Source organism: Thamnophis sirtalis, unplaced genomic scaffold, assembly GCF_051295495.1.
Source record: "Thamnophis sirtalis isolate CommonGarterSnake01/CBP01778 unplaced genomic scaffold, rThaSir2_p1.2 scaffold_3, whole genome shotgun sequence".
NCBI lineage: Eukaryota > Metazoa > Chordata > Lepidosauria > Squamata > Natricidae > Thamnophis > Thamnophis sirtalis.
The window spans coordinates 15,956,614-16,028,702 of record NW_028261383.1 but is presented as its reverse complement, the minus strand read 5'-3'; the positions used below and the strand labels follow the sequence as shown (position 1 = coordinate 16,028,702).

The window sequence follows — 72,089 nt, the reverse complement described above, 5'->3', positions numbered from 1 at the left end:
CGACAAACTAACTTCAAAGTGAGAGTAGATCCAAGATTGGAGGACTAGAAATCTCTTAAAATGTTTTCTATTCAATAGGCCTGAGGATCTCCCGGGAACAAGTAACTTGCGTGCTGATTACCATATTTTTCGGAGTATAAGATGCACCTTTTCCCCTCAAAAAAGAGGCTGAAAATCTGGGTGCATGTTTTACACTGAATACAGATTTTTTGCCTCCTATGACCCCGCCCCTTCACCAAAATGGCTGTGCAGAGCTGTAGGAGGCTTTTAGAGAGGTCCTGGGGGCTGGGGAAGGCAGAAATGAGTGAAAAATGGGCCAGGCTTTTCTCAATCTTTGCCCCCCTAGCCCCCAGGAGTACTCTATAAGACTCCTGAAGGCTAGGCATGCAATTGGTTGCCAAAAATGAGCCATTTTGTTTGTTTTGGGGAGGCCAACCCCAAGGAGCACTTTATATGACTCCTAAAGGCTATTTATGCCTCTTTTTTTTAAAAAAAAAATGGGCCATTTTTGGGAGGTTTGCAGAGAGTTAAAACTTTTATTTTATTTTGCCACTTCAAAACCTTGGTGCGTCTTATACTTCAGTGTGTTTTATATTCTAAAAAATATGGTATGTTTTGGTGTATATCCTTCTAACAATCTTTTTATTTTATTTTATTTTTTTATTTTTTAAAAAAGATTTTATTGGTAAAAAGAAAATACAACATCCATAACTTGTAAAAAAACAATACAACTACATTTCGAGATATTCCCATACTATCAAATCATTATAAACATCAAAGGTTAGGTATCTTATTCCTTCCCTCCCTCTTCTCTTCCCTCATTTCTTCTTTTCCATACCCTTTTCTTCCCTCCCCCCTTACTTCCTTCTCCCCTGCCTTCCCTCCTTTCTTTTCTCCTTTCCTCCTTTCCTTCCCCCTCCTTTCCCTCCCTCGGTCCCCCCCTCCTTCTCACATACCTTCCCTCCTTCCCTTCCTCTTTCCCTCCTCCTTCCTTTTCTCTTAATCTCCCTCCTTTCCTCCCTCCTTCCTTCCTTCCTTTCAACTCTCCTTCTCTCTTTCTTTCCCTCCCTCTTTCCCTCTTTACTACCCTCTCCTCTTCCCTCCCTCCTTCCTCCCCCAGTTTCTTCTCTTTCTTCTCTCCTTCTTTCTTCCCACCTTCTTTCCCTTCTCTTCTTTCTCTTCCTCCTCTTTATCCTTCCCCCCTTCTTCTGCCTTTCCTGTTCCTCTCCTTTCTCCTCTCCATCCTGACTTCCCTACTGTCCTCCTTCCCTCCCCTCTAACCTTTGTTACATTTACATATTTTCCTCTGCTGAGGACAACCTGGTTCTCTTTTCCTTTCCTTGCTTAAAGAGGCAAGGATTATAAATCCTCTCACCTCATCTAAAATGAAGTTTAATTGCTAATTCCAAGCAGGTAATTATAGCGAATTTCCTATCAGCTTTTAAAAGTTTTCTCAACATTGTAGTCTAACAAAATTGCTCGACAGTGGGTTCTCACCCCTAATACATTTCTCCTTTCGCTTATCTCTCAGTTGTTGTATATTGTTCATTTGAGTTATTGGTTTAATCGTATTAGGTTAGTCAGCTATCTCTTTTTGTGTCTAAGTCTTCACTGACTCATCAAGCCATTTGTACAGCTTCTCCCAGACTGTATAAAAGTCTGTATCTTCTTTGTCGTTAATTCGCATCGTCAATCTGTTCATTTCTGCTAGTTCTAAAATTTTATTCATCACCATAGTGTTGGTGGGGGCATTTTCACTCTTCCAGCACTGTGCGTAAACAATCCTTGACGCTGTCAGAATATGGACTAGGAGGTATTGGTTAGATTTGCATATTTTTTGATCTATTATCCCTAATAAGAAAGTTTCCGGCTTAAGACATAGTTTAATTGACAGGATTCCATTCAGCCATCCTAGTATTTGCTTCCAATACGCTTTGGCAACCGGACACGTCCACCACATATGGTAGTACGTGCCCAGCACTGTTTTACATTTCCAGCATATGGCCGAAACTTTTGAAGAAATTTTCGCCAGTCTTGTCGGTGGAAGATGCCAGCGGTAGAACATTTTATATATATTTTCTTTATAGGCCGTCGATTTTGTCAATTTTAGGTTCCATTCCCAGACTCTTTCCCAGTCGTCTAGGTCTATTGTTTGGCCGATGTTTTGGGCCCAGGTTACCATGACTTCTTTTACTCTTTCTGCTTCCGTTTTTCGAATCAGTAAGCAGTTGTATATTTTTGAAATTAATTTCTCATCTGGTCCAATTAAAATTTTATCTAATTCCTGGTTCTTGTTCTGGAAGCCGGGTTGTGATAGATCGAATTTGTGTTTGTTTTGAATTTGAAGATATGGCCACCAATCGATGTTTATTCCCTTATCAGCCAAATTTTCCCTGGGGTTTAGTTTGTTTTGGTCGTCTAGCAACTGTTGGTAGGTAACAATTTTATCCAGATTTATCAAATTCGGGTATATCAGGGCTTCCGTCGGAGATATCCATTTAGGTAGTTGCGTGTAGTATTTCCTTCTAATTTCCAGCCAGTCCTTAATTAATACCCCCCTTAAATGGTGTCTACTAAAATAATTGTGGATTTTATTTCCCTCGCACCATAAGTAGTTGTGCCACCCGTATTGCAGGTCGTGGCCCTCTATTGTTAAGATTCTTTTATTAGCTAACATTACCCATTCTTTTATCCACATAGTTGTTGCTGCTTGATGATATGTTTTCCATTCCGGTAAGCCCATTCCCCCTTGGGTAGTTTTATCCTGCAGATGCATATATTTTGCCCTGGGCTTTTTACCATTCCATATAAAGTTTCGAATCATTTTGTCCAAATCATTATAAAATTTTTCCCCTAATTTGACCGGTGCCGTTTGAAATAGGTAGAGGATTTTTGGCAAAACATTCATTTTAATTACTGCGACTCTTCCCATCAGTGATAGTTGTAGTTTTGACCAGGTTTTTAAGTCCTTTTGAGTATTCTGTAACAACTTATCATAGTTGTCTTCTTTTATGGAAGAGCATTTCGCAGACAGCCAGATCCCTAAATACTTAATTTTTTTAGTTACCTTTAATTCCATTGTTTTCTCTAGTTCTCCAATCTGGTTTTTGGGAAAAAAATTTATAATCATTTTTGTTTTTTCCTTGTTTATTTTTAAACCGGCCACACACCCAAAGTTCTCAATGTCCTTCATCAAATTCGGTCCTGAAAGTAAGGGGTCTTCCACGATAAAGACCATGTCATCCGCGAAGGCCTGTACTTTATATTGTTCTTTTTTTATGGTCAAGCCCCTAATTTCCTGATTTGATCTTATCTAATTTAAAAGAACCTCTAGTGACATAATAAATAGTAGTGGGGAGAGCGGGCACCCTTGTCTAACACCCTTTCCAATTTGTATCCTCTCCGTTAGTTCCCCGTTGACTATGATATTTGCAGATTGCCGTGAATATATAGATTCTATAATCTTAATGAATTTGTCGCCAAATTTCATCATTTTTAGTTGAGTGATTAGAAAGTTCCAATCTAGGTTATCAAAGGCTTTCTGGGCATCGACAAAAATTAATGCGAGTTGTTTCTCGGATCTTGTTTGATAGAATTCCAGGGTATCAATTATTATTCTTGTATTGTTTCTAATATGTCTTTTTGGGAGAAAGCCGTTTTGATCCGAATGGATACTTTGATTTAATATTATTTTTAGTCTTTCCACCAATATTGATACAAAAATTTTGTAATCTGCGTTTAACAGGGATATGGGTCTATAATTTTGGACCTTGCTACTGTCCGCCTCTTCCTTTGGTATTAGGGTGATGTAAGCTTCCCCCCATGATTTTGGGACCCTACCATTTTGTAGTGCCTCATTACATAGTTCTAATAATTTGTCTTCCATGGTATTTTGAAGTTTTTATATATATTTCCAACGGAAGCCCATCCGGCCCAGGTGTTTTATTGTTTTTTTGTTTTTGAATGGCCTTTTTCAGTTCTTCTTGTGTAATTTCTTTATCGAGCATCTCTCTCATCTCCTCCGACAAGACTGGAAGTTTCTGCTTTATAAGGTATTTTCTAATGTGTTGTTCACTAATTTCGTCTTGTTTATATAGTTTCCTATAATAGTTCTGTATGATCTTTTTCTTTTCTCCTATTTCTTGTTTCAAATTCCCCTCCTCGTCACACAATTGTTTAATAATTCTTTTGACCTTCTCCTTTCTTATTTTGTGGGCCAACCATCTCCCAGTTTTATTTGCATGTTCAAAATAATTCTGCTTCATTCTCTTAATGTTTTGTGCTATTTCCTCTTGAGAGATCAAATTTATTTGGTGTTTAATTAACTCTCCTTTTTCCCTGTGTCTACTGTTTTCTGGCTCTTTCTGGGTCAGCAGTTCTGTCTCTCTTAATTCTTTGTTCAGTGTATTAAGTTTTCCCCTGTACACTTTGTTTCTTCTTATTATATAGGCTATAGATGTTCCCCTCACAACTGCCTTCATCATGTCCCAAACATTTTGTATTGAGGTCTGCTCTTTACAGTTTTCTTTAAAGAAGTAGCCCAATTCCTTTTCTATTTGTTGTACAAATTGTTTCTCTTGTAATATGTTCTGGTTTAATGTCCACCTAGCTTTTATCCTTGCCTTCCCTTTCCATTGCCATAAGACTGGGTGATGGTTGGCCCACTTGTTCGTTGTTATTTCAATATTTACAGTATCCATGAGTAGTTCCGAGTTTGACCAAACCATGTCGATACGGGACCATGAATTATGTGGATGGGAGTAAAACGTGTACTGTTGCATCTTGTCATTCATTGTTCGCCAGACATCATAAAGATCTAATTCCTTCACCATATTTACATAGGCAGACGGTAGTTTCCTTCTTGTACTTTTCTTGTGTGTACCCTTATAGTCCATCTTACCGTCTGCTATAGCATTGAAATCCCCTAGAATACATATATTTTGCCATTCTATTTCATTTATCCTCTTATATAGATTAACATAAAATCTCTCTTGTTTTTGGTTTGGGGCATAAATTCCAACTAGTAAAATTTTTTCCCACCATTCATTATCTCCACCATCTAACAATCTTGTTCATTTTAAAAAAATGTCATGGTTTTAATCTCATTTTTAATATGTTTTCTTCTTGATTTTATTGTATGTCGCCCTGAATTACTTTGTGTGATAAATAAAAATTTAAAAATATTTAAATGAAAAGGTTAATTCCTGATGTAACACAGGACTTAAACATTTAAATGAAATAGAATAGAATAGAATAGAATAGAATAGAATAGAATAGAATAATGTCAGGAAATTTCTCCTTAGTTCTAAGTTGGTTCTCTCCTTGATTAGTTTCCACCCTTCTTACTTCTTGTCCTACCCTTGGGTGCTTTAGAGAATAGCTTGACTCCCTCTTCTTTGTGGCAACCCCTGAGATGTTGGATCACTGCTATAATGTCACTCCTAGTCCTGAAATAGAATCTTTCCTTTTCCTTTTCCTTTTCCTTTTTCTTTTCCTTTTTCTTTTTTTCTTTCCTCTTTCTTTTTTTCTTTTCTTTTGGTGTTGTAATTCTTTCTATTTCACTATTTAATAACCAAAACAATTGGAAAGATGAGAAGAAGTGGGAAGACCAAGTAGCAATCCTACCAAGGAATCCATTTCGGTGGTTATAGTGAACCTGGGATTATTGAAATGAGCTACAAATAATATTTCTGTTTAACTCTTAAACTATAACATAGCCATTTAGAGCACTGGAGAAAGAAGATAAAGATTTATTCCTAATATTGGAGAGGGAGGGAGGGAGAAAGAGAGATGCCCTTAAGGAAAATTTGATATGGGTGAGGGAGCTCTATTGACCTGAAACCATACCTCATATTTTAAAAAAGTTCAATTGTCTCCAAGAAAGGACAACATGGAAGGACACTTCCAAACTGACAAGAAGAGAGATTCATTTGGGCAGATGCACCATGTCTTTCTATCCCATCCTACCTTATCCTTCCAAATCTTTTTCTTACTCAGCCCAGAAATCGGGCAACTTGAAATAAACAAGAATAAAATAACCAAGTTTAGCTGTGCTTCCAAATGATCTGGATGAATCTAATGTTCTTTCCGGGGGTGTCACCCACCTTCTTGAGTGGAGATGGTCCCCTCTGGACAAGGAACACAGTCATAGCAGCAAACTGGCTCTCCTTCCCGAGTCTGTTTGAAAAATCCAGGATGACAGTTTTCTACACATTTGGACTGAGGCAGAGGCTAAGCAGAAAAACAATGAATCCAAAGCATTCAGGAAACATTGTGCTCAAAAGTAATGTTAGTGAAGTAGCCCACAGGATTCCCTTTTGATAAATATGAAATATCTAACAAGTTCCTAAACTTGTTAACAGCCGTTTCCCCCAAGGAAGAGTTCTGGGACCCAGATTCCTTCTGCTTTACATCAACAACCTATGTGATCATAATAAAAGCAGCTGCATCCTCTTCACTGATGATGAAAAATTATTTAACACCATCGACAATGCTGCTATTCTTCAAAGAGACCTTGATTATGTGTCAGAATGGTGGCAACTAACAAATGCTCTGTTCTACACATTGGCAACAAAAATCAGAACACCAAATACAAGTTGGGAGGAAACGAGCTCATAGACGACCCTCACTCTGTCAAGGACCTAGGAGTAGTCATCTCAAACGATCTAAGCCCCCGAGCTCACCGTAACAGCAGTGCCAAAAAAACATGAAGAATTGTTAACCTGAATTTGCAAAGCTTCTTCTCCGGTAACCTTGTATTACTAACTGGGGCATACAAAACCTTTGCCAGACCAATTCTCAAATACAGCTCAGACATTAATAGAATTGAGTGGGTCCAAAGGTATTTCCCAAGAAGAGTCCTCCACTCCTCTACTCACAATAGAATCCCTTATGCCACCTTCTGCCACCATGCTTGAAATTTTAAGCTTGGACAATCTGGAACTGTGTTGCCTACCTGTCAATGACTACTTCAGCTTCAACCTCAATAATACACAGACAAACAATCGATACACACTCAAGGTAAACCACTCCAAACTCAATTGCAGAAAATATGACTTCCACAACAGAGTGGTCAATGCCTTGAATGTTCTACATGACTCAATTGTTACATCCTCAAACCCTCACCGCTTCAACCTTAAACTGACTACCATGGACCTCACCCCATTCCTAAGAGGTCCATAAAGGGGTGTGTGGAAAATAACACCAGTGTGCCTACCATCCCTGTCCTACTGTCCCCATTTATTTGCATTCATTTCCTTTGTTCATGTCCAACTTCATATTTATACCTGCTATCTTGTACATGTTTGAAAAATTAATAAATAAAAACAAATAAATAAAATTGCAGGAGATACAACTGCCAACAGATTTTTCATATATTTCCTCCCTTTTGCTTCTGGAATATCTCATTGCAATACAAGAGTTTATACTTAATACATTGTAGAAGGATAGGATAAGATGGGATGGGATGGGATGGGATTGGGTGGAATGGAATGGAATTCTTTATTGTCCAAGTGTGATTGGACACACAAGGAATTTGTCTTTGGTGCATATGCTCTCAGAGAAAAACATTTAAGCATTAAGTGACAACCAGTGGATTCTGCCTCATGGCTATATTAACATGAATTCCTCCATTCTTCATATATCCATGATTTTAAACTTTGATGATGATTGCTCTATTCTAATAAAGATATTGAATTCTTGACATCATTATATTCAAGAATAATCACCCCAAAATTTCATTTTAGTCACAGCTGAATCAGCTTAAAGCATTGTTCCACATTATAACATCTGAAAGACACCTTGGACTAAAATCCTCCCAAGCGTCCCAAGCAATCTAAGAAAACGATAAGTGTTCTCCTCCCCACATTCAAATTATTCTTCTTGGTGATTAGGGTTTGCCCACTTGAAATGAATCCTAAGGCTTTGGAAAACATAGAAAAGACCCCAATATTTTGCTCACCTTATTCAACGATTTTAGCTGTGAAAGAAAACCTTGGTTGATAAAAAGTTTCTGTCTTTCAAAACTCCCTGGGTACTTTATGATGTAATTATTCTTTGGCAGAACCACCAAGCTCCAGATGTTCACATCTGCTACCAGATCTCCATTTTGGTCCAAGTACATTTTCATGTCAGAAAGATTGCAAAATGTATTCTTCTGCAAAAAGGGATGAAACTAGAATGGAAAAATCCAGGAATTTCAAATGGTATTTTAATTTATTATCCTATATGGTCTTTTCACATTTGAATCTATGTAATACAGTTGTCTAACTTAGAAATATTCTTGTTGAGGGAACTAATGTTGCCACTATTTTAAAGAGGGAAAGATTCAAAAAATTGTCCATCTTATATTGACTAAATAAACAGTATATTGATAAATATAACCTGTCAGTTATATTAAACATTCTAGAGCTGGTCACAAATAAATTGAATAAATAAACTCTTCTTAAGAAACTTCTAAAACTCCTTGAAAGTAACAGCGTGATAACCAGAAAGCAAAGCAACAAAGATTTGACAATTTTGTTCAATCATATATTGACAATATAAATAATTTACACAATTTGTCAGTTATAGGGAGCATTCAAGAACAGGTCAAAGATACCCAAACTAACAAAAAAAGATTATTCATTCTTTCAAAATTTGTCAACAAGTTGCTAGGCTAATATTCTGCCATGCAGACCACATGGGGAATATTACCAGGTGAGCTACAGTAGTGGCCAAAATTGTGGAAACTTTTTGGGAAAAGTGTATTTTTGAGGTTTGATGGGTAATAAGACAACCTTTTTTAGAGTAGTACCAATTATATAGCAATGGAAAAATAATTTAATCAAGAATGTAATGCAACAAAGTTTGTTTAATTATCTGTATTTTATGAAAGGTTATAGCCAAATATAGCAAGCAAAAAACCAATTAATAGAAGCAATAATTACATTTTGGTTTCATATTATAACAGCTGAAGAAGTAAAAGACTTGGTTCACTCCATGGGAAGACATTGTAAGGCCATAATTCACGCTAAAGATTACCCAACTAAGAATTAACTGACATGGTGATAATTTTTGTATGTCTCGGTTTTTCTACATGCTTCATTGTTCTTCTTTATAACTCCTATTCTAATAACAAATCCTTCATAAATAAATTATTGCATTGCATTCTTAATTAAATTATCTTTCCATTGATATATAATTTTATGGTATTACTCCAAAGAAAAGTGATGTTATTAGCTATAAAACATGTACGCTTTTCCCAAAAGGTTTCCACACTTTTGGCCGCTACTGTAATTATACTTCATTGTAATGCTACATTAAAAGAACCTTGCAACTGTGAAAGTACAAATCTCCCACCAATGCTTTGTAAAGCCTGAAAAGTTCAAATCCTTTTTGATTTTCTTTCTCTACTGTTATGCAGCTGTGCCCTCCTCTTATCAAACCATTTGCTAGGAACAATCTATGTTTGTCCACAGGAAAATCAGAAAGCATCTGGGAGCACTTTTCAAACTAACACAAACTCACAGTTGGAAAATGGAGGAGACAACACTCTTGCAATATCTCTCATAGCTCCCTGTCTTGAGAACATTATGACTCAAGAGAAGAGATTGGTCAAACCTGTTGGACTTTGTAGTAGAAAGAGATTGATATGGTTCCCTTTCTTTTTGTTTGGATTACGTTTGATGGATTCTTGTTGGAACCCCGTACCTGCCATGGCTGAAGCCTTGAAGCTCCCATAGTTTCTTGACCGTCCTTGCTTCTCCTCCTGGATATGGAGGAATATGCTGCATTCAAAGCATAAGCCAGAGTCCTAACAACACTGTAAACACGAGGATCAACTCCAAATTTGTAACTGTTCCTTTTGTCTTTAGTCTCCATTGGTGCTTTCTGGGTGCATCTTTTTCGGCCTTTGACAGAAAAGACGTGCTTTGAAAAAGAACAGTGAAAACACTTATGTAGGGGTGCCACCACAATAGGTGATTGGTAAGTCTTCTCATAACCTCTTTCCTGGATCTGAAAGTTCCAAATACTATGGACATATTGGTAAACTCTATGACTTTTCACTGGTAATTCTCCAAAGAGCGTGATGATCCAGACTTTCCCTTCAATGGTTCCTGGCAAATCTCCAAGTGTGAAATGGACAGCAGAAATTCCATCAATCATGGTATTATAGTCTGTAAAGAAAACAAAGACATTGACTTGCCTCCACTTAGAGAGGGCATCCTTCAAGGGTGCTATATATATAGTCACTGAGAAGCGTTGTGATACAACAACACAAATTCCATTCTTAACAAGCACAGGACTAAAAGTCCTCATGAAATTCTCTCCCCTCTCTGTGTCTGAAGCAAAGAGACCAATCAAAGTCCATCTGAAATGGAGAAGCAGTTGGACAATTGCTGGGTACTGGACTTCACTTTTGGGGGCCATCCGGTAGAAAAAGGGGAAATGACTTTTATCACTCAGAGCCTCTGAAACAAATCTACAAGTGATCTGAAAGAGCAATGAAGAATGCTGTCTTATATTTGGGGTCAGATGAAATCCAGAATATTACCTTTTAATAAATTAGTAACAATGGCAATAGCACTTAGACCTATATACTTGTTCACAGTGCTTTACAGCCCTCCCTAAGCAGTTTATAGAGTCAGCCTCTTTCCACAACAATCTGGGTCCTCATTTTACTGACCTCAGAAGGATGGAAGGATGAGTCAAGATTGAGCCTGGTGAGATTTGAGCTGCCAAACTGGCAAACTCTTGGCAGCCAGCAGTCAGCAGAAGTAGCCTGCAGTACTGCACTCTAATCACTGTGCCATCTCGGCTCAATAGGAAATTCGAACTATGGACTCTCTCTTCGAATCTTTTATGATCATGAACAGATTAGGGTAAAACTACTTAATGTGTTAACTAATGTGTTATAAGTGTAACATTTTTAATACAATTAATAGTAATAATGAATACAGAAGACATACTGTATATGTTTTATAAAGAATAGGTAAGGTAATACATTGAAATTATTATTTTTGTGAATCTGGAATTTGTTCATCATTGCAAATATCATTGTTTTAGCTTAAATCACATAGAAAATATTAGCTTCCATCACTGCTAGATCTTCGTTTGTATAGAAAAACTTTGATTGGACACAGAGACTCTCCTCTCCATCAGAAGTGAAACGCATAAGCCTCTAAAGCAATGTTACAGGGCAGCATACAGTAGCAATACAATAACCAAATATAGATAAACAGCCATGATGATGGCCCTGGTAAGAAATAGTTCTTGAATTCAATAGAGCAGGCATGGTTAGATCTATTGCTCACCCCCACCCCACCCCTACCCCCACTCACTTTACTATGTAGATATACAGAAACACAAACCTGTGGGACTTTGTAGGTGCCTACTAATGTTGATATCTGTGTGGAAATTTCCCTGAGACCGCGATCAATAATAACCAGAAGATTGTCCTTCCTTCCACAGCTGTAGTTGGGAACATTGACTTCTCCAGTAGAGAGCGTGTCCATCAAGGCATCAGAAGTGCGAAGGGTGCTCAAATAGTTGTCATGGACATTGTAGCCAAGTGTGAGATTATGCAGGAGCCAGGTATTCTTGTTGACCATTTGAATGGCGAAAACGAAGGGTAGCATTTTTGCCAGATTAACGTGCCTAGTACTGTATAAATGTTTTCATGTTGTCACCACCAGAAACAGCAAGAACAAAATATTTTAATTTATTCCTATTTATCTCCATGAGTCTATTAAGTCATCAATATTGATCCAAAAGCATGGTCAAATGTTAGTCACCCATTATTAGTTTTTTTCAGTTTTGAGAAGATGAGGTGGGGATATTCTTCCACCAGGGTTAAGAATCACAAGTAAACCCTAATTTCTAATAGTAATTTTAATCTACAGAGTAAGCAGCTGCTCAGCTTGAACTCCTGAGTAAAAAGAATTCTTGGTTTTATTTGTGAATTGCAATAAAGCAAAGCCTGAGCTGAAATTTGCATGCCAAAATCTCCAAGTGTAACTTTCCCCCAGTTTAAGTACTTCCCATTGTTAGCCCCCATCGCTCAATCAATTTTTATAAAAATGCTTTTGGAATGGTCCCTTTGGTATGGACTGGAAATACAGCTGCATTCCATTCCCGCCTGTCTCACCCCAAAGGCATGGGAATAGTAAAGCCTTCTCCCCTCCCATCCAGTTTCCCCCTCCCAGATTTCATGGCAGACTGGTACCAAGCAATAGCAGAGTTCAGACAGCAGGATTCAACCTCATTCAACCATTAAATAGAGCCATCATAAAAACAATAAAAAACAATTTACTTATTCACAGATGAATAAGTAAATCACCAAAGCAAGTCAACCTTATTCCTATAAAAATCAGGAATTTAATATGAGATCACAGAGGTATCTACTCTTCTTTCAATAATTACATGAAATTTAAAAAAAAAACATTATTCAAGGGGTGAAGTCAGTACTGGAAGAAGAGAAGATCCTCTGGACTTCTGTCTCTCCATTTCTCCGGTTCTTTTCAGTTCTTTTTGCCCATCTCTGCATTTGAGTCTCATAGAAGTTATGGTAAAAGAGAAGAGCCTTATAAATCAAAGCCAACCAGGATCTGATACATAACCCTACAATTTAGGTGTAAGTGAAATAAAAAGATGGGAGGAAGAGTGTTAGAAATGCAAACAGAGAAGAAGCAAGTCCATTACAGTGAATGACTTACGGAGGAGATGAAATGTAACGAGCCCCGTTGAACAGTAATACCTCAGGAGAAGGTTTTGCTACCGTTTCGATCACACTAATGATGTGGTCTCCTGCCCCGTAATAGTTCCAAGGGTTTCCTTTGTCCCGCTTCTTCAAAGTCAGGGGACATTTCTTTCTGAGCCCTCCAAAGTTTCTGTGGGTGAGAACCAGCAGCATCATAGAAAGCAGAAGCACGAGGTCCATACCTCCTTGGCCTGAATCAGCCACTTCTCTCTTTCTAAACCTCAAGAAGTTAGAAGAATTCAAAGCACTCTCACAAGATGGAAATGCCGGTGGGTTAGACAGAGACAAACTGAGCTTCACGATAAAAGGAGAGAAAGGTACATTCAAGTGCACGTCCTCTGCCTGTCCTAAATCTTGTGAAAACACCCAACATAACTAGAGGTATTTATTCTTTTCTGGTGCAAGATTACTGCCATGTTGCATCAGTCTGGGTTTACATCAAAGGCAGCCACTGGAGAAGTATCAGAAAAGATCTCAAAGTACAGGATGGTGATAATTACAGAGAGAGAAGCAACTTCTCTGGGGATCTTGAACCTCTTCCAGGACTCCGTGTGCAGAGGGGCAGCTGGGGAACTGCATGTTACTACAAAATCACAGGAATAGCCCTGAGGGCAGAATTGTGGAGTGGTCGTGGCCCTTCCTACTGGGACATGTTAGAAAACAAATGTTAAGAGTTCAACCTTAGGTGAAAGTGTTATGATATTCTTCAGGATGACTTCTTCTCTTCTATGCATTTCATAATTAACTGAGACAACTGGATAAGGTGGCACTCCATGCTTTGTGTTTGATCCTTTCTGTAAGGACCTGCCTCTCGTCCTTTCCCAAGAAAGTATAGACTCTTGAAAACGTGATATTTCCTAATCTTTTATTGAGAAGAAGTGATAGCAGGACATTTGAAGCAGATTCTTAATGCCTTCCAAACTATACAGTTAGAAAAAGGGCTGTAGAATCTCCTCCCTCCTCTCTATTGGGACATGTTAGGAAATGAATGTTGAGGGATAAGAGTTCAACCCCAGGTGAAAGAGTTCTGATGTTCTTTAGGATGGCATCTTCTCTTCTATGCATTTCATCATTAACTGAGACGACTGGATAATGTGACCCTCCAATGTTTGTGTTTGATGCTGTTTAAACTGTTTAAATTGTTTAAACTGTTTATTAAATGTATAGGCCGCCCAATCCCAGAGGACTCCGGGCGGCTTACAGAAACAGAGACTAAAAGAAATTAAAAACGGATAAAACACGACAAATTTAAAAAAGACACAACATGCACCCAATCTAAGCGGGGCTGGACCTCAATCCAGAGGTCAACAGCCCCAGGCCTGCTGGAATAGCCAGGTCTTAATAGCTTTTCGGAAGGCCATGAGAGTGGGTAGGTTCCGGATCTCTGGGGGTAGCTCATTCCATAGGGCCGGAGCGGAAACAGAGAAGGCCCTACTCCAAGGCGGCGCCAGCCGGCATTGTCCAGCTAATGGCACCTGGAGAAGGCCCATCCTGTGCGATCTTATCGGTCTTAGGGAGGTGTGCGGCAGAAGACGGTCTTGAAGATATCCGGGTCCTAAGCCATGTAGGGCTTTAAAGGTGATAACCAGCACCTTGAATCTTGCAGCCAGTGCATCTCGTGGAGGATAGGTGTAATGTGGGTGTATCTAGGTATACCCAGTATTGCTCGCGCGGCTGCATTCTGGACTAATTGTAGTCTCCAAACACTTTTCAGGGGCAGCCCCATGTAGAGCGCATTACAGTAATCCAGTCTTGAGGTGACAAGGGCATGAGTGACTGTTTGCTCCCTTATGCTGAGTGGTGAGGGTTGAATGGAGGTTATGTATCCATCCTTCCCCTACATGAACTCTCTCTGGCCTTTGATACTACTAATCATGGTATCCCCTGAAGATACCTGAAACACCACATGAAGTTTAACTACCACTTTATAATGTCTTGGTTAGACGACACTTAAAATATTGCATCCAGTTTTGGTCGCCGTTATATAAAAAAGAAGATGAGTCCAGGGAAAGTGCAGAGAACAGAAAAAAAAAGGTGATTATGGGATTGGAGCAGTGGTGGGTTTCAAAATTTTTTGGAACCTCTTCTGTAGGTGTGGCCTGCTTTCCAGGTCCACTGGTGGAACCTCTTCTAACCGGTTCGGTAGATTTGACGAACCGGTTCTACCAAATAGGTGCGAATTGGTAGGAACGAACCTCTGTATTGGAGGCTAAAACATATGAAGAATGGTTGCAGGAATTAGGTATGTCCAGTTTAATGAAAAGAACTGGGTTGACAGCTTACCAATGTCCAATATCTAAGAGGCTGCCACAAAGAAGAGGGGCTCAACCTATTCGCCAAAGCACCTGAAGACAGGGCAAGAAACTTTTGATGGAAACTAATCAAGGGGAGAAGCAACCTAGAACTAAGGAAAAAAATCTCCTGACAGAACAATTAAAATTGTCAGGGTTCCAACTGATGCCCTAAAACCTTGGCGGCAACAACTAGATCTGATTTTTTTTTGTCTCAGTCTGGTTGAGATGTGATCCGGAAGTTGGAGATCATAAATATCAGTCAATTGCCAATGATAGTTTGCTCCCAGCTTGCCTTTCCACTGGTGCCATACAGGGAAGCAGTGCCCACTTCATTGAATGATATTCTTTCATACACACACACAGACACACACACACACACACACACACACACACACACACACTACAAACATGTGACTGCATTAACAGTGTTGCACCTATTTTAATAAAAATATGATCAACAATAGTATTGATCATATTTTTTTCATTTGACAACCTTATATAATTCTTGTAATGATACCCAACCATTTATTAAATTATTATTTAATATTTAATATTAAACATTTCAATGTTTCATTTCTATGCCAATCACTCTATTCTAAGTATTGTACCTTTTAATACAACTATAATGTTATTAATCATATGTATTACTTTTAACAAGCTTATACAATTTTAATAATAGTGCAAACATTTATGCTAAATTTAAATATTCAATTATTTGCTTGTCCAATTTATAATCCTTCAATATTTAATTATTCAATATTTCATTATGTTATTTTTATGTTAATCACCATATTCTGCATGTCTTAGACATTTTAGCACTTAGCACTAGCAATAGCACTTAGTCTTATATACCGACTGCTTCAAGGTGCTTTTAGAGCCTTCTCTAAGTGGTTTACAGAGTCAGCATATTGGCCCCAACAATTTTATAAAAATAAAGTATTTTTAGTCATAGTTGTTGCATTTAGCAAGCATACACCTATTCATATTGAACTATATAATTTTCATTATTTATGTAATCAATGGTTTGATTAATTATTTTTAGAACAGTCACCATATTATTTAAGTATACTTAGTAATGCCATCAATCAAATTCTAATTTCTCCTCTTATTATTACTTCTCCTTATTATATAAAAATGGGTATTTTATTAATCCCCCATCTCTGGTTTCCATCCCTATTCTAACTTTGATTATGCCACTAGTGTATTAAAACATATTCCCTTTCTAACCATCATCTCTTACCCACTTTAAAGCTTTAATTGTTCGTTTCTTAGCTTGCCTACCATATTCCTCTCTTGGAACCTTATTTTTGTCAGCTTCCACAACTTGACTACCCATTTTAAACATTTTTCCCTTCTCTGCCCTTCTCCATTGCCTAGTTTCCAAAGTATCTACTCTCGCCCCTATCTCTCTCCCATAAGAATCTTCCTAGTTCTCCAGTTCCTTTTTTAATTCCCTTGGAATACTCTCCCCTTAGCTTATGTCATCAATCCTTATTATTTTTATTATTATCTCCTCCTTATCATCTTGTTTCATTTGTTTTGTCTCTTCCATTTTTTCATCTACTCTTTCAGTTAGATCATCCTCTTCGTGGGCATCTTGATCATTCATAGTCCTTTTTGTTATATTTCCCAGCATTCCATCTATGCTCTTTATTCGGTTCATTATTTCCTTAAAATGACTTGTCAGTGTCTCCCTTGTACTTTGAATAACCAATGCCATCTCTTCCCAAGTTCTACTCCTTTCTCCTTGATGAAGCATCTAGTTAAATTTCATTGTGTCCCTTTTTTGTCAAATAATCCAAAGACCATATATTCAAACCTATGGTCACATCTAACAAAATTAAATATTCTTAGTTCTTTGTATCCCAAAATTAATCAACCCGTTCCTCTGGATAGCTCCACAATTTTGGGAGTATATTATTCTTCCTTTCGTCAGCAGGTGGCACTCTTAGTTTGGATTTCAATATTAACCAGTTTTTGCATTTTCCAACCTTAGCTTTGCTGCTCCTACACGGTGGTTTGACTCCTTTTGGAGCAGACAAATAGGGAGAAGCCAGCACAGGAATGGAGAGTTCCATTCCCTGTGCCCATTAACTCTATGAAGCTCCACCCCTCTTCCTTCATTGAATGATTTTCACAGAGTTATCTTTAGCAAGATTTGTGAAAGTGTGTATGTGTCAGAAAGGATGGAGGGAGAAAGAGAGAGAGAGAGAGAGAGAGATGGTGTTATAAGAAATTTAAGGACTCTAGTTCTTATTATTTCTTTTTCTACAGCATCATTGTTCCTTCAAATCAAAGTTTACATTGAAACAATTTTGGACAGAAATGTAAACGTTAAAATGTAGATGTGATATAAATTTTATTACTAAAGTATATAATCCCTTTATGTAACTAACCTGAACGTTAAAGAATGTGTTCGGGTTATATGTTATCTGTTAAGTCTGTTATACAGCTGCATTCCATTCCCGCCTGTCTCACCCCAAAGGCATGGGAACAGTAAAGCCTTCTCCCCTCCCATCCAGTTTCCCCCTCCCAGATTTCATGGCAGACTGGTACCAAGCAATAGCAGAGTTCAGACAGCAGGATTCAACCTCATTCAACCATTAAATAGAGCCATCATAAAAACAATAAAAAACAATTTACTTATTCACAGATGAATAAGTAAATCACCAAAGGAAGTCAACCTTATTCCTATAAAAATCAGGAATTTAATATGAGATCACAGAGGTATCTACTCTTCTTTCAATAATTACATGAAATTAAAAAAAAACATTCTTCAAGGGGTGAAGTCAGTACTGGAAGAGGAGAAGATCCTCTGAAATTTTGTCTCTCCATTTCTCTGGTTCTTTTCAGTTCTTTTTGCCCATCTCTGCATTTGAGTCTCATAGAAGTAAAAGAGAAGAGCCCTATAAATCAAAGCCAACCAGGATCTGATACATAACCTTACAATTTAGGTGTAAGTGAAATAAAAAGATGGGAGGAAGAGTGTTAGAAATGCAAACAGAGAAGAAGCAAGTCCATCACAGTGAATGACTTACGGAGGAGATGAAATGTAACGAGCCCCATTGAACAGTAATAGCTCAGGAGAAGGTTTTGCTACCGTTTCAATCACACTAATGATGTGGTCTCCTGCCCCGTAATAGTTCCAAGGGTTTCCTTTGTCCTGCTTCTTCAAAGTCAGGGGACATTTCTTTTTGAGACCTCCACAGTTTATGTGGGTGAGAACCAGCAGCATCATAGAAAGCAGAAGCACGAGGTCCATACCTCCTTGGCCTGAATCAGCCACTTCTCTCTTTCTAAACCTCAAGAAGTTAGAAGAATTCAAAGCACTCTCACAAGATGGAAATGCCGGTGGGTTAGACAGAGACAAACTGAGCTTCACGATAAAAGGAGAGAAAGGTACATTCAAGTGCACGTCCTCTGCCTGTCCTAAATCTTGTGAAAACACCCAACATAACTAGAGGTATTTATCCTTTTCTGGTGCAAGATTACTTCCATGTTGCATCAGTCTGGGTTTACATCAAAGGCAGCCACTGGAGAAGTATCAGAAAAGATCTCAAAGTACAGGATGGTGATAATTACAGAGAGAGAAGCAACTTCTCTGGGGATCTTGAACCTCTTCCAGGACTCCATGTGCAGAGGGGCAGCTGGGGAACTGCATGTTACTACAAAATCACAGGAATAGCCCCGAGGGCAGAATTGTGGAGTGGTCGTGGCCCTTCCTACTGGGACATGTTAGAAAACAAATGTTAAGAGTTCAACCTTAGGTGAAAGTGTTATGATATTCTTCAGGATGACTTCTTCTCTTCTATGCATTTCATAATTAATTGAGACAACTGGATAAGGTGGCACTCCATGCTTTGTGTTTGATCCTTTCTGTAAGGACCTGCCTCTCGTCCTTTCCCAAGAAACTATAGACTCTTGAAAACGTGATATTTCCTAATCTTTTATTGAAAGGAAGTGATAGCAGGACATTTGAAGCAGATTCTTAATGCCTTCCAAACTATACAGTTAGAAAAAGAGCTGTAGAATCTCCTCCCTCCTCTCTATTGGGACATGTTAGGAAATGAGTGTTGTAGGATAAGAGTTCAACCCCAGGTGAAAGAGTTCTGATATTATTTTGGATGGCATCTTCTCTTCTATGCATTTCATAATTAACTGAGACGACTGGATAAGGTGACCCTCCAATGTTTGTGTTTGATGCTCTTTAAACTGTTTAAATTGTTTAAACTGTTTATTAAATGTATAGGCCGCCCAATCCCAGAGGACTCCGGGCGGCTTACAGAAACAGAGACTAAAAGAAATTAAAAACGGATAAAACACGACAAATTTAAAAAAGACACAACATGCACCCAATCTAAGTGGGGCTGGACCTCAATCCAGAGGTCAACAGCCCCAGGCCTGCTGGAATAGCCAGGTCTTAATAGCTTTTCGGAAGGCCATGAGAGTGGGTAGGTTCCGGATCTCTGGGGGTAGCTCATTCCATAGGGCCGGAGCGGCAACAGAGAAGGCCCTACTCCAAGGCGTTGCCAGCCGGCATTGTCCAGCTAATGGCACCTGGAGAAGGCCCATCCTGTGCGATCTTATCAGTCATAGGGAGGTGTGCGGCAGAAGACGGTCTTGAAGATATCCGGGTCCTAAGCCATGTAGGGCTTTAAAGGTGATAACCAGCACCTTGAATCTTGCAGCCAGTGCATCTCGTGGAGGATAGGTGTAATGTGGGTGTACCTAGGTATACCCAGTATTGCTCGCGCGGCTGCATTCTGGACTAATTGTAGTCTCCGAACACTTTTCAGGGGCAGCCCCATGTAGAGCACATTACAGTAATCCAGTCTTGAGGTGACAAGGGCATGAGTGACTGTTTGCTCCCTTATGCTGAGTGGTGAGGGTTGAATGGAGGTTATGTATCCATCCTTCCCCTACATGACCTCTCTCTGGCCTTTGATACTACTAATCATGGTATCCCCTGAAGATACCTGTAACACCACATGAAGTTTAACTACCACTTTATAATGTCTTGGTTAGACGACACTTAAAATATTGCATCCAGTTTTGGTCGCCGTTATATAAAAAATAAGATGAGTCCAGAGAAAGTGCAGAGAACAGAAAAAAAAAGGTGATTATGGGATTGGAGCAGTGGTGGGTTTCAAAAATTTTTGGAACCTCTTCTGTAGGTGTGGCCTGCTTTCCAGGTCCACTGGTGGAACCTCTTCTAACCAGTTCGGTAGATTTGACGAACCAGTTCTACCAAATAGGTGCGAATTGGTAGGAACGAACCTCTGTATTGGAGGCTAAAACATATGAAGAATGGTTGCAGGAATTAGGTATGTCCAGTTTAATGAAAAGAACTGGGTTGACAGCTTAGCAATGTCCAATATCTAAGAGGCTGCCACAAAGAAGAGGGGCTCAACCTATTCGCCAAAGCACCTGAAGACAGGACAAGAAACTTTTGATGGCAACTAATCAAGGGGAGAAGCAACCTAGAACTAAGGAAAAAATCTCCTGACAGAACAATTAAAATTGTCAGGGTTCCAACTGATGCCCTAAAACCTTGGCGGCAACAACTAGATCTGATTTTTTTTGTCTCAGTCTGGTTGAGATGTGATCCAGAAGTTGGAGATCATAAATATCAGTCCATTGCCAAGAATAGTTTGCTCCCAGCTTGCCTTTCAGCCCACTGGTGCCATACAGGGAAGCAGTGCCCACTTCATTGAATGATATTCTTACACACACACACACACACACACACACACACACACACACACACACACACACATTACAAACATGTGACTGCATTAACAGTGTTGCACCTATTTTAATAAAAATATGATCAACAATAGTATTGATCATATTTTTTTCATTTGACAACCTTATATAATTCTTGTAATGATACACATCCGTTTATTAAATTATTATTTAATATTTAATATTAAACATTTCAATGTTTCATTTCTATGCCAATCACTCTATTCTAAGTATTGTACCTTTTAATACAACTATAATGTTATTAATCATATTTATTACTTTTAACAAGCATACACAATTTTAATAATAGTACAAACATTTATGCTAAATTTAAATATTCAATTATTTGCTTGTTCAATTTATAATCCTTAAATATTTAATTATTCAATATTTCAATATGTTATTTTTATGTTAATCACCATATTCTGCATGTCTTAGACATTTTAGCACTTAGCACTAGCAATAGCACTTAGTCTTATATACCGACTGCTTCAAGGTGCTTTTACAGCCTTCTCTAAGTGGTTTACAGAGTCAGCATATTGGCCCCAACAATTTAATAAAAATAAAGTATTTTTAGTCATAGTTGTTGCATTTAGCAAGCATACACCTATTCATATTGAATTATATAATTTTCTTTATTTATGTAATCAATGGTTTGATTAATTATTTTTAGAACAGTCACCATATTATTTAAGTATACTTAGTAATGCCATCAATCAAATTCTAATTTCTCCTCTTATTATTACTTCTCCTTATTATATAAAAATGGGTATTTTATTAATCCCCCATCTCTGGTTTCCATCCCTATTCTAACTTTGATTATGCCACTAGTGTATTAAAACATATTCCCTTTCTAACCATCATCTCTTACCCACTTTAAAGCTTTAATTGTTCGTTTCTTAGCTTGCCTCCCATATTCCTCTCTTGGAACCTTATTTCTGTTAGCTTCCACATCTTGACTATTCATTTTAAACATTTCTCCCTTCTCTGCCCTTCTCCATTGCCTAGTTTCCAAAGTATCTACTCTCGCCCCTATCTCTTTCCCATAAGAATCTTCCTAGTTCTCCAGTTCCTTTTTTAATTCCCTTGGAATACTCTCCCTTTAGCTTATGTCATCAATCCTTATTATTTTTATTATTATCTCTTCCTTATCATCTTGTTTCTTTCATTTTGTCTCTTCCATTTTTTCATCTACTCTTTCAGTTAGATCATCCTCTTCCTGGGCATCTTGATCATTCATAGTCCTTTCTGTTATATTTCCCATCTATGCTCTTTATTCGGTTCATTATTTCCTTAAAATGACTTGTCACTGTCTCCCTTGTACTTTGAATTACCAATGCCATCTCTTCCCAAGTTCTACTCCTTTCTCCTTGATGAAGCATCTCGTTAAATTTCATTGTGTCCCTTTTTTGTCAAATAATCCAAAGACCATACATTCAAACCTATGGTCACTTCTAACAAAATTTAATATTCTTAGTTCTTTGTATCCCAAAATTAATCAACCTGTTCCTCTGGATAGCTCCACAATTTTGGGAGTATGTTATTCTTCCTTTCGTCAGCAGATGGCACTCTTAGTTTGGACTTCAATATTAACCAGTTTTTGCATTTTCCCATAATGGAAAAATAATGTTGATTTTTAAGTAGATAATCTTAGCATTTCAAAATGCTTATCCAAAGCATTTTGTCTATCCAGTGTGAAAGTCCGATTTTCTGTATTTTAATGATTTTTCTGCCTTTTTCCTTTAATTCTTTTTCCTTCTGTGCTTAGATGGTCATCTGGCTCCCCAGCTTCATGGCAGGCACCTTAGACTGCCTCTTCCCCTCGTCATGGCATAGAGGGAAAAAAGCCCCAGGTTTCAGCAGGAGAGTTGAGATCCCTCCTGTGTCCCCCCGCAAAGCTCCCACCTTAGCTTCGCTGCTCCTACAAGGTGGCTTTGACTCCTTTTGGAGCAGACAAATAGGGAGAAGCCAGCACAGGAATGGAGAGTTCCATTCCCTGTGCCCGTTAACTCTATGAAGCTCCACCCACCTTCCTTCATTGAATGATTTTCACAGAGTTATCTTTAGCAAGATTTATTGATATGAAAAGGAATGGAGTTACAATAATTCCAGTCTTTCAACTATTTCCCACTTAGAAATATGCAAATTTGATTTTTTTTGTGTCCTCTTACATGCAATATATGTGAACACAATGCATATTTTATTTCAAATACAAAGAACTTTTACAATTTTAACTAGGTAACATCTGAGCTTGGATGTTTTGCAGATGTTTCATTTCATCTTATTTAGTTCTAAATATCTTTGGCAATATAATACAGTTGAAACAGACATTGACAAGACTGCATGGCCCTGATGCATTAACAGCATCTAAGGTACACCTCGAATTTTGGGATCCTTGACCCCAACACAACAGTTTAATTGTGTAAATTTTTTTAAAAATAGAATGAAAGTTAGCAATACTTATATGTCTTACCTATGGGATGAAAAACTGGAATAACTTGGATCAATGTCTTTAAAATGTAATATATGCTAGTTATAATTGAATTATAGTGGAATTAATAGTGAAATTAATCCATTAGAAAATATTAATATTTTAAGTTTATTGGTCTGCTGAAAGAATATTTTTTCTAAAAATGGGCATCAGATTTGTGAAAGTGTTTATGTGTCAGAAAAAGAAAGAGAGAAAAAGGATGGAGGGAGAAAGAGAGAGAGAGAGATGGTAAGAAATTTAAGGACTCTAGTTTCTATTAATTCTTTTTCTACAGCATCATTGTTGCTTCAAATCAAAGTTTACATCGAAACAATATTGGACAGAAATGTAAAGATTAAAATGTAGATGTGATATAAATTGTATTACTAAAGTATATAATCCCTTTATGTAACTGACCTGAACATTAAAGAATGTGTTCGGGTTATATGTTATCTGTTAAGTCTGTTATCTATTTTTGCAAAGAAATTGAAGGACTGTGTTTCTCTAAAACTTATACTTAAAAACATTTAAGGATTGAACTAATTCCTGGTTGATGAAAATGGATATTATTTAGGACTTTTTATTAATTTTTTCTTCACTATTTCTGTTATAGCTGGCTCATAGTGTATATTTGGATATTCATATTTTTATTTATTTCAGTTTTAAATAACCTTAATTATCATACAGATGAAAAGGAGGATACAAACCTTATAATAACTAGTTCCCTACTTTTATGATTAGATGTTCCTTAGTGTTTAGATCTGGTCTTAGGATGATAATGTAGCACTTGGGGAAGAAGATGCAGCCCAGCAGTCCAACACTAGAAGTCAAGATGGAGAAGACCTGCACAATCACCATTGACTTTCCTTTGGTGCTCAGATAGGTGGGCATGAAGGAGATCCAGACACTGCAAAAGACCAACATGCTGAAGGTGATCGGTTTGGCTTCATTAAAGGCCCCAGGCAGGTTCCTGGCCAGGAAAGCTACTGTGAAGCATATGGCAGCTAGGAAACCCATGTATCCCAGGACAATATAAAACATGGTGACAGAACCTTCGTTGCATTGAAGGATGATCACTCCTGGCTGGGACTGAAGGTCAGAGTCAGGGAATGGGGGAGAAACTCCCAGCCAGATGGAGCAGATGATAATTTGGATAGAGGAACAAGAAAGGATGATGGAGTTGGCCAAGCTCTTCCCCAACCATCTCTTTACTCGGTTTCCTGGTTTTGTGGCCAGAAAAGCCAGCACCACTGTGATTGTTTTGGCCAACACAGAAGACACGGCTACTGAGAAGACAATGCTGAACACTGTTTGTCGGAGAAGGCAGGTGACTTTCCTTGGTTGACCAATGAAGAGTAAAGGAGACAGGAAGCAAAGCAGGAGGGATACAAGGATGACGTAGGAGAGATCCCGGTTGTTGGCTTTGACAATGGGAGTTTCTAGGTATTTAATGAATATGATTAAAACAAAGGCTGCAACTAGGAACAAAAGTAGGGCAAAGGAGACAAGCACAATGCTCAAATGTTCTTCATAGGACAGGAAGGAGATTCTTTTGGGGATACATTGGATTCGGTTCTCAGTTGAATATTGATCATCTGGGCACTTGGTGCATTTTTCAGTATCTGAGAAAATAGAAAGAAATGTTTCTTTTATAGTTTCTCCTTTCAAATTTCAAGAAAGACATGCTTAAATGACAGCTGATACTGAGAGACAGGAAAGCCCTAGTAAATGGTAAAAAGGAGACTGTACATAAAGATACACATACACAATTTCAGTATATGTATGATTTTATAAAGAATAATAAAAAATACCCCAAAGAGTAATACCGGGCACCACAACTACCCTTCACTGTGTCCACCCACACTTTCAGTCTGCTCTGACCTCACCCTATACCTATGATGGCGAATCTCTGGCACACATACCAGAGGTGGCATGCAAAGCCCTCTCTGTGGGCACACACGGCATCACCCCAGGGTCTCAGTGCATGTGTCCACCCATGTCCAAGAAAGCGTGGTTTTTTGTGCACAGGTTTGCACATTCTCATGCACATGTTCACACATGTGTGCCTTGCAGTTTGGACATGTGTGTATAGACACAGTTTGGGCACTCTGTGCCTAAAAGGTTTGCCATGACTGCCCTATGCAAATGCCTGGGGGAAGATCATTTCTCTAGAGGTTTAGGAGGTCTTTTGGATCTTAACAGAGAAGGGACTGCAAAAAAAGGCAGGCTTCCAGGGAACCACAAAGTGGTAAAATTTTAGGGAATTGACCTGGAACATGCCTTTCATATTTGCTATAATGAGATGAGCAGATAGCTTCAAAGTGAGGAATTCCCACCAATACCCTGGTTCTATGCCATCCAGAACTTTGAAGATGAACTTATTTGCATTTGAGGAAAGGTTGGGTGCCTGTGCAGCTCACACAACAGGGGTGTAAGATGGCAGAATGTAGTGGAACCAGAGGTAGCATTCAGAAGGTTCTGACCAGTTTTGGAGAACCGGTAGCAAAACTTTTGAGTAGTTCAGAGAACCGGTAAATACCACCTCTAACTGGCCCCGCCCCCATGTATTCTCTGCCTCCCAAGTCCCAGTTGATTGGGAAGAAATCGAGACTTTACAGGATCCTTCCCCTGCCACGGCCAGCAAGCCACGGCAAGCAAGGTATACCACATTCATGCCCACAGAACCTGTAGTTAAAAAATTTGAATCCCACCACTGAGAGGAACCGAATAGTGCTGTGTGCCATTGCATTTTGAACCATTACTATATGGTGTATTTCATGGTATAAATACAAGTATCAGCAGATACACTTGCTTTGCACTTGGTTCCCATGGGCTCAAATTTATTTCTGTGCAGAAATACAGGATTGGATCCCAGGTACTTCTCTCGGCATGGGCTGGGGTCGACAAACTAACTTCAAAGTGAGAGTAGATCCAAGATTGGAGGACTAGAAATCTCTTAAAATGTGTTCCTTTCAATAGGCCTGAGGATCCCCCAGGAACAAGTAACTTGCGTGCTGATTACCATATTTTTCGGAGTATAAGATGCACCTTTTTCCCTCAAAAAAGAGGCTGAAAATCTGGGTGCATGTTTTACACTGAATACAGTTTTTTTGCCTCCTATGACCCCGCCCCTTCACCAAAATGGCTGTGCAGAGCTGTAGGAGGCTTTCAGAGAGGTCCTGGGGGCTGGGAAAGGCAGAAATGAGTGAAAAATGGGCCAGGTTTTACTCAATTTCCCCCCCCCCAGCCCCCAGGAGTACTCTATAAGCCTTCTGAAGGCTATGCATGCAATTGGTTGCAAAAAATGAGCCATTTTTGCTTGTTTTTGGGGGGCCACCCCCCAGGAGCACTTTATATGCCTCCTAAAGGCTATTCATGCCCCCTTTTTAAAACAAAACAAAACAAAACAAAAACGGGCCATTTTTGGGAGGTTTGCAGAGTGTAAAAACTTTTTTTTTTTAATTTGCCTCTTCAAGACCTTGGTGTGTCTTATACTCCGGTGTGTCTTATACTTAAAAAATACGGTATGTGTTGGTGTATATCCTTCTAACAATCTTGTTCATTTTAAAAAATGTCATGGTTTTAATCTCATTTTTAATATGTTTTCTTCTTGATTTTATTGTATGTCGCCCTGAGTCACTTTGTGTGATAAATAAAAATTTAAAAATATTTAAACGAAAAGGTTAATTCCTGATGTAACACAGGACTTAAACATTTGAATGAAATAGAATGGAATAGAATAAAATAGAATAGAATAATAGAGTTTGAAGGGATCTTGGAGGTCTTCTAGTCCAACCCTCTGCCTAGACAGGAAACCCTATACAATTTCATACAAATGATTATCCAATCTTCCAGTGTTGGAGCATTCACAACTTTTGGAGACAAGTTGTTCCACTGATTAATTGTTCTAACTGTCAGGAAATTTCTCCTTAGTTCTAAGTTGGTTGTCTCCTTGATTAGTTTCCACGCTTCTTTCTTCTTGTCCTACCCTCGGGTGCTTTGGAGAATACCTTGACTCTCTCTTCTTTGTGGCAACCCCTGAGATGCTGGAACACTGCTATAATGTCACACCTAGTCCTTCTAGTCCTAAAATAGAATCTTTTTCTTTTTCTTTTTCTTTTTCTTTTTCTTTTTCTTTTTCTTTTTCTTTTTCTTTTTCTTTTTCTTTTTCTTTTTCTTTTTCTTTTTCTTTTCCTTTTCCTTTTTCTTTTTCTTTCCTCTTTCTTTCTTTCTTTCTTTCTTTCTTTCTTTCTTTCTTTCTTTCTTTCTTTTCTTTTGGTGCTGTAATTCTTTCTATTTCATTATTTAATAACCAAAACAATTGGAAAGATGAGAAGAAGTGGGAAGACCAAGTAGCAATCCTATCAAGGAATCCATTTCGGTGGTTATAGTGAACCTGGGATTATTGAAATGAGCTACAAATAATATTTGTGTTTAACTCTTAAACTATAACATAGACATTTAGAGCACTGAAGAAAGAAGAGGCAGATTTATTCCTAATACTGGAGAGGGAGGGAGAGAGAAAGAGAGATGCCCTTAAGGAAAATTTGATATGGGTGAGGGAGATCTATTGACCTGAAACCATACCTCATATTTTAAAAAAGTTCAATTGTTGCTAAGAAAGGACAACATGGAAGGACACTTCCAAACTGACAAGAAGAAGAGAGATTCATTCTGGCAGATGCACCCTGTCTTTCCATCCCATCCTACCTTATCCTTCCAAATCTTTTTCTTACTCAGCCCAGAAATCGGGCAACTTGAAAATAAACAAGAATAACATAACCAAGCTTAGCTGTACTTCCAAATGATCTGGATGAATCTAATGTTCTTTCCTCACTCACCTTCCTGAGTGGAGATGGTCCCCTCTGGACAAGGAACACAGTCATAGCAGCAAACTGGCTCTCCTTCCCGAGTTTGTTTGAAAAATCCAGGATGACAGTTTTCTACACATTTGGACTGAGGCAGAGGCTAAGCAGAAAAACAATGAATGCCAAAGCATTCAGGAAAAATGGTGCCCAAAAGTATGTTAGTGAAGTAGCCCACAGGATTCCCTTTTGATAAATATGAAATCTCTAACAAGTTCCCAAACTTGTTAACAGCTGTTTCCCCCAAGGAAGAGTTCTGGGACCCAGATTCCTTCTGCTTTACATCAACAACCTATGTGATCATATTAAAAGCAGCTGTGTCCTCTTCACTGATGATGAAAAATGATTTAACACCACCGACAATGCTGCTATTCTTCAAAGAGACCTTGATCATATGTCAGAATGGTCGCAACTAACAAATGCTCTGTTCTACACATTGGCAACAAAAATCAGAACACCAAAAACGAGTTGGGAGGAAACAAGCTCATAGACGACCCTCACTCTGTCAAGGACCTAGGAGTAGTCATCTCAAACGATCTAAGCCCCAGAGCTCACCGTAACAGCAGTGCCAAAAAAACCATCAAGAATTGTTAACCTGAATTTGCAAAGCTTCTTCTCCGGTAACCTTGTATTACTAACTGGGGCATACAAAACCTTTGCCAGACCAATTCTCAAATACAGCTCATTTGCCTGGAATCCACACTGTATATCAGACATTAATACAATTGAGCGGGTCCAAAGGTATTTCCCGAGAAGAGTCCTCCACTCCTCTACTCACAATAGAATCCCTTATGCCACCATGCTTGAAATCTTAAGCTTGGACAATCTGGAACTGTGTCGCCTACCTGTCAATGACTACTTCAGCTTCAACCTCAATAACACACAGACAAACAATCGATACAAACTAAGGTAAACCACTCCAAACTCAATTGCAGAAAATATGACTTCCGCAACAGAGTGGTCAATGCCTTGAATGTTCTACATGACTCAATTTTTACATCCTCAAACCCTCACCGCTTCAACCTTAAACTGACTACCATGGACCTCACCCCATTCCTAAGAGGTCCATAAAGGGGTGTGTGGAAAATAACACCAGTGTGCCTACCATCCCTGTCCTACTGTCCCCATTTATTTGCATTCATTTCCTTTGTTCATGTCCAACTTCATATTTATACCTGCTATCTTGTACATGTTTGAAAAATTAATAAATAAAAACAAATAAATAAAATTGCAGGAGATACAACTGCCAACAGATTTTTCATATATTTCCTCCCTTTTGCTTCTGGAATATCTCATTGCAATACAAGAGTTTCTACTTAATACATTGTAGAAGGATAGGATAGGATGGGATGGGATGGGATTGGGTGGAATGGAATGGAATGGAATTCTTTATTGTCCAAGTGTGATTGGACACACAAGGAATTTGTCTTTGGTGCATATGCTCTCAGAGAAAAACATTTAAGCATTAAGTGACAACCAGTGGATTCTTCCTCATGGCTATATTAACATGAATTCCTCCATTCTTCATATATCCATGATTTTAAACTTTGATGATGATTGCTCTATTCTAATAAAGATATTGAATTCTTGACATCATTATATTCAAGAATAATCACCCCAAAATTTCATTTTAGTCACAGCTGAATCAGCTTAAAGCATTGTTCCACATTATAACATCTGAAAGACACCTTGGACTAAAATCCTCCCAAGCGTCTCAAGCAGTCTAAGAAAACAATAAGTGTTCTCCTCCCCACATTCAAATCATTCTTCTTTGTGATTAGGCTTTGCCCACTTGAAATGAATCCTAAGACTTAGAAAACATAGAAAAGACCCCAATATTTTGCTCACCTTATTCAACGATTTTAGCTGTGAAAGAAAACCTTGGTTGATAAAAAGTTTCTGTTTTTCAAAACTCCCTGGGTACTTTATGATGTAATTATTCTTTGGCAGAACCACCAAGCTCCAGATGTTCACATCTGCTACCAGATCTCCATTTTGGTCCAAGTACATTTTCATCTCAGAAAGATTGCAAAATGTATTCTTCTGCAAAAAGGGATGAAACTAGAATGGAAAAATCCAGGAATTTCAAATGGTATTTTAATTTATTATCCTATATGGTCTTTTCACATTTGAATCTATGTAATACAGTTGTCTAACTTTGAAATATTCTTGTTGAGGGAACTAATGTTGCCACCATTTTAAAGAGGGAAAGATTCAAAAAATTGTCCATCTTATATTGACTAAATAAACAGTATATTGATAAATATAACCTGTCAGTTATATTAAACATTCTAGAACTGGTCACAAATAAATTGAATAAATAAACTCTTCTTAAGAAACTTCTAAAACTCCTTGAAAGTAACAGCGTGATAACCAGAAAGCAAAGCAACAAAGATTCGACAATTTTGTTCAGTCATATATTGACAATATAAATAATTTACACAATTTGTCAGTTACAGGGAACATTCAAGAACAGGTCAAAGATACCCAAACAAGCAAAAAAAGATTATCCATTCTTTCAAAATTTGAAAAGAACTTGCTAGGCTAATATTCTGCCCTGCAAACCACATGGAGAATATTACCAGGTGAGCTACAGTAGTGGCCAAAATTGTGGAAACTTTTTGGGAAAAGTGTATTTTTGAGGTTTGATGGGTAATAAGACAACCTTTTTTAGAGTAGTACCAATTATATATCAATGGAAAAATAATTTAATCAAGAATGTAATGCAACAAAGTTTTTTTAATTATCTGTATTTTATGAAAGGCTATAGCCAAATACAGCAAGCAAAAACCCAATTAATAGAAACAATAATTACATTTTGGTTTCATATTATAACAGCTGAAGAAGTAAAAGACTTGGTTCACTCCATGGGAAGACATTGTAAGGCCAAATTCACGCTAAAGATTACCCAACTAAGAATTAACTGACATGGTGATAATTTTTGTATGTCTCGGTTTTTCTACATGCTTCATTGTTCTTCTTTATAACTCCTATTCTAATAACAAATCCTTCATAAAAATTATTGCATTGCATTCTTAATTAAATTATCTTTCCATTGATATATAATTTTATGGTATTACTCCAAAGAAAAGTGATGTTATTAGCCATAAAACATGTACGCTTTTCCCAAAAGGTTTCCACACTTTTGGCCGCTACTGTAATTATACTTCATTGTAATGCTACATTAAAAGAACCTTGCAACTGTGAAAGTACAAATCTCCCACCAATGCTTTGTAAAGCCTGAAAAGTTCAAATCCTTTTTTATTTTCTTTCTCTACTGTTATGCAGCTGTGCCCTCCTCTTATCAAACCATTTGCTAGGAACAATCCATGTTTGTCCACAGGAAAATCAGAAAGCATCTGGGAGCACTTTTCAAACTAACACAAACTCACAGTTGGAAAATGGAGGAGACAACACTCTTGCAATATCTCTCATAGCTCCCTGTCTTGAGAACATTATGACTCAAGAGAAGAGATTGGTCAAACCTGTTGGACTTTGTAGTAGAAAGAGATTGATATGGTTCCCTTTCTTTTTGTTTGGATTACGTTTGATGGATTCTTGTTGGAACCCCGTACCTGCCATGACTGAAGCCTTGAAGCTCCCATAGTTTCTTGACCCTCCTTGCTTCTCCTCCTGGATATGGAGGAATATGCTGCATTCAAAGCATAAGCCAGAGTCCTAACAACACTGTAAACACGAGGATCAACTCCAAATTTGTAACTGTTCCTTTTGTCTTTAGTCTCCATTGGTGCTTTCTGGGTGCATCTTTTTCGGCCTTTGACAGAAAAGACATGCTTTGAAAAAGAACAGCGAAAACACTTATGTAGGGGTGCCACCATGATAACTGGTTGGTAAGTCTTCTCATGTCCTCTTTCCTGGATCTGAAAGTTCCAAATACTATGGACATATTGGTAAACTCTATGACTTTTCACTGGTAATTCTCCAAAGAGCGTGATGATCCAGACTTTCCCTTCAATGGTTCCTGGCAAATCTCCAAGTGTGAAATGGACAGCAGAAATTCCATCAATCATGGTATTATAGTCTGTAAAGAAAACAAAGACATTGACTTGCCTCCACTTAGAGATAGCATCCTTCAAGGGTGCTATATGTATAGTCACTGAGAAGCGTTGTGCTACAACAACACAAATTCCATTCTTAACAAGCACAGGACTAAAAGTCCTCATGAAATTCTCTCCCCTCTCTGTGTCTGAAGCAAAGAGACCAATCAAAGTCCATCTGAAATGGAGAAGCAATTGAACAATTGCTGGGTACTGGACTTCACTTTTGGGGGCCATCCGGTAGAAAAAGGGGAAATGACTTTTATCACTCAGAGCCTCTGAAACAAATCTACAAGTCATCTGAAAGAGCAATGAAGAATGCTGTGTTATATTTGGGGTCAGATGAAGTCCAGAATATTACCTTTTAATAAATCAGTAACAGTGGCAATAGCACTTAGACATACTTTTTCACAGTGCTTTACAGCCCTCCCTAAGCAGTTTATAGAGTCAGCCTCTTTCTCCAACAATCTGGGTCCTCATTTTACTGACCTCAGAAGGATGGAAGGTTGAGTCAATCTTGAGCCTGGTGAGATTTGAGCTGCCAAACTGGCAAACTCCTGGCAGCCAGCAGTCAGCAGAAGTAGCCTGGAGTACTGCACTCTAATCACTGTGCCATCTCAGCTCAATAGGAAATTCAAACTATGGACCCTCTTCGAATCTTTGATGATCATGAACAGATTGGGGTAAAACTACTTAATGTGTTAACTAATGTGTTAAAAGTGTAACATTTGTAATACAATTAATAGTAATAATGACTACAGAAGACATACTGTATATGTTTTATAAAGAATAGGTAAGGTAATACATTGAAATTATTATTTTTGTGAATCTGGAATTTGTTCATCATTGCAAATATCATTGTTTTAGCTTAAATCACATAGAAAATATTAGCTTCCATCACTGCTAGATCTTCGTTTGTATAGAAAAACTTTGATTGGACACAGAGACTCTCCTCTCCATCAGAAGTGAAACGCATAAGCCTCTAAAGCAATGTTACAGGGCAGCATACAGTAGCAATACAATAACCAAATATAGATAAACAGCCATGATGATGGCCCTGGTAAGAAATAGTTCTTGAATTCAATAGAGCAGGCATGGTTAGATCTATTGCTCACCCCCACCCCACCCCTACCCCCACTCACTTTACTATGTAGATATACAGAAACACAAACCTGTGGGACTTTGTAGGTGCCTACTAATGTTGATATCTGTGTGGAAATTTCCCTGAGACCGCGATCAATAATAACCAGAAGATTGTCCTTCCTTCCACAGCTGTAGTTGGGAACATTGACTTCTCCAGTAGAGAGCGTGTCCATCAAGGCATCAGAAGTGCGAAGGGTGCTCAAATAGTTGTCATGGACATTGTAGCCAAGTGTGAGATTATGCAGGAGCCAGGTATTCTTGTTGACCATTTGAATGGCGAAAACGAAGGGTAGCATTTTTGCCAGATTAACGTGCCTAGTACTGTATAAATGTTTTCATGTTGTCACCACCAGAAACAGCAAGAACAAAATATTTTAATTTATTCCTATTTATCTCCATGAGTCTATTAAGTCATCAATATTGATCCAAAAGCATGGTCAAATGTTAGTCACTCATTATTAGTTTTTTTCAGTTTTGAAAAGATGAGGTGGGGATATTCTTCCACCAGGGTTAAGAATCACAAGTAAACCCTAATTTCTAATAGTACTAATTTTAATCTACAGAGTAAGCAGCTGCTCAGCTTGAACTCCTAAGTAAAAAGAATTCTTGGTTTTATTTGTGAATTGCAATAAAGCAAAGCCTGAACTGAAATTTGCATGCCAAAATCTCCAAGTGTAACTTTCCTCCACTTTAAGTACTTCCTATTGTTGGCCCCCATCGCTCAATCAATTTTTATAAAAAATGTTTTTGGAATGGTCCCTTCGGTATGGACTGGAAATACAGCTGCATTCCATTCCCGCCTGTCTCACCCCAAAGGCATGGGAATAGTAAAGCCTTCTCCCCTCCCATCCAGTTTCCCCCTCCCAGATTTCATGGCAGACTGGTACCAAGCAATAGCAGAGTTCAGACAGCAGGATTCAACCTCATTGAACCATTAAATAGAGCCATCATAAAAACAATAAAAAACAATTTACTTATTCACAGATGAATAAGTAAATCACCAAAGCAAGTCAACCTTATTCCTATAAAAATCAGGAATTTAATATGAGATCACAGAGGTATCTACTCTTCTTTCAATAATTAAATGAAATTAAAAAAAAACATTCTTCAAGGGGTGAAGTCAGTACTGGAAGAGGAGAAGATCCTCTGAAATTTTGTCTCTCCATTTCTCTGGTTCTTTTCAGTTCTTTTTGCCCATCTCTGCATTTGAGTCTCATAGAAGTAAAAGAGAAGAGCCCTATAAATCAAAGCCAACCAGGATCTGATACATAACCTTACAATTTAGGTGTAAGTGAAATAAAAAGATGGGAGGAAGAGTGTTAGAAATGCAAACAGAGAAGAAGCAAGTCCATCACAGTGAATGACTTACGGAGGAGATGAAATGTAACGAGCCCCATTGAACAGTAATAGCTCAGGAGAAGGTTTTGCTACCGTTTCAATCACACTAATGATGTGGTCTCCTGCCCCGTAATAGTTCCAAGGGTTTCCTTTGTCCCGCTTCTTCAAAGTCAGGGGACATTTCTTTTTGAGACCTCCACAGTTTATGTGGGTGAGAACCAGCAGCATCATAGAAAGCAGAAGCACGAGGTCCATACCTCCTTGGCCTGAATCAGCCACTTCTCTCTTTCTAAACCTCAAGAAGTTAGAAGAATTCAAAGCACTCTCACAAGATGGAAATGCCGGTGGGTTCCCTGGTTTAGACAGAGACAAACTGAGCTTCACGATAAAAGGAGAGAAAGGTACATTCAAGTGCACGTCCTCTGCCTGTCCTAAATCTTGTGAAAACACCCAACATAACTAGAGGTATTTACCCTTTTCTGGTGCAAGATTACTGCCATGTTGCATCAGTCTGGGTTTACATCAAAGGCAGCCACTGGAGAAGTATCAGAAAAGATCTCAAAGTACAGGATGGTGATAATTACAGAGAGAGAAGCAACTTCTCTGGGGATCTTGAACCTCTTCCAGGACTCCGTGTGCAGAGGGGCAGCTGGGGAACTCCATGTTACTACAAAATCACAGGAATAGCCCCGAGGGCAGAATTGTGGAGTGGTCATGGCCCTTCCTACTGGGACATGTTAGAAAACAAATGTTAAGAGTTCAACCTTAGGTGAAAGTGTTATGATATTCTTCAGGATGACTTCTTCTCTTCTATGCATTTCATAATTAACTGAGACAACTGGATAAGGTGGCACTCCATGCTTTGTGTTTGATACTTTCTGTAAGGACCTGCCTCTCGTCCTTTCCCAAGAAAGTATAGACTCTTGAAAACGTCATATTTCCTAATCTTTTATTGAGAAGAAGTGATAGCAGGACATTTGAAGCAGATTCTTAATGCCTTCCAAACTATACAGTTAGAAAAAGAACTGTAGAATCTCCTCCCTCCTCTCTATTGGGACATGTTAGGAAATGAGTGTTGTAGGATAAGAGTTCAACCCCAGGTGAAAGAGTTCTGATATTATTTTGGATGGCATCTTCTCTTCTATGCATTTCATAATTAACTGAGACGACTGGATAAGGTGACCCTCCAATGTTTGTGTTTGATGCTCTTTAAACTGTTTAAATTGTTTCAACTGTTTATTAAATTTATAGGCCGCCCAATCCCGGAGGACTCCGGGCGGCTTACAGAAACAGAGACTAAAAGAAATTAAAAACGGATAAAACACGACAAATTTAAAAAAGACACAACATGCACCCAATCTAAGCGGGGCTGGACCTCAATCCAGAGGTCAACAGCCCCAGGCCTGCTGGAATAGCCAGATACTTAATAGTATCCCCTGAAGATACCTGTAACACCACATGAAGTTTAACTACCACTTTATAATGTCTTGGTTAGACGACACTTAAAATATTGCATCCAGTTTTGGTCGCTGTTATATAAAAAAGAAGATGAGTCCAGAGAAAGTGCAGAGAACAGAAAAAAAAGGTGATTATGGGATTGGAGCAGTGGTGGGTTTCAAAAATTTATGGAACCTCTTCTGTAGGTGTGGCCTGCTTTCCAGGTCCACTGGTGGAACCTCTTCTAACCGGTTCGGTAGATTTGACAAACCGGTTTTACCGAATAGGTGCGAATTGGTAGGAACGAACCTCTGGATTGGAGGCTAAAACATATCAAGAATGGTTGCAGGAATTGGGTATGTCCAGTTGAATGAAAAGAACTGGGTTGACAGCTTACCAATGTCCAATATCTAAGAGGCTGCCACAAAGAAGAGAGGCTCAACCTATTCTCCAAAGCACCTGAAGACAGGACAAGAAACTTTTGATGGAAACTAATCAAGGGGAGAAGCAACCTAGAACTAAGGAAAAACTCTCCTGACAGAACAATTAAAATTGTCAGGGTTCCAACTGATGCCCTAAAACCTTGGCGGCAACAACTAGATCTGATTTTTTTGTCTCAGTCTGGTTGAGATGTGATCCGGAAGTTGGAGATCATAAATATCGGTCCATTGCCAAGGATAGTTTGCTCCCAGCTTGCCTTTCAACCCACAGGTGCCATACAGGGAAGCAGTGCCCACTTCATTGAATGATATTCTTTTATATATATATATATATATATATATATATATATATATATATATATATGTATGTATGTATGTATGTATGTATGTATGTATGTATGTATGTATGTATGTATGTATGTATGTATGCATGTATGCATGTATGCATGTATGTACGTATGTACATACATACATACATACATATATATATATACACACACACACACAAACACAAACACACATACACACACACATACACACATACACACACATACACACACACACACACAAACACACACACACACACATATATATGTATATTACAAACATGTGACTGCATTAACAGTGTTGCACCTGAGTGTCATATATTTTAATAAAAATATGATCAACAATAGTATTGATCATATTTTTTTCATTTGACAACCTTATATAATTCTTGTAATGATATCCCGATCTTATATACCGACTGCTTCAAGGTGCTTTTACAGCCTTCTCTAAGTGGTTTACAGAGTCAGCATATTGGCCCCAACAATTTAATAAAAATAAAGTATTTTTAGTCATAGTTGTTGCATTTAGCAAGCATACACCTATTCATATTGAACTATATAATTTTCATTATTTATGTAATCAATGGTTTGATTAATTATTTTTATAACAGTCACCATATTATTTAAGTATACTTAGTAATGCCATCAATCAAATTCTAATTTCTCCTCTTATTATTACTTCTCCTTATTATATAAAAATGGGTATTTTATTAATCCCCCATCTCTGGTTTCCATCCCTATTCTAACTTTGATTATGCCACTAGTATATTAAAACATATTCCCTTTCTAACCATCATCTCTTACCCACTTTAAAGCTTTAATTGTTCGTTTCTTAGCTTGCCTCCCATAGTCCTCTCTTGGAACCTTATTTCTGTTAGCTTCCACATCTTGACTATTCATTTTAAACATTTCTCCCTTCTCTGCCCTTCTCCATTGCCTAGTTTCCAAAGTATCTACTCTCGCCCCTATCTCTCTCCCATAAGAATCTTCCTAGTTCTCCAGTTCCTTTTTTAATTCCCTTGGAATACTCTCCCTTTAGATTATGTCATCAATCCTTATTATTTTTATTATTATCTCTTCCTTATCATCTTGTTTCATTTGTTTTGTCTCTTCCATTTTTTCGTCTACTCTTTCAGTTAGATCATCCTCTTCCTGGGCATCTTGATCATTCATAGTCCTTTCTGTTATATTTCCCAGCATTCCATCTATGCTCTTTATTCGGTTCACTGTTTCCTTAAAATGACTTGTCAGTGTCTCCCTTGTACTTTGAATTACCAATGCCATCTCTTCCCAAGTTCTACTCCTTTCTCCTTGATGAAGCATCTCGTTAAATTTCATTGTGTCCCTTTTTTGTCAAATAATCCAAAGACCATACATTCAAACCTATGGTCACTTCTAACAAAATTTAATATTCTTAGTTCTTTGTATCCCAAAATTAATCAACCTCTTCCTCTGGATAGCTCCACAATTTTGGGAGTATGTTATTCTTCCTTTCGTCAGCAGATGGCACTCTTAGTTTGGACTTCAATATTAACCAGTTTTTGCATTTTCCCATAATGGAAACATAATGTTGATTTTTAAGTAGATAATCTCAGCATTTCAAAATGCTTATCCAAAGCATTTTGTCTATCCAGTGTGAAAGTCCGATTTTCTGTATTTTAATGATTTTTCTGCCTTTTTCCTTTAATTCTTTTTCCTTCTGTGCTTAGATGGTCATCTGGCTCCCCAGCTTCATGGCAGGCACCTTAGACTGCCTCTTCCCCTCGTCATGGCATAGAGGGAAAAAAGCCCCAGGTTTCAGCAGGAGAGTTGAGATCCCTCCTGTGTCCCCCCGCAAAGCTCCCACCTTAGCTTCGCTGCTCCTACAAGGTGGCTTTGACTCCTTTTGGAGCAGACAAATAGGGAGAAGCCAGCACAGGAATGGAGAGTTCCATTCCCTGTGCCCGTTAACTCTATGAAGCTCCACCCACCTTCCTTCATTGAATGATTTTCACAGAGTTATCTTTAGCAAGATTTATTGATATGAAAAGGAATGGAGTTACAATAATTCCAGTCTTTCAACTATTTCCCACTTAGAAATATGCAAATTTGATTTTTTTTGTGTCCTCTTACATGCAATATATGTGAACACAATGCATATTTTATTTCAAATACAAAGAACTTTTACAATTTTAACTAGGTAACATCTGAGCTTGGATGTTTTGCAGATGTTTCATTTCATCTTATTTAGTTCTAAATATCTTTGGCAATATAATACAGTTGAAACAGACATTGACAAGACTGCATGGCCCTGATGCATTAACAGCATCTAAGGTACACCTCGAATTTTGGGATCCTTGACCCCAACACAACAGTTTAATTGTGTAAATTTTTTTAAAAATAGAATGAAAGTTAGCAATACTTATATGTCTTACCTATGGGATGAAAAACTGGAATAACTTGGATCAATGTCTTAAAAATGTAATATATGCTAGTTATAATTGAATTATAGTGGAATTAATAGTGAAATTAATCCATTAGAAAATATTAATATTTTAAGTTTATTGGTCTGCTGAAAGAATATTTTTTCTAAAAATGGGCATCAGATTTGTGAAAGTGTTTATGTGTCAGAAAAAGAAAGAGAGAAAAAGGATGGAGGGAGAAAGAGAGAGAGAGAGATGGTAAGAAATTTAAGGACTCTAGTTTCTATTAATTCTTTTTCTACAGCATCATTGTTGCTTCAAATCAAAGTTTAAATCGAAACAATATTGGACAGAAATGTAAAGATTAAAATGTAGATGTGATATAAATTGTATTACTAAAGTATATAATCCCTTTATGTAACTGACCTGAACATTAAAGAATGTGTTCGGGTTATATGTTATCTGTTAAGTCTGTTATCTATTTTTGCAAAGAAATTGAAGGACTGTGTTTCTCTAAAACTTATACTTTAAAACATTTAAGGATTGAACTAATTCCTGGTTGATGAAAATGGATATTATTTAGGACTTTTTATTAATTTTTTCCTCACTATTTCTGTTATAGCTGGCTCATAGTGTATATTTGGATATTCATATTTTTATTTATTTCAGTTTTAAATAACCTTAATTATCATACAGATGAAAAGGAGGATACAAACCTTATAATAACTAGTTCCCTACTTTTATGATTAGATGTTCCTTAGTGTTTAGATCTGGTCTTAGGATGATAATGTAGCACTTGGGGAAGAAGATGCAGCCCAGCAGTCCAACACTAGAAGTCAAGATGGAGAAGACCTGCACAATCACCATTGACTTTCCTTTGGTGCTCAGATAGGTGGGCATGAAGGAGATCCAGACACTGCAAAAGACCAACATGCTGAAGGTGATCGGTTTGGCTTCATTAAAGGCCCCAGGCAGGTTCCTGGCCAGGAAAGCTACTGTGAAGCATATGGCAGCTAGGAAACCCATGTATCCCAGGACAATATAAAACATGGTGACAGAACCTTCGTTGCATTGAAGGATGATCACTCCTGGCTGGGACTGAAGGTCAGAGTCAGGGAATGGGGGAGAAACTCCCAGCCAGATGGAGCAGATGATAATTTGGATAGAGGAACAAGAAAGGATGATGGAGTTGGCCAAGCTCTTCCCCAACCATCTCTTTACTCGGTTTCCTGGTTTTGTGGCCAGAAAAGCCAGCACCACTGTGATTGTTTTGGCCAACACAGAAGACACGGCTACTGAGAAGACAATGCTGAACACTGTTTGTCGGAGAAGGCAGGTGACTTTCCTTGGTTGACCAATGAAGAGTAAAGGAGACAGGAAGCAAAGCAGGAGGGATACAAGGATGACGTAGGAGAGATCCCGGTTGTTGGCTTTGACAATGGGAGTTTCTAGGTATTTAATGAATATGATTAAAACAAAGGCTGCAACTAGGAACAAAAGTAGGGCAAAGGAGACAAGCACAATGCTCAAATGTTCTTCATAGGACAGGAAGGAGATTCTTTTGGGGATACATTGGATTCGGTTCTCAGTTGAATATTGATCATCTGGGCACTTGGTGCATTTTTCAGTATCTGAGAAAATAGAAAGAAATGTTTCTTTTATAGTTTCTCCTTTCAAATTTCAAGAAAGACATGCTTAAATGACAGCTGATACTGAGAGACAGGAAAGCCCTAGTAAATGGTAAAAAGGAGACTGTACATAAAGATACACATACACAATTTCAGTATATGTATGATTTTATAAAGAATAACAAAATAATACCCCAAAGAGTAATACCGGGCACCACAATTACCCTTCACTGTGTCCACCCACACTTTCAGCCTGCTCTGACCTCACCCTATACCCATGATGGCGAATCTCTGGCACACATACCAGAGGTGGCATGCAAAGCCCTCTCTGTGTGCGCACACGGCATTACCCCAGGGTCTCAGCGCATGTGTCCGCCCATGTCCAAGCATGTGTAGTTTTTTATGCACATGTTTGCACATTCTCATGCACATGTTCACACATGTGTGCCTTGCAGCTTGGACATGTGTGCATGGACACAGTTTGGGCACTCGGTGCCTAAAAGGTTCGTCAATCACTGCCCTATGCCAGTGCCTGGGGGAAGAGTCATTTCTCTAGAGGTTTAGGAGGTCTTTTGGATCTTAACAGAGAAGGGACTGCAAAAAAAGGCAGGCTTCCAGGGAACCACAAAGTGGTAAAATTTTAGGGAATTGACCTGGAACATGCCTTTCATATTTGCTATAATGAGATGAGCAGATAGCTTCAAAGTGAGGAATTCCCACCAATACCCTGGTTCTATGCCATCCAGAACTTTGAAGATGAACTTATTTGCATTTGAGGAAAGGTTGGGTGCCTGTGCAGCTCACACAACAGGGGTGTAAGATGGCAGAATGTAGTGGAACCAGAGGTAGCATTCAGAAGGTTCTGACCAGTTTTGGAGAACCGGTAGCAAAACTTTTGAGTAGTTCAGAGAACCGGTAAATACCACCTCTAACTGGCCCTGCCCCCATGTATTCTCTGCCTCCCAAGTCCCAGTTGATTGGGAAGAAATCGAGACTTTACAGGATCCTTCCCCTGCCACGGCCAGCAAGCCACGGCAAGCAAGGTATACCACATTCATGCCCACAGAACCTGTAGTTAAAAAATTTGAATCCCACCACTGAGAGGAACCGAATAGTGCTGTGTGCCATTGCATTTTGAACCATTACTATATGGTGTATTTCATGGTATAAATACAAGTATCAGCAGATACCGTTGCTTTGCACTTGGTTCCCATGGGCTCAAATTTATTTCTGTGCAGAAATACAGGATTGGATCCCAGGTACTTCTCTCGGCATGGGCTGGGGTCGACAAACTAACTTCAAAGTGAGAGTAGATCCAAGATTGGAGGACTAGAAATCTCTTAAAATGTGTTCCTTTCAATAGGCCTGAGGATCCCCCGGGAACAAGTAACTTGCATGCTGATTACCATATTTTTCGGAGTATAAGATGCACCTTTTTCCCTCAAAAAAGAGGCTGAAAATCTGGGTGCATGTTTTACACTGAATACAGTTTTTTTGCCTCCTATGACCCCGCCCCTTCACCAAAATGGCTGTGCAGAGCTGTAGGAGGCTTTCAGAGAGGTCCTGGGGGCTGGGGAAGGCAGAAATGAGTGAAAAATGGGCCAGGTTTTAGTCAATTCCCCCCCCAGCCCCCAGGAGTACTCTATAAGCCTTCTGAAGGCTATGCATGCAATTGGTTGCAAAAAATGAGCCATTTTTGCTTGTTTTTGGGGGGCCACCCCCCAGGAGCACTTTATATGCCTCCTAAAGGCTATTCATGCCCCCTTTTTAAAACAAAACAAAACAAAACAAAAACGGGCCATTTTTGGGAGGTTTGCAGAGTGTAGAAACTTTTTTTTTAAATTTGCCTCTTCAAGACCTTGGTGTGTCTTATACTCGGGTGTGTCTTATACTTAAAAAATACGGTATGTGTTGGTGTATATCCTTCTAACAATCTTGTTCATTTTAAAAAATGTCATGGTTTTAATCTCATTTTTAATATGTTTTCTTCTTGATTTTATTGTATGTCGCCCTGAGTCACTTTGTGTGATAAATAAAAATTTAAAAATATTTAAACGAAAAGGTTAATTCCTGATGTAACACAGGACTTAAACATTTGAATGAAATAGAATGGAATAGAATAAAATAGAATAGAATAATAGAGTTTGAAGGGATCTTGGAGGTCTTCTAGTCCAACCCTCTGCCTAGACAGGAAACCCTATACAATTTCATACAAATGATTATCCAATCTTCCAGTGTTGGAGCATTCACAACTTTTGGAGACAAGTTGTTCCACTGATTAATTGTTCTAACTGTCAGGAAATTTCTCCTTAGTTCTAAGTTGGTTCTCTCCTTGATTAGTTTCCACGCTTCTTTCTTCTTGTCCTACCCTCGGGTGCTTTGGAGAATACCTTGACTCTCTCTTCTTTGTGGCAACCCCTGAGATGCTGGAACACTGCTATAATGTCACTCCTAGTCCTTCTAGTCCTAAAATAGAATCTTTTTCTTTTTCTTTTTCTTTTTCTTTTTCTTTTTCTTTTCCTTTTCCTTTTCCTTTTCCTTTTCCTTTTCCTTTTCCTTTCCTCTTTCTTTCTTTCTTTCTTTCTTTCTTTCTTTCTTTCTTTTCTTTTGGTGCTGTAATTCTTTCTATTTCATTATTTAATAACCAAAACAATTGGAAAGATGAGAAGAAGTGGGAAGACCAAGTAGCAATCCTATCAAGGAATCCATTTCGGTGGTTATAGTGAACCTGGGATTATTGAAATGAGCTACAAATAATATTTGTGTTTAACTCTTAAATTATAACATAGACATTTAGAGCACTGAAGAAAGAAGATAAAGATTTATTCCTAATATTGGAGAGGGAGAGAGGGAGAGAGAGAGAGATGCCCTTAAGGAAAATTTGATATGGGTGAGGGAGATCTATTGACCTGAAACCATACCTCATATTTTAAAAAAGTTCAATTGTCTCCAAGAAAGGACAACATGGAAGGACACTTCCAAACTGACAAGAAGAAGAGAGATTCATTCTGGCAGATGCACCCTGTCTTTCCATCCCATCCTACCTTATCCTTCCAAATCTTTTTCTTACTCAGCCCAGAAATCGGGCAACTTGAAAATAAACAAGAATAAAATAACCAAGCTTAGCTGTACTTCCAAATGATCTGGATGAATCTAATGTTCTTTCCTGACTCACCTTCCTGAGTGGAGATGGTCCCCTCTGGACAAGGAACACAGTCATAGCAGCAAACTGGCTCTCCTTCCCGAGTTTGTTTGAAAAATCCAGGATGACAGTTTTCTACACATTTGGACTGAGGCAGCGGCTAAGCAGAAAAACATAGAATGCCAAAGCATTCAGGAAAAATGGTGCCCAAAAGTATGTTAGTGAAGTAGCCCACAGGATTCCCTTTTGATAAATATGAAATCTCTAACAAGTTCCCAAACTTGTTAACAGCCGTTTCCCCCAAGGAAGAGTTCTGGGACCCAGATTCCTTCTGCTTTACATCAACAACCTATGTGATCATATTAAAAGCAGCTGCGTCCTCTTCATTGATGATGAAAAATTATTTAACACCACCGACAATGCTGCTGCCCTTCAAAGAGACCTTGATCATGTGTCAGAATGGTCGCAACTAACAAATGCTCTGTTCTACACATTGGCAACAAAAATCAGAACACCAAAAACAAGTTGGGAGGAAACGAGCTCATAGACGACCCTCACTCTGTCAAGGAGCTAGGAGTACTCATCTCAAACGATCTAAGCCCCAGAGCTCACCGTAACAGCAGTGTCAAAAAAACATCAAGAATTGTTAACCTGAATTTGCAAAGCTTCTTCTCCGGTAACCTTGTATTACTAACTGGGGCATACAAAACCTTTGCCAGACCAATTCTCAAATACAGCTCATTTGCCTGGAATCCACACTGTATATCAGACATTAATACAATTGAGCGGGTCCAAAGGTATTTCCCGAGAAGAGTCCTCCACTCCTCTATTCACAATAGAATCCCTTATGCCACCATGCTTGAAATCTTAAGCTTGGACAATCTGGAACTGTGTCGCCTACCTGTCAATGACTACTTCAGCTTCAACCTCAATAATACACAGACAAACAATCGATACAAACTCAAGGGAAACCACTCCAAACTCAATTGCAGAAAATATGACTTCCGCAAAAGAGTGGTCAATGCCTTGAATGTTCTACATGACTCAATTGTTACATCCTCAAACCCTCACCGCTTCAACCTTAAATTGTCTACCATGGACCTCACCCCATTCCTAAGAGGTCCATAAAGGGGTGTGTGGAAAATAACACCAGTGTGCCTACCATCCCTGTCCTACTGTCCCCATTTATTTGCATTCATTTCCTTTGTTCATGTCCAACTTCATATTTATACCTGCTATCTTGTACATGTTTGAAAAATTAATAAATAAAAACAAATAAATAAAATTGCAGGAGATACAACTGCCAACAGATTTTTCATATATTTCCTCCCTTTTGCTTCTGGAATATCTCATTGCAATACAAGAGTTTCTACTTAATACATTGTAGAAGGATAGGATAGAATGGGATGGGATTGGGTGGAATGGAATGGAATGGAATTCTTTATTGTCCAAGTGTGATTGGACACACAAGGAATTTGTCTTTGGTGCATATGCTCTCAGAGAAAAACATTTAAGCATTAAGTGACAACCAGTGGATTCTTCCTCATGGCTATATTAACATGAATTTCTCCATTATTCATATATCCATGATTTTAAACTTTGATGATGATTGCTCTATTCTAATAAAGATATTGAATTCTTGACATCATTATATTCAAGAATAATCACCCCAAAATTTCATTTTAGTCACAGCTGAATCAGCTTAAAGCATTGTTCCACATTATAACATCTGAAAGACACCTTGGACTAAAATCCTCCCAAGTGTCCCAAGCATGGTAAGAAAAAAGTGTTCTCCCTACATTCAAATCATCCTTCTTGGTGATTAGGCTTTGCCCACTTGAAATGAATCCTAAGGCTTTGGAAAACATAGAAAAGACCCCAATATTTTGCTCACCTTATTTAACCATTTTAGCTGTGAAAGAAAACCTTGGTTGATAAAAAGTTTCTGTCTTTCAAAACTCCCTGGGTACTTTATGATGTAATTATTCTTTGGGAGAACCACCAAGCTCCAGATGTTCACATCTGCTACCAGATCTCCATTTTGGTCCAAGTACATTTTCATCTCAGAAAGATTGCAAAATGTATTCTTCTGCAAAAAGGGATGAAACTAGAATGGAAAAATCCAGAAATTTCAAATGGTATTTTAATTTATTATCCTATATGGTCTTTTCACATTTGAATCTATCTAATACAGTTGTCTAACTTTGAAATATTCTTGTTGAGGGAACTAATGTTGCCACTATTTTAAAGAGGGAAAGATTCAAAAAATTGTCCATCTTATATTGACTAAATAAACAGTATATTGATAAATATAACCTGTCAGTTATATTAAACATTCTAGAGCTGGTCACAAATAAATTGAATAAATAAACTCTTCTTAAGAAACTTCTAAAACTCCTTGAAAGTAACAGCGTGATAACCAGAAAGCAAAGCAACAAAGATTCGACAATTTTGTTCAATCATATATTGACAATATAAATAATTGACACAATTTGTCAGTTATAGGGAGCATTCAAGAACAGGTCAAAGATACCCAAATAAACAAAAAAAGATTATTCATTCTTTCAAAATTTGTCAACAAGTTGCTAGGCTAATATTCTGCCATGCAGACCACATGGGGAATATTACCAGGTGAGCTACAGTAGTGGCCAAAAGTGTATTTGTGAGGTTTGATGGGTAATAAGACAACCTTTTTTGGAGTAGTATCAATTATATATCAATGAAAAGATTTATTTAATGAAGAATGCAATGCAACAAAGTTTAATTATCTTTATTTTATGAACGGTTATAGCCAAATATAGCCAGGAACAAACCCAATTAATAGAAGCAATAATTAACTCTTGGTTTCATATTATAACAGCTGAAGAAGTAAAAGACTTGGTTCACTCCATGGGAAGACATTGTAAGGCCGTAATTCAGGCTAAAGTTTACCCAACTAAGAATTAACTGACATCGTAATAATTTTTGTATATCCCATTTTTTCTACGGGGATAATTTTTGTATATCTTGTTTTTTGTACAGGTTTCACTTTTCTTATTTATAACTGCTATTCTAATAGCAAATCCTTCATAAATCCCTTCTCAAAGGGTTTGCACAATTTTGGCCACTACTATAATTCTTCTTTATTGCAATACTATATTAAAACAATCTTGCAAGTCCGAAAAAACAAATCTCCCACCAGTGCTTTTTAAAGCCTGAAAAGTGTAGATCCTTTTTGAATTTCTTTCTCTCATGTTATGCAACTGTGCCCCCTCTTATCAAACCATTTGCTAGGAACAATCTCAAACAAACCAACAAACAGATTATTCATTCCTTAAAAATTTGTCAAAAGTTGCTGTGCTAATATTTTGCCATGTAGACGTGATGCGGAATGCTACCAGACAATCTAATTATTCTTGTTGTTGTTAGTTGCAAAGTTGTGTCTGAACCATCGCAACCCCATGGACAATGTTCCTCCAGGCCTTCCTGTCCTCTATCATCCTCTGGAGTCAATTCAGCTCACACCCACTGCTTTGATGACTCCATCCAGCCACCTCATTCTCTGTTGTCTCCTTCTTCTTTTGCTCTCAATCTTTTCCAGCATGAGGCTCTTCTCCAGTGAGTCCTTCCTTCTCATTATGTGGCCAAAGTATTTGAGTTTCATCTTCAGGATCTGGCCTTCTAAAGAGCAGTCAGGGTTCTACTTTATTGTAATGCTACATTAAAAGAATCTTGCAAGTGTGAAAGTACAAATCTCCCACCAGCTTTTTAAAGACTGGAAAGTTCAGATCCTTTTTGAATTTCTTTCTCTACTGTGATGTTTAATATCATCTTGTAGATAAAGCTATTTTGGTGTCTTTTAAAAGATACCAAACTTCCAGAAAAGTATTTAAGATTTCCTGCAAACTGAATATGAGTCAGCTGGGTGATAATATTAGAAAAAAAGCAAATATATCCATAGGAATTTCAGGAAATGACTGTTCTAGTTTGGAGAGACCCCAAATTAAGCACCACATACCCTTGCAGGCAGCACCCTTGGAAGAGACTTTGTATAATGACTGGATCAGATTTACGGAAAGGCAATGAAGCCAAGGCAATGATTAAAGGAGCTGCTCTTAGCCTTGAGTTAAAACAAGAAGAGCCATGTTTGTGTACAGGAAAATCAGAAAGAATCTGGGAGCACATTTCAAACTAACACAAAGTCACATTTGGAAAAGGGAGGGTACATCAATATCTCTCATAGTTGAGATCAGATTGGTCAAACCTCTTGGACTCTTTTAGTACAAGCAGATTGATATGGTTCCCCTTCTTTTTCTTTGGATTAAGTTGGATGGATTCTAGTTGGAACTCCTTACCTGCCATGGCTGAAGCCTTGGAGCCTCCAAAGCCTCTTCACTCTCCTTCCTTCTCCTCCTGGATATGGAGGAATATACTGCATTCAGGGCATAAGCCAGAGTTCTAACCACAGTGTAAGCACGGGGATCAACTTGGAATTTGTAGCTGTTCCTTTCAACTTTAGTCTCCAGTGGTGCTTTCTGAGTGCATCTTTTTCGGCCTTTGACAGAAAAGACATGCTTTGAAAAAGAACAGCGAAAACACTTATGTAGAGGTTCCATCATGATAACTGATTGGTAAGTCTTCTCATGTCCTCTTTCCTGGATTCTAAAGTTCCAAATACTATGGACATATTGGTAAACTCTGTGACTTTTCACTGGTAATTCTCCAAAGAGCGTGATGATCCAGACTTTCCCTTCAATGGGTCCTGGCAAATCTCCAAGTGTGAAATGGACAGCAGAAATTCCATCAATCATGGTATTATAGTCTGTAAAGAAAACAAAGACATTGACTTCTCTCCACTTAGAGAGGGCATCCTTCAAGGATGCTATGTGTATAATCACTGAGAATCGTTGTGCTACAACAACACAAATTCCATTCTTAACAAGCACAGGAGTAAAAGTCTTCATGAAATTCTCTCCCCTCTCTGTATCTGAAGCAAAAAGACCAATCAAAGTCCATCTGAAATGGAGAAGCAATTGAACAATTGCTGGGTACTGGACTTCACTTTTGGGGGCCATTCGATAGAAGAAGGGAAAATGACTTTTATCACTCAGATCCTCTGAAACAAATCTACAAGTGATCTGAAAGAGCAATGAAGAATGCTGTATTATATTTAGGGTCAGACGAAATCCAGAATATTACCTTTTAATGAATCCAACTTAATTCTCGTGACAATATATTATTTACTGTTGATTAGTCCTTAGCCCATATCAAGATACAGAATATAAAATAGAACAACATAATAAGATTGTATATAAAATGAAATAAAAGACACAGATTAAGAAAAAGAATGAATCAAATACAGGCCTATTCACTGTGATGGACTAAGTTAAGCCTTCCATATTTAACCATTATGTTAAATTTTGTTCCAGTAAATACAATGCTAAGATGTTTAAATATTTCTGTTTTTCAATACTTGGAAATTTGGAAGGTCCATTTGTAATGACTTATTCATTTCAATGGGCCAGCTTACTGAGGACAACTATATCTTTCTCTGTTTTGATTGAGTGGATTTTTTTTGGAACAATATTTTACTTTGTTCTCTATTCACAGAAGATAGCAATAGCACTTGGACTTGTATACAATTTCACACTGTTTTACAGCCCTCTCTAAGCAGTTTACAGAGTAGGATATTTTCCCCAACAATTTGAATTCTCATTTTACCGACTTTGAAAAGATGGAAGGATGAGTCAATCTTGACCCTGGTGAGATTTGAACTGGCAAATTTCTGGCAGCCAGCAGTCAGCAGTACTAGCCTGCAGTACTGCACTCTAATCACTGTGCCACCATGGCTCAATAGGAAATTCTAACTATGGACTCTCTTTGAAGCTTTTATGATCATGAACAGATTAGGGTAAAAGTACTTAATGTGTTAACTAATGTGTTAAAAATGTAACATTTTAAGTAAAATTGTCAATTACTGCTAACAGTAATAATGACACCATAAGACATATTGTATATGTTCTATCAAGAGTAGGTAAGATAATACATTGGAATTATTATTTTTATGAATCTGGAATTTGTTCATCATTGCCTCAGGTCATGTACAAAATATTAGCTTCCATCACTGCTAGATCTTTTGTACAGAAGATCTTTCATTGGACACAGAGACTCTCTTCACCATAAGAAGTGAGAAGCAGAAGCCTCCAAAGCAATGGATAGGGTCCCATGGCAGGATAGGGCAGCTGTGATCTTTGCCACCTCCCCACTCTGGATCCCAATCCCTGGCCAGAGTAATCATACAGAGCAGCATGCAGTAGAAACTTAATAAATAAATATAGATAAATAGCCATGATGATGGCCCTGGTAAGAAGCAGTTCTTGAATTCAATAGAGCAGGCATGGTTAGATTTTAGTTTTTAGTTTTATTTGTCATTTATAGGCTGCCCTTTTCCCTGAGGGGACTCAGGGCGGCTTACAATTCGTGGGAAGGAGTGCAAGACAAAACATAAAATATGTGAATAAAATAAAGTAAAACAGTAAAACACAACATTCATTCAACATTCGGGTGGGGCGGATTAGGATCTTATCCCCAGGCCTGACGGGATAGCCAGATCTTAAGGGCTATGTGGAAGGTCTGGACGGTGGTGAGGGTACGAATCTCCACGGGGAGTTCGTTCCAAAGGGTCGGAGCTGCTACTGAGAAGGCTCTCCTCCGCGTAGTCGCCAGTCGGCACTGACTGGCGGATGGAATTCGGAGGAGGCCTAATCTGTGTGATCTGATGGGTCGAAGGGAGGTAATCGGCAGAAGGCGGTCTCTCAAGTACTCAGATCCACTACCATGGAGGGCTTTATGGATGGTAAGTAGCACCTTGAAGCGCACCCGGAGATCAACAGGTAGCCAGCGCAGCTCGCGGAGGATAGGTGTTATGTGGGCGAACCACGGTGCACCCACAATCACTTGCGCGGCCGCATTCTGGACTAGCTGAAGTCGCCGGATGCTCTTCAAGGGCAGCCCCATGTAGAGCACATTGCAGTATTCCAGCCTAGAGATCACAAGGGCTCGAGTGACTGTTGTGAGGGCCTCCCGATTCAGGTAGGGCTGCAACTGGCGCACCAGGCAAACCTGGGCAAATGCCCCCCTGGTCACAGCTGACAAATGATGGTCAAAAGTCAGCTGTGGGTCCAGGAGGACTTCCAAGTTGCGAACACTGTCTGAGGGGTGTAAAATTTGACCCCCCAGCCTGAGTGATGGAACATTGGCCAAATTATTGGGAGGAAAACACAACAGCCACTCGGTCTTGTCTGGGTTGAGTACCAGTTTGTTAGCTCTCATCCAGTTCTTAATGGCCTCAAGACCCCGGTTCATCACGTCCGCCGCTTCATTGAGTTGGCACGGGGCGGACAGATACAACTGTGTGCCGTCCGCGTATTGATGGTATTTTATCCCGTGCCTCCGAATGATCTCGCCCAGCGGTTTCATGTATACGTTAAATAGTAGGGGGGATAAGACCGAGCCCTGCGGCACCCCATAAGTTAGGGGCCTCAGGGACGATCTCTGCCCCCCGACCAACACCGACTGCGACCTGTCCAAGAGGTAGGAGGAGAACCACTGTAAAACAGTGCCTCCCACTCCCACCTCCCGCAGTCGTCGCAGAAGGATACCATGGTCGATGGTATCGAAAGCCGCTGAGAGGTCAAGGAGAACCAGGATGGACACATGGCCTCCATCCCTGGCTCTCCAGAGATCATCGGTCTATTGCTCACCCACACCCACCCCTACCCTCCTCTCACTTTACTAGTTAGAGATACAGAAACACAAACCTGTGGGACTTTGTAGGTGCCTATTAATGTTGATATCTGTATGGAAATTTCCCTGAGAGCCCCATCAATAATAACTAGAAGATTGTCCTTCCTTCCACAGCTGTAGTTGGGAACATTGACTTCTCCAGTAGAGAGTATATCCAGCAAGGCATCAGAAGTACGAAGGGTGCTCAAATAGTTGTCATGGACATTGTAGCCAAGTGTGAGATTATGCAGAAGCCAGGTATTCTTGTTGACCAATTGCATTGGGAAAACGAAGCGTAACATGTTTGCCAGATCAATGTGTCTAGTACTGTACAAATGTTTTCATGTTATAACCACCAAAAACAGAAAGAACATAATATTGTTATTTATTCCTATTAATCTCCACCAGTCTATTGAGTCTTAAACCAATATTGATGCAAAGTCATAGTCGGATCATAGTCAAATGATAGTCACCAATTTTTTTTTCCAGTTTTGAGAAGATGGGATGGGGATTAAGGGTAAAGAATGACAAGTAAGCCCTTATTTCTTGTAGTACTCATTTTCATCTGCCTAATAAGTAGGTGCTCAGCTAGAACTCCTAAGTTAAAAACAATTCTTGGTTTCATTTCTTGCAAAAGGAATGTCAACTGCAGTAAAGCAAAGCCAGAACTGAAATTTGCATGCCAAAATCTCCAAGGGTAACTTTCCTCCACTTTAAGTTTCTCCCATTGCTGGACCCCATTGCCCAATCAATTTTTAAAAAAATGTTTTTTGAATGGTCCCTTCTTGAAGGGACTGATATGCAAATGCATTCCATTCCCAGCTGTCTCACCTTGAAGCAATGTGAACAATGAAGCCTTCCCCCCTCCCATCCAGTTTCTTCCCTCCCAGAGTTCAAGTGGTACCAAGTGATAGCAGAATTCAGACCTATAGCAGTTATAGCAGTTAGACTTATATACCGCTTCATAGGGCTTTCAGCCCTCTCTAAGCGGTTTACAGAGTCAGCATATTGCCCCCAACAACAATCCGGGTCCTCATTGTACCCACCTCGGAAGGATGGAAGGCTGAGTCAACCCTGAGCTGGTGAGATTTGAACCGCTGAACTGCAGAACTGCAGTCAGCTGAAATAGCCTGCAGTGCTGCATTTAACCACTGCGCCACCTCGGCTGAGGTAGCAGTTCTGACAGCAGGATTCAACCTCATTCAAGCATTAAAGTAGAGACACAATAATAATATTGATGAATAAGTGAATCATCAAAGCAATTCAAAAATCAAGTCATCCTTATTCCTATAAGGAGCAGGCATTTAATATGGGATGGCAGTGGCAGCTACTCCTCTTTCAATAAATACATGAAATTTAAAAAAAACATTATTCAAGGAGTGGAAGAGGAGAGGATCCTCTGGTTGTTCTCTCTCCATTTCTTAGGTTCTTTTCAATTTTCTTCGGCCCCATCCCTGCTTTTGAATCCCATACAAGATACAGTAAAAGAGAAGAGTAATACAAATTAAAATGACCCAGGATCTGATACATAACCTTACAATTTAGGCGTAAGTGAAATAAAAAGATGGGAGGAAGAGTGTTAGAAATGCAAACAGAGGAGAAGCAAGTCCATTACAGTGAATGACTTACGGAGGAGATGAAATGTAATGAGCCCCATTGAACAGTAATAACTCAGGAGAAGGTTTTGCTACCGTTTCGATCACACTAATGATGTGGTCTCCTGGCCCGTAATAGTTCCAAGGGTTTCCTTTGTCCCGCTTCTTCAAAGTCAGGGGACATTTCTTTCTGAGCCCTCCAAAGTTTCTGTGGGTGAGAACTAGCAGCAGCACAGGAAGCAGAAGCAGGAGGTCCATTTCTCCTTGGCCTGAAACAGCCACTTCTCTATTTCTAAACCTCAAGAAGTTAGAAGAATTCAAAGCATTCTCACAAGATGGAAATGCTGGTGGCTTTCCTGGTTTAGACAGAGACAAACTGAGCTTCACAAGAAAAGGGGAGCAGGGTACATTCGAGTGCACATCCTCTGCCTGTCCTAAATCTTGTGAAAACACCCAACATAACTAGAAGTATTTATCCTTTTCTGGTGCAAGGCTACTTCCATGTTGCTTCAGTCTGGGTTTACATCAAAGGCAGCCACTGGAGAAGCATCAGACAAGGTCTCCAAGTACAGGATGGTGATAATTACAGAGAGAGAAGCAACTTCTCCGGGGACCTTGAACTTCTTCTAGGACTCCATGTGCAGAGGGGCAGCTGGGGAACTGCATGTTACTACAAAATCAGAGGTATAGCCCTGAGGTCCCAATTGTGCAGTAGTTGTGGTACTTCCTATTGGGACATGTTAGGAAATAAATGTTAAGAATTCAACCCCAGATAAAAAAGTTCTGATATTCTGGATGACATCTTCTCCTCTATGCATTTCCTAATTAACTGAGACAACTGGATAAGGTGGCCCTCCATGCTTTGTGTTTGATACTCCCTGTAAGGACCTGCCTCTCGTCCTTTCCCAAGAAAGTATAGACTCTTAAAATGTGGTATTTCAAAAGGAACCTTTTATTGAGAAGAAGTGACAGCAGGACAGGCAAAACAGACTCTAAATCCCCCCCCCACAACTATACAGTTAGAAATAGGGCTTTAGAATCCCCTCCCTCCAGTCCGAATGTAGATTTAGCCAATCCAGATGTGTGAAGATGTTTATTGTAATGGCCGTCCTGAAAACGGAAAACTGAAACAACCCACATGGCCCTCCCTCCTTATTACATTTCAAGGAAGGTGAGAATACTGCAGGGCGAGGGGTGAAATTTGGCAGGTTCTGGAGAACTGGTAGTGGAAATTTTGAGTAGTTTGGAGAACCAGCAAATATCACCTCTGGCTGCCCCACTCTGGGAATGGAGATTTTGCAATATCTTTTGCCTGGGAGGGAATGGAGGTTTTACAGTATCCTTCCCCTGGAGTAGGGAGGGAATGCAGATTTTGCAATATCCTGCCCCAAGGAATGGGGAGGGAATGGAGATTTTACAGTATCCTTACCCTAGATTTGCAATATCCTAACCTGACCCTTCTGATCAACAAGATCAGTATCTTAGCCATTGAGTCACAGAATCCCCATTCAATGACATGGAAAAAAGAGACTTATGACCATTTTTCACAGTTCCTTCCTTTGCAGCAACCCGTGATCAAAATGCAGATGCTTGGCAACTGGTTCATACTTATGACCATTGCTGTCCCAGTTCTGGTTTCCTGCACAAAACCAGTTCTGGTTTCCTGCACAAATGCTTTTTCAGTTAAACAATACTTTCTCCTCTTCACCCCTAGATGGTCACATTGTCCAATTGTGAAACATTCTTTTGTTATAAGAACAGTCCACCTCTTTCTCCAGTACCTGCAGTGGTGACCTTGATAGCTTCTATGGTCTCTTTCACTTTATTGCCCTCCCCCTGAGTTTTAAAGGGTCTGAGGAAATGGCTACTTGGTTATTTCTTCTTTTCCTTTTCCTTTGGCTAATTACAAATGGGCAGGAATGTCTGAGATGTGTGTGAACTACTGGAATAATTAGGCAGGCAGGCGGGCAGACAGGCAGATGTCTGTTGACTGTTCAGATGGTTTGCAGAACTCCACAAAGTGTTAACAAATGGTTCTCCTGAATCAGTGCAAACCAAATGAATCCTACCACTGCCCTATGCCAGTCCAGACAAATGGATGTCCAACAGTAAGGAAGCAATCCTTGATCCCTGCCTAATGTTAAGAATGTTTGGGATTTTCTTTTCTATTAGATCTCTATGTCTTATTCCTAAATTGGAGCTGATTTTAAAATTGCTAGGCCTGAAGTGAAATTCTATTTTTCCATCTGTTTAGCAATATAATTCTTGGAGGATAGGTGACTAAGAGACAAGAAAGTGATGTCCTGTGGACTGCATAATTTAATAAAAAGGAAGACAGGGAGAGGATATAAATGTTTGTGTGTTTTTTTTCTTGACAGCTCCTGTATTGTCTTTCCATATTGATATAAAACAATGAGATCCTTTAGATTTCTGAAGTTTCTCAGTTTGGGAGTTCACCTCCTTACACAGCAGCACTCAGATTTTGAAAATGGCTTGTGGATTTCGAAGCCAGCGTTATAACCCTGTGAGCCCCCAGACTTCTCCAACAGTTTTTAAAAACACAAAAATTAATTATTAATTCATTTGTTTTATTGTTTGATAGTTTTGTTGGATTTTTGTTGGATTACTCTTACACTTTTCATATTTTAATTCCTTTGGTTTTAAATAACATAAATTGTCAAATAAATGGAAAGGAAGCATACAAACCAATAATAATTGCAACCCATAATTAATTACTTTTAACAGCAATTTCGCTATCAGTTCCCTATTTTTATCTTTAGATGTTCCTTAGTGTTTAGATCTGGTCTCAGGATGATAATGTAGCACTTGGGGAAGAAGATGCAGACCAGCAAACCAGCACCAGAGACAAAGATGGAGAAGACCTGCACAGCCACCATAGACTTTCCTTTGGTGCTTAGGTAGGTGGGCAGGAAAGAGACCCAGACACTGCAGAAGACTAGCATGCTGAAGGTGATCAGCTTGGCTTCATTGAAGGCCCCAGGCAGGTTCCTGGCCAGAAAAGCCACCATGAAGCAAATGGCAGCTAGGAAACCCATGTAGCTGAGGGTGATGTAGAACATGGCAACAGAGCCTTCATTACATTGAAGGATGATCTCCCCAGGCTGGGAGTGCAGGTCAGAGTCAGGGAATGGGGGAGAAACTCCCAGCCACATGGCACAAATGAAAATTTGGATACCAGAACAAGAAAGGATGATGGAGTTGGTCAAGCTCTTCCCCAACCATCTTCTCACCCTGTTGCCTGGTTTTGTGGCCAGGAAGGCCAGCACCACTGTGATTGTTTTGGCCAACACAGAAGACACAGCTACTGAGAAGACAATGCTGAACATTGTTTGTCGGAGAAGACAGGTGGCTTTCCTTGGTCGTCCAATGAAGAGAAAAGAGGAGGAGAAGCAAAGCAAGAGAGAGACCAGGAGGATGTAGGAGAGGTCCCTGTTGTTGGCTTTGACGATGGGGCTTTCCTGATGTTTAAGGAATATGATTAAAACAAATCCTGTAGTTAGGAAAAAGAATATGCCAAAGGAGACCAGGATGATGCCCAGATGTTCCTCATAAGACAGAAAGATTCTTCTTTTGGGAACACATTGGACTCGGTTCTTAGTTGGATATTGATCATCTGGGCACTTGGTGCATTTTTCAGTATCTGATAAAAAGAAAGGAATATTTCTATTTATACTTCTTTTTACATTTCAAGAGCTTTTTTGGATAACATGATACCGACAGACAGGACAGCCATAGCAAGTGGTAAAAATATATCCCATTTGTCTGGTTGCCTATCTTAAACCAACCAGCCTGACACAGTAGAAAACCTCCCTTCCCCTGATATATACAACAATGAAAGCAACAAGAGGAAAATGAAACTTAAATGGCTGGCGCCACAACTACCCTTCAGTGAGTCAATACACTACATTCTCATCCTCCAATGACCTCACCTCATCCCAATGCCTCGGAAAAGAACCAGTTCACAAGAAAGTTCGAAGAATGGGGGGGGGGTCAAATTCAAGGGGAAGGGGTTTTCCATTGCAGAGGAACTATAACAGAAAAGGGAGGTGTCAGGCCTGCAAGCCATCTTTTCTTTTTTGGAGTTCAGGCCTGCCACACTTTCTATTATTCTACTATGCATTTTCTATTGTGAGAAAATGGGAGGTGGGATTGTACAGAGTTGTGTGGTGTGTAGCCATAACAAAATTCTTTCTAGAAAGCCAAGGCCATCCTTTGTCTCTGCACCTCTGCACCTGACTGGAACTGGATGGGTGGAAGCTGCCAGCATGGCATTGGAAGATTGGACTATGTGATGGACTTATGGGTGAGGGGGCAAGATCTTGAACTTTCAACTAGGTGGGAAAACTGGGAAGCCTTTAGTTTCAGGTTTTCCCAGATGTGCCAACATAGCTCTCTTAATAAATTGGAACTTTGAGGAATCCTTTGCCTCGACTTTGATTTAATTTTGAATGCTATTTGGAACCATGACAACAGGCTTGCAAGGACTGACAAGGTAACAAATATCTATGAATGGACCTGGAAAGTGCCTATTATACTTGGTGGGAAAAACATCCTCAGGTACAGGAAGTTCCACAGATAACTTGGTTCTGTGCCATGTAGGGTATTTAACCCTTTAAATTGAATTGAATTATACTTGGAAACTAATAGCCCGTACAACTCGCATAATAACGGATCAATATAGAGAAATTCAACATTACATTTTGGACTATTTGAATATGGAGCATGTTTCATTACCAAACTAAAATCAATGCTAGGAGGAAATGCGGTTTGCTCTTAGATCTTTGCCTTATTTTTTCCATTATGAAAGAAATTGAGCATACTGATAATAAAGAACAACAACAAAATAGTCAAGCTTAACCTCTAATAAGTGTCCATAAAGTTTTTAAATTACTTTTTCATCAGTACCGGTCAAAATTTATCTAGCTGAATCATTTTATCATAAAACCTTCCTCTTTACGATCTTTCCCATATCTAGTGTCAGGCCTGCAGTTATGTTCATTTTAGAATTTTGGCCTGCCACACTTTCTCTTATTTCATTATGCTGTTTCACTAGTATAATTGATGGGAGGGTGGAGTAGACAAGAGTAGGATTGTGGAATGTGTTGTTTTCATTCTTTACTAGAAGCCAAGCTTTTGTCTTCACATTTTTACACCTGACCGGAAGCAGCTGGGTGGAGATGCCAGTGTGGAAGAAGAAGATTGGACCATGTGATGGATTATGGGTGTGGGGACAAGATCATGAACTTTTAACTGGGTGGAATTCTGATGTCACTTCCAGAATTGGGATTAACACAGATGTGCTAAGATGTCTGCTTTAGTAAATTGGAACTTTAAGGACTGTTTTGCCTTGGACTCTGATTTAATTCTACATGATACTTGGAATGCTGACATCTAGATTATATTTGCACATAAGAAAACCAGTTCATCTTTTTCCTTCCTGTTCCAACTCTTGCATAGATTTAAGTTCACCTTCTGCATTCAATATTTCACCATATTTAACTGTTTGTTCCTTTTTGTATATTATTGAATATGAAAAAGCTTCAATGGTTGATAGCCAGACTGGAATTTTTAGATAGGATTGTCTTTTAATCTTCTCCCAATTTAGTAGCAAAGCCTCCCTTATAATTCCCAATTGGGAAGGCCCAGTCCGCCTCTTGTTCTTGCATCTTGTAACAGTTTAAGTTTTATTCTTGCTTTTTTCCCCTGCCGTATGTACTTCAACACTATTTTATTTAAGTCATCAAAGTATTCCTTCCCTACTCTAATTGGAATTGTCTGGAATAGATATAAGATTCTAGGTAAGATGTTCATTTTAATTGTAGATATTCTCCCTATCATCGATAGTTGTAAATTTTCCCATTTCTTCAGGTCCATCGCAATCTGTGTTTAAGCTTATAATAATTGTTCTCTTTAAGAGCACTACATCTTGCGGTTAAGTATATCCCTAAGTATTTGACCTTATTCGTAACTTGCATCTCCAAAGTTCCCACCAGTTCTTCCTTTTGTCAGGTTGGTATATTCTTTGTCAAGATCTTCGTTTTAGCTTTATTTATTTTCAGTCCTGCTACTTTTCCATATTCCTCTATTTTTTCTATCAGCCTAGGTTTTGTTTCTAATGGATCCTCTAGGATGAAAAACAAATCATTTGCAAATGCTTGCAGCTTATATTCTTCCTTTTTGATTCTCATTCCTTTAATTTCTTTTTCTTCTCTGATGTTTCTATTTAAGACTTCTAATGTTAAGACAAAAAGAAAAGGTGATAGTGGGCAACCTTGTCTCGTCCCTTTCTTTATTTCAATGGACTCTGTCAGGTCTCCATTAATCATTCTCTTAGCTGTTTGTTTATGATATAGGGGGGAAGGCTTGGGGAAAATGAAAGTATATGTTGTATTTACTCGAGATGCTGCTTCAAGGTCATAGCAATATAGCAATATAGCAGTAGACTTATATACCGCTTCATAGGCCTTTCAGGCCTCTCTAAGCGGTTTACAGAGAGTCAGCATATTGCCCCCAACAATCTGGGTCCTCATTTTACCCACCTCGGAAGGATGGAAGGCTGAGTCAACCCTGAGCCGGTGAGATTTGAACCGCTGAACTGCTGATCTAGCAGTAGCCTGCAGTGCTGCATTTAACCACTGCGCCACCTTGGCGCAGCTGGAAGAAGGAAGGAGCTGCATACCAGCCTATGCTTGGACCAATCTTTATGAAAATATCTTGCCTGAACTTGATTGGTTATGCTGGGGTAGAGAAGGTGAGATAGATAAGGAAGGGAAATGTAGAATTTAGGGATTTTGGCATGCAATGCTCAGTTCTGGCTTTGCATTACTGCAATATACTTTATATACTTAAACTTAAATATAGTTTAAGTTGTGGCAGATCTGACACATTGATCCAAATGCTCTGGATGAATCCAGTTTCACCCACCTTCCTGAGTGGAGATGGTCCCCTCTGGACAAGGAACACAGTCATAGCAGCAAACTGGCTCTCCTTCTCGTGCTCGCTTCACAAATCCAGGATGACATTTTTCCACACATTTGGACTCAGGCAGAGACTAAACGGAAAAATAAGGAGTGCTGATGAAAACATCTTAGGACTAACATCCATGGAAAATGGAGTTCAGTGTGAACATTAGTTAAGTAATGTCTCAACTTCACATAAATAAAACATCTTGAACTAATTCAAAACAGTTTTAAGAAATACAACTACTGGTTGATTCTTTAATTAGTTCCTCCTTTTGCTTGTGGCACATTACATTGCAATAAAGGATTTTTCTATTTAATAAAGTCTGGAGGGAAGGAATTGACTTAAGCATTAAGTGACAAAGAGGGGCTTCCTCCTCATGGCCATATTAACATGGATTCTTCCATTCTTCATCTAGCCATGATTTTAAAATTGTATGATCTATTCATATTCAAAACCAGAATAACATTTATTCTAAAAGTATATTAAATTGTTATTCTATTACATTTATTAAAATAAATTAATTATGGCAGGAAGAATTAAACAGGTTTTAAATGAACGAATACACCCAGACCAAAACAAATTTTTACCTCACAGACACATTAATACGAGAGTTATCCTAGACATAATAGAATATTATGAGGCGCATCCAAAAATACAAATGGTACTGGTTTTCCTTGATGCACAAAAAGTATTCGACAACACAATTTGGAAATTTATAATAACACTATTAGACAGGATGAAATTCGGAGGAAAATTTACAAAAATGATAGAAAAACTTTGTAACAGTCAGACAGCCAATGTTCTGATGAATGGAGAACTAACAGAGAAGATCGAAATAAAAAAGGGAGTCAGACAGGGCTGCCCCATCTCTCCTTTGCTGTTTGTATTAACCCTGGAAATTTTATTAAATGAAATTAGGGAGGACCAGGGAATAAAAGGTTTGAGACTCAAAAACGAAGAATATAAGGCCCAAGCTTATGCCGATGACTTAGTATTTGTTCTAGAAGATCCATTAGAATCCAGTCTGAAATTAATTAGAAAATTAGAAGAATATGGCGAAGTGGCAGGATTAAAAATCAATAAAGGTAAAACAAACATGATAACCAAGAATATGACAAAAAAGCAAGACCTGTGAGGAGGCTAAAATTTTTTGGAAAAGGATCAAAAAGTGGCTAGAGGTAATAACAGGTGTTAAAATAGAAGGAAAACCTGAAGTTTTTTTGAATTAGGACTAATGACTGTGAAATATAAAAAAGAAATTCAGTATTTAATATTACATAAAGTTATGGGGGCAAGGATTGCCTTTGCCCAGAAATGGAAAAACAAATTAATTCCAAGCGAAGATGAAATAATAAGAAAGGTTATGGATTGTGCTGAAATGGACAAATTAACAAAATAAATCCAGGGAAAAGAATAATCAGAATTCTACCAGATATGGAATAAATGGTAAAGGTCGATGGAGGAAAGAAAGAAGGATCAATGAAGGAAGACAACAAAGCTCAAAAATAGTAGTTAAGGAGAATTAACACACATATATGTATCCGAGTGGTTTAAACTTACTAGAGGTAATCAGCCAATATAGCAGACAGAGGAGTAAGATAAGAGGGTTAAGAATGGTGAAATACCAATGAAATATAATAGAAGGGGAAACAATATAAGGTGAGCAATATCGATTGGCAATTGCTATTAGACAGAACAGGAAGTTCCTGTTCGTATTGTATTGTGTAACTGTGGTGTACGTCTAAGTTTTGTGTATGTGTATTTTACATGTTTGGAAATAAAATTTGAAACTAAACTAAAAAAAAAAAAAGAATAAAATTGTGATGAAGGAACAAATGCCCAGGACATGGAAATTACTTTTTGACTACATAAGAGTTTGCAAAAACACCACCTCCCTTGAAAGTAGTTCAAAACTATCTCTGAGTGAAAATACGAACAAAACTTTCTTACAAATTAAGAAATTTGCTCAGCCTCAAAGCAGATGTTTGCTTATTTCTACATTCATTTGTTCTCTTCAAGCACTGATGATGTTATCTAGCTGAGCAATCAAATGTCTGGAAGAAAACTACCAAGAGAGAGAAACAAAGATGGCATTTGTTCAACCCTGAGCTACAAATTTTTTGATGCAGATAGTTAAAATCAAGATTAGACAATTGTACCGTACCATCTCAAGCCATCTAAGATACAATGAGGTTTCTTCTCCCCATAATTCTCAGGGAGAATCATCCACCTTGATGACGAGGCTTCACTATTTTTTTTCCATATAGTTTTTTAATTTTCCCCCCAGTAATAAACATACATAATTTGTGAACATTACATTGACTGAGTCAAATCTTTTTTTGACAACATTAACAATAATAATACAAATAATATGTGAAATTCCTATCTTCCAACTTGGACAATTTTGATCTCATTTCATATTTCTTTTACATTTCCCCATTAATTCATTTAAACATAAATAACATTTCTTTGCACCCTATATTTGTTATCCTTTCCTAGATATTGTCTTTCAATATTATGAAAATTGCTCATTATGTGTGGGATTACCAATGACACCAATTATTAACAATATTCAATCCATTCTGGGAGTACAATATATTTATATATATACATTAGCTAATCTTAGATTACCATCTACCAGTCTGCACTTATTGGGATTATGGTATTTTCCCCATTTTTTTCATATATTTTCTCATTATCCATCATCACTTAATCTTTCTAGAATTCCATCATTTATTGATTTTTTTGGTCAACCTTCTCTCTCTCTCTCTCTCTCTCTCTCTCTCTCTCTCTCTCTCTCTCTCTCTCTCTCTCTCTCTCTCTCTCTCTCTCTCTCTCTCTCTCTCTCTCTCTCTGTCTCTCTCTCTGTCTCTCTCTCTCTCTCTCTGTCTCTCTCTGTCCATTAATTTTTTTGTGTCTACTAATCTTTAGTAGGCTGCACTAAATTGAAATGGTCCTTTTGGGAAAAAAAAGACCAATATTTTCCTCACCTTGTTGAGCAGCTTTAACTGAGAAAGAGCATCTTGGCTGATAATAAGTCTCTGTCTTCCAAAACTCCCCAGTTGCTCTTTGATGGGATCCTCCTTAGGGAGAACCAGCCAGCTAATGATGTTCAGATCTGCAGCTACATCTCCATTTTCATTCAAGTACAGTTTCAGCAGGGAAAGATTGCATAATTCATTCTTCTCCAGAAAGGGATGGAACTAGAATGGAAAAATACAGGACTTTTAAGAGCAGAAATCTTCCCACACAGTCTTTTCACATTTGAATATTTCTTCCACCAGTATCTAACTTGAAAATAATTTGAAACAACAAAAGTTACCATTGTTTTCAAAAGTGAACAAAAAAGGCTCAGGAAAATCAGCAAAATTGTATATTGACAAAGTATATAATGACAAAATATAACTAATAAATGTGTCAATTATGAGAACATTCTAAAACAGGTACAAATATATGAAACAAACAAATTAATAAAGAGAGCTGTCATAGCATCCAAAAATAAAGTCCAAGGCAAAGTATTGCTCAAAGTTCCAATTTATTAAGAGAGCCATGTTGGCACATCTGGTAAAACCTGAATTTCAAAGCTTCCCAGTTTTCCCACCTAGTTGAAAGTTCAAGATCTTGCCCCCATACCCACAAGTCCATCACATGGTCCAATCTTCCACTGCCATGCTGGAAATTCCAGCCATCCAGTTCTGGTCAGGTGCAGAGGTGCAAAGACAACGGATGACCTTGGCTTTCTAGAAAGAATTTTGTTATGGCTACATAGCATCTAACTCCATACAATCCCCCCTCCCATTTTCCCATAATAGAAAAAGGCATAGTAGAATATTAGTAAGTGTGGCAGGCCAAAGATCCAAAAGAAAACTGCAGGCCTGACAGGAGCATTATTAAATTCACAGAAAAACCACAAAGTGATTACAAGAAATCATAGATTCGTCAAGAAAAAAGTTGCAAGGAAAATCTTCTCTCAGGTAAATCAGATGGGAAACATGATCAGATGAGCTAACTTTCATCAAATTTGCAGACCACACCAACACTCTAGAAGTCAGGCTTAAGATACAGAAGGATATTGACAGACTTGAACATTGGGTGCTTTCTAACAAAATTAAATTCAAGGGTGAAAAAAGTAAAGTTCTGCATTTAGGCAAGAAAAACAAAATGCACAGGTACAATATAGGTGGTACCTTGCTCAATAGTGGTGACTGTGAGAGGGATCTTGGAGTCCTAGTGGAAAACCCTTTAAATTGTCCCCCCGCCTCCTCCGATGAACAATCCTGCTGCCCCGGCCTGCAGCCAGCCCACCCACCCCCCGCCCGACCTGCTCCCTGCCTGGACTCACCACTCTTCTCCTCCTCCTCCTCGTCCTCCCCGCTTGGTGCTGGGCTTTAAAGGGCTCCCCCTCCCCAGCCAGCCAGCCCACCCAGCCCATTCCTCCCCCCGCCACCACTGTGTCCAACAGGCCAGGCGTCTCGCGTTTATGCCAGACATAAACGCGAGATGCCTGGCCTGTTGGGACACAGCGGCGAGAACATCCCTGTCGCCTCCGTGCTCTGCCGGTGCTCCTACGACACCACCGGACCGCTGTGAAGAAAGAAACACACACACACACACACACACACACACACACTCCACAATAAAAAATTACATATTTAATTACAATAAATTTGAATCCCCCCCTCCCTCAGTCCAATCCACATACCTTTTCCAGCTGTGGAAACTCTCTCAACTTTCCTCTTGTCCACCCAACGTAAGCGTGCTCAACGTAAGCGTGCTCATAAGGCATGATTCGCTGCTCCCCGATAAGGAGGCGGGAGAATCAGTGCCTCCTTTGCATATGGAATTTTTTGCTTTTTAACTCTTTCTTAACTTTTAAAAGGTGAAAAATTCCTTATGCAAAGGAGGCCCCGAGTTCTCTGGCCTCCTCCCAGTTAATACTGAGAGCAGACACCAAGCCACTGTGACTTGAAATCTGGTAGCAACTACCCTGGCTTTAATTATTTTTAAAAAATTATTTAAAATTCTTTCCTTTCCCTGAGGAGACTGGTGAGGCCCCGCCTCCCTTGCCTCTAGTGACTGCACGTCCCTGGCACCAAAAGGCATGACAAGAAACAATGGATGGAAACTAACCAAAGAGAAAAACAGCCGAGGACTAAGAAAACGTTTCCTAAGGGTGGGACCAATTAACCAATGGAATAGCTTGCCTTCATAAGTTGTGGTTGCTCCATGACAGACAAGCAACACAGTTACAAGACAATTTGAAACCTCCACAGTCTTTTGGAACTTCTGGAAGCAAGTTGTTCCATTGATCAATTGTTCTAACCGTCATTAGAACTAAGTTGGATGGATTCTGATTAGGACCCCATACCTGCCATGGCTGCAGTCTTGTGGCCACCGACCTCTCTTTGCCTTCCGTCCTTCTCCTAAATCTGTAGGAATAGGCAGCATTCAAGGCATGGGCCAGAGTCTTAACCACAGTGTAAACATGGTGGTCGTTTCGCATCTGGACACTTTTCCCTTTGTCTTCAGTCTCCACTGGTGCTTTCTGGGTGCATCTTCTCCGGCTTTTGACAGAAAAGGCATGCTTTGAAAAAGAACAGTGAAAAGACTGATCTGCATATTTGGGATGAATAATTAGGAAGGGCTCAGAGGCATAATCTTTTGGCCTGTCTTTTTCCTGAAAAGTAAAGCTCCAAATACTATGGACGTATTTGTAAAACCTGTGTCTTTTCAGTTTTAATTCCTTACAGGTTGAGATGATCCAGACCTTCCCTTGGATGGGTCCTGGTAAAGCTTCAAGTGCTAAGTGAACAGGGAAAATTCTGTCAATGATGGTACCATATTTTATAAAGTAAACAAAGGCATTGACTTGTCTCCACTTAGAGATGGCATTCCTGATGTATGCTGTAACTCCAGTCATTATGAATTGTTGCGATATGACTACACAAATCCCATTTCTGACCAGCACAGGACTGAAAGTTCTCATGATATTCTCTCCTTCATCTGTTTCTGGAGCAAAGAGGCCAATCAAGGTCCATCTGAAATGGAGGAGCACTTGGACAATTGCTGGGTAGTGAACCCCTTCTTTGGGGGCCATCCGGTAGAAAAAGGGGAATTGACTTTTGTCACTCAGTGCCTCTGAAACAAACCCATAACTGATCTGGAAAAACAATGAAGATTGCTGGGTTACGTGTGGAGCAAGATCAAATCCAAAATATAAACTTTAAATAAATGCTACTTGTTTCAAATGAACATGTAGAAAAAGACCAAGCTGAACATGAGGGGGGGGGGGAGTTAAATGTATCATCAATCTTGAATTTCTTCACACCCACAAGAGATCTAAGTCCAATCCACTGTGAATTCCATTGATTCTTATCAATTTGCTTTGACCATTAGTAGGTCAGATTCTTGTAGAGAGCTTTAGCTTAAAATAAATGTATTTATTCATCTGAACTGCTTGGATTTCCTGTGTTTAACAGAAGATATTAGGACACTTTATTCTGGATTAGTCATTAGGCTATATCACAACTCTGTTTCCCTGAAAATAAGCCCTCACTGAAAATATTGCAGCAGCCATGAGGTGACCACACTCGCCACCTCTTGCAACTCAAAAATGATAAGACCCTCCTGAAAATAAGACCTCCCTGGATAATAAGCCCAATAGGGCTTTTGAATGCATGTGTTAAATACATCCTCCACCAAAATAAGCCCTCCCCAAAAATAAGCCCTCCCTGAAAATATTGCAACATAGCAGCAGCCCTGAGGTAACCACGCTTGCCACCTCCTGCACCTCAAAAATAATAAGACATCCCCAAAATAAGGCCAAGCACATTTCAGGGGTCCCCAAAAATAAGACCCTGTCTTATTTTAGGGAAAACACATTATTAAAAATATAAAACACAGAACATTAATAAAACCTTATACAAAAAGAATTTAAAGAAACAAACTAAGTAAAAACAATATGAATAAATAATGTATAAAGAATGAGTTTCCAATCATTGCAGCATCTTTCTGTTATACATTGACAATATGGTTGGACACATAGGGACACATATCCTCACATTCACAACTGTGCAACAAAAGTCCCCAAACAATGGGGATGGTGTTATGGAGGATATGGCTGCTGGGATCATTGCCTCAACCCCACTGTGTATCCCAATCCCCAACCATGGCACCAACAATGGCCATGTCAGGTTTCCAAAAGATGCCCTAATTAATTTATGAACCTCGAGCCAAGTTTCAAAAGAAATCCAGGCATTAATTAGGAACAACATGTCAGCAATGCCTGAGCGGTGTCAGACCTGACCTCACATAAGTTATAGCTTTGCCCCTGTTTCCCCCCCTGATCTCAGTCTTGGTCATAAATCACATTATCCAACAAGGTGCTCCAGCAGGTTGTAGAATTCCATGCCTCACAAGCCTGCTGTGATAATCTGAGATCTGATTCTAGCTGAAGGTATGCATGGAATGTGTTGCCCCCTTTTCTCCCATAGCAACTCAATAACAGACATGCAAATGCTTTATGAGTTAACAGGTCATCATGAAAAAACGTTCTCAAATTCCATAGAGAAGATATGATTTGAAATGGTGGCAAAGATCTGGTTCTCTATGACATCAGTTCACCCACAACTATTCTACTCACTTACCAGATAGAGAAACAAACACAAACCTGTGGGACTTTGTAGGCACCTACTAATGTTGACATCTGGATGGAAATATCATTTTCAGCTCCATCAACAAGCGTCAAAATGTTGTCCTTCATTCCACAGTTGTAGTTGGGAATATTGGCTTCTCCAGTAGAGAGCATGTCCATCAAGGCATCTGAAGTGACAAGGGTGTCCAAGTAGTTGTCATGGATAGTGTAGCCAAGTGTGAGATTGTGCAAGAGTTGGGGATTCTTATTCACCATTTGAATGGCAAAAATGAAGCATAGCATTCTTGACTGATCAGAAGATAATAGACTGTAAAAGAAAATTTATGTTATCATCACCACAAACAGTAAATATCTGTCTGTTTTTCTATATATATCTCTATCTATTATCTGTCTGTCTGTCTGTCTGTCTGTCTGTCTATCTATCTATCTATCTATCTATCTATCTATCTATCTATCTATCTATCTATCTATCTATCTATCTATCTATCTATCTATCTATCTATCTCTAAGCTGTGGGGGCACAATGGTTAGAATGCATTTCTGCAGACAAACTCTGCCTGTAGCCCGGAGTTTGATCCTAATCAGTCAAAGTTGACTCAGCCTTCCAAGGTTGCTAAAATGAGGACTCAGATTTTTGGGATCAATATGCTGACTCTGTAAAGTGCTTTACAGAGAGTGTTACAAAGCTTTATGGGTGGAATATACATAAATCTAAATGCTATTCTTATTGCTATCTATTGATCGATCAATATACATATAAATATTTGTCTCCACAAACGTATGACTCTTAAGTCAATACTGATCCCAAAACAGAGGCAAATGCTGGTTACTTATCACTATTTATTTTTCATGTTGAGAAGATGGGATGGAGATAATCCTCCTGCAGGCCTGACACCACCAGCGTTAAAATTGTAAATATACATAACTTTTAGCATTATTAATTGTCACCTGCCTTGTAAACAGGATCAAAACCATTCCGTCATTCAAGTAGAACCAACATAAAAGCAAGAACATGGAAAAATAGTTGACCCAGAAAAGTAATTCTAAAAACAAATAATTCTTATTCCTATAAGGAGCAGGCATTTAATGCAGATTAACAGAGGCAACTACAACAACCCTTTGTACATCAAATAAAAGTCAGCATTCAACGGATGAATTCAGGACTGAAAGAGGAGATAAAAATCATCTGGATTTTTGTGGCTCTTTCTCATGATCTTTTACTGTTTTGTCCCCTGCCCCATCAATTCATGAAGTCTCTAGAACAAAAGAAGGCAAAGGAGGAGATTTCTATCAGTCAAAATGATCCAAGAACTTACAAGTCCTACAAATTTGGAATAAGTGAAAGAAGAAAGGAAGAAGAAATGCAAATGGATGGAATGTAAGTCCACCATTGAATATCTTACGTATGAGAAGAAATAAAACGAGAGCCATTTAACTGTAATGGTTGAAGCAAAGTTTTTGTTGCAGTAATAACCACGCTGATGAGATGGTCTCCTGGCCTGTAATAGTTCCGTGGATTTTCTCGGTCCCGCTGCTTCAAAGTTGGAGGGCATTTGGTTCTGAGTCTCCCAGAGTTTCTTTGGGTCATCGAAAGCATCAACATCAGAAGAAGAAGCACAAGGTCCATTCCTCCTTGAGATGAATCAACCAGTTCTTTGTTTCTGAACTCCAAGAAGAATTCAAAGCACTCTCTCAGAATGGATACATCAGTGGAAATGTCTTATTCAGACGGAGGCAAACTGAGCTTCTTCTGGAAAGGAGAGAAAGGCACATTCAACAGCACAGCATCTGCCTGTTTTCAGTCTTGTGCAAAACACTCAGCATGAATAGAATCATTTATCCTTTTCTGATGCAAGATCCCTTCCACGTTGCTTCAGTTTGATGTTTACAACAAAGGCAGGCAAAGGAGAAGGAGCAGAAGAGGTCACAGAGACCGGGATGATGATAATTACAGTAATAAGCAAATTCTCTGTGGATTTTGAAGTTTTTCCATGTGCAGAAGGGCAGCTGGAGGACAGAAAGTTAGTGGAAACCCACAGATACAACCCTGGAGACACTGTTCTGTAGTGGTTGAGGTACTTCATGCTATGAAATTGAGGTTGGAGGATGAAAGTTCAATCCCCCAGGTGAAAGAGTTCTGATGTCCTTTTGGATGGAATCTTCTCTTCTCTGGTTTTCAACATTAACAGAGATGATTGGGCAAGGTCTCCCCCATTCTTGGTCTTTGGTATTGTTAAAGGCCAATAATACCCATCTCCATTGTTGGATGACCTGTCCAATGCCTTGGTAACTGCTTAGAATATGGAGGGAGGCTGAAGAATTACATCAGATTGTTTCCATGTGACTCTCCCCTCTGGGGAATCCCATCACACTTGGTGGGTCATGGGACTCTTGAGACAAAGGAGAGAAGGAAAGCCCCACAACTGACAGCCGTTTCAATTACCAAAGTATTTGTGTGTAATTCACTTTGAGCTGTTTGTATTTCTTAGGAACATGGATGAGCTAAAAGGCATTCAAGAAGTCATGAGAGTAAATCCACAAGAAAAGCGGATTTGTCTTCTGATTAAATGAAAAGCAATCAAGGGAGTGAAATAATGAAATAATTTACTAATATGACTAGTAGACACCTTTATATTTAACAGACCGTAACCCTTAAATTTTAAGTTAATTCCACACCAATACAAGAATAGAATAGAATAGAATAGAATAGAATATGAATGGAATGGAATGGAATGGATAGAATGGGGTGAGGTGGGATGGGACAGGATGGGATGGGATGGGGCGGAAGGGAAGGGAAGAGAAGGGAAGAGAAGAGAATCATTTATTTGTCCAAGTGTGACTAAACACAAAAGGAATTTGTCTCCAGTGTAGAAAATCTCAGTGTACATAATGGTTAATAATGTCAGAATAATAAATTTATCCAGATTAGAGCACAGTTGGGGTAGTCATGTTATAGATCTTTCATGCTCTCCTCAATACCCCCCTTCCCTCTTTATTATCCTTTGTTACAAGGGGAGTTTCTCATTCCCTGCAGGACGTAGGAGAGGAAACCTTAAAGTAATTCTTTCGAAGAAGCTCCTACAGCTCCTGGCTAGGCAACACCTGGACACTCCATGGTAGTGACTGGGGGCCTCAACCAGCTACATTATCTGGGATTCAGTTTTTTATGTCCGAGAAAGTAGAGAGTCTATGATCTTGGATGACCTTAGCATAATTGGAAGATGAATACTTGCATGTTGTCCTACTGACTGAAGAGCAGGAGTTTGGGCATTGGTTTTCTGTGGTTCTGATGCTTCCATAGTTGATAGTTATTGGGGGCAGAACTCAACCTGATGATTTAATTGGGGCAGTTCTTTCCCATCTGCTCTTTAACATCCATGAGGATCTGTTTGTAGAGATTATGGGAGAGTTTGGGATCTGGGATTAACAGGATATCCATGTTTTGCCTTGTGACCCTGGACTATGGTCATTGAAGGTGCCATCGAAGTTCTATCTTGGTGCCTGGAAGCTGTGAGGGTTTGAATGGTCTCCATAATACTCCCTCCCTTGTCTCTTTGTGATCCCTTCTTTCAAAGAGGGATCCTGATCTCTTGGTAAGATCCAGGAGAGTCAACTTCAAAGGGATATCCTGGCAGAGGCCCCTGTGGCTTCCGGTTAGGATTCCCATCTAAGACCACACATACTGGTGCATTCTTCTTGCGTTATTGACTAATCATTCTTGCTGCCAGTCTTTGTGGCTAAATCAGTGTGTTGTGTGTTCCCCACTTTCTCACCAGAGGGCTCTACAGAAGTCTGCCTGCTCTCCAGGAAAACCAATTTCTCAAACTAGCAGGTGCTTAGAAAATTGCCCAGAGTTTATTTTTGTCAAATATATCGAAATATAAGTGGTAACTAGAAGATCAGTCCAAGAGAGGGCCATGATCATGTTCAGGACCATGTACGTGAATAAAAGAGATAACGGCATCTTACTCCTCCCTTATTGTATTGGCCAATTATTATCTGGTGATATTGTCCTAGTGGTCAGTTCTTTCCTAGATGAGAGGATGCCTGCAGAGTTGTTACTTA

The 72,089-nt window shown here is 38.9% G+C and overlaps 1 protein-coding gene across 1 annotated transcript; it reads right to left on the bottom strand.

Annotated features, from left to right (window-relative positions):
• Positions 1 to 23,965: 23,965 nt before the first annotated feature.
• LOC148047278 (vomeronasal type-2 receptor 26-like) lies at positions 23,966 to 68,177 on the bottom strand. Its single transcript, XM_087708028.1, has 7 exons — positions 68,064 to 68,177; positions 63,361 to 63,573; positions 49,069 to 49,144; positions 48,362 to 48,828; positions 29,962 to 30,153; positions 28,090 to 28,216; positions 23,966 to 24,870 (listed from the first exon to the last, which is right to left on the bottom strand). The coding sequence occupies exons 1-7, from the start codon at positions 68,175 to 68,177 to the stop codon at positions 23,966 to 23,968; spliced, it is 2,094 nt and encodes a 697-aa protein (XP_087564154.1).
• Positions 68,178 to 72,089: the final 3,912 nt, after the last annotated feature.

Excerpts from the sequence above, each read along its gene's own strand:
- LOC148047278 (XM_087708028.1), bottom strand. The coding sequence starts at position 68,177 with ATGCTCTCTACTGGAGAAGCCAATATTCCCAACTACAACTGTGGAATG. Across the intron at positions 48,829-49,068 it reads CTATCGAATGGCCCCCAAAA|ACTATAATACCATGATTGAT; the intron begins GTGAAGTCCAGT and ends TTTTCTTTACAG. Across the intron at positions 24,871-28,089 it reads GACCATCTCCACTCAGGAAG|ATACTGAAAAATGCACCAAG; the intron begins GTGAGTGAGGAA and ends CTATTTTCTCAG.